This window comes from Macaca thibetana, chromosome 5 (assembly GCF_024542745.1).
Source record: "Macaca thibetana thibetana isolate TM-01 chromosome 5, ASM2454274v1, whole genome shotgun sequence".
Classification (NCBI taxonomy): domain Eukaryota; kingdom Metazoa; phylum Chordata; class Mammalia; order Primates; family Cercopithecidae; genus Macaca; species Macaca thibetana.
Window position 1 is genome coordinate 172,977,861 of NC_065582.1, and position 72,089 is coordinate 173,049,949.

General features: G+C 40.0%; 1 long non-coding RNA gene across 1 annotated transcript; it reads right to left on the minus strand.

The window, feature by feature from the left end:
- Positions 1 to 1,614: 1,614 nt before the first annotated feature.
- LOC126955283 (uncharacterized) lies at positions 1,615 to 37,680 on the minus strand. The gene is made up of 5 exons (XR_007725871.1): positions 37,488 to 37,680; positions 36,464 to 36,565; positions 32,661 to 32,828; positions 30,961 to 31,022; positions 1,615 to 1,925 (listed from the first exon to the last, which is right to left on the minus strand). It is a non-coding gene; the product is annotated as an uncharacterized LOC126955283 (long non-coding RNA).
- Between the last annotated feature and the right edge of the window lie 34,409 nt (positions 37,681 to 72,089).

Here is a 72,089-nt window from a genome sequence, read left to right on the forward strand (position 1 = left end):
GTTACCCTCTCTGGGCCTCATGTACTTTATTTGTAAAACAAAGATAGAAACTGTACCTATCTACAGACTTGGAACGAGAATCCAACAAGATACTTCATACAAATCATTTAGCACAATGTCTGAGTCTTTAAAAAGACTAAAGCAACATTCTCCCAGCAATAAACATTATCACAATTGCTATTATCATTCCTGCTATTACTGTCATAGTATTGTGTATTTCCATACCAGGATATATCCCTCCAAATTGCAGCTGTGTGTTTACTTAAATGGAGAAATCCATGAAGGCAAGGATTGGGCCTGTCCCATTCTTCACTTTATCCTCCTTCCTCTGCTGAATGCCTGGCTGATGGCAGTGCTCAATACTTGTCCTGTTAGATGAATGAAGGGTGTGAAGTAGTGGTTCTCAACCCTGGCTGCACATCAGAGTCACCTGGATATATTTTAAAATTCTGATGTCTACTCCCATCTCCAGAAATTCTGATTTAATTGATAAAGATTAGGACCCTGGCATTAATCATTTTTAAAGGGTCCCCGGGGTCTCAGTGGGCAGGAGGAGGTGAGGCTCACTTGTATAGAGTCTCAAAGATTAGTCACACCATTGATTTCCAAACTTTTCATTTTATAATAAAACCATTGTTCTCCACAACAAAGTCTCAGATCGAAATCTACTTCAAAAAAGAGAATGATGCAGCTTCCTCTGGTAGAAGTGTTGGAGGTGGGCACTGGGGCTCTCCATCCGACTGTGTGGGTCCAAGGTGGTCCACAAAGCCCACAAGCCCCTAGAGACACAACTTCCTAGGATTCAAACTGTCCTCTCCTGAGCTCTAGGCAGTATCTTCTCACTGCACTGCACTGCACTGCCAGCCTTGTTGACTCCTCATGTAACATGATGCCATCTTCACCCTGAAACTTGGTCTAAGACATACTGCAACTGTTTTTCTTTTACAGCCAAATTCAGACACTCTCAGCTCCCAGTGAAAATCATTCCCAGGCCTTGCAGATTGAGGAGAGAAAAAACCGCCTAAAATATATAAATAATTCAAGGCTGAGTTTATTCATGATGCTGTGTTTTCTCCAGGCAGCAGTTTGTATAATCTCTCTTACACTGCCAGTTGGGCAGCCTCCGTAGCATTTATTACTGCAGACAACCCGTTAGAAGCTGTTTTGATTTATACATCTACATTCTATTACAGAGGTAAGTTTAACAGCACACTGCAGTTTCTGCTGCTGACATTGTAGGAGGGGAAAGAAAAAGAAAAAAAAAAAAGACAGTGGAGAAAAGAATAGGAAATTATTTCTGCCGTTCCAGAGGAGAGCAAGGAAAATGGGCCTCATATTTTAATGACATATTTAGTTAGTTATCTGGAACACAGACACACACATACTACACTTACATACAACAACATATGTTTATTGCATCATTATGTCTTCACAAGACAGCAAATGTTTATTGAACATCTACTAAGTGCCAACTTACTCTGTTAGGTCAGAAGGATATATTGGTGGATAAAAGAGACAGTTGTTTGTCTCCTTTGTTATTACTGTTTGCTATCACCAAACAATGTCTCTCCAACAATGCTTAGCCCGGCATTGATACATGGTAGATACTTGATGCCTGTTGAGTGAATGAGTGAATTCAAAATGATAAACAAGATGAAGTTATATTGCAACTGTTCAGTTATCTGTCTTCGTGACAATGCTACATAAGATGAACCACACAAAACCTCATTCAACAATAAGCCTTTATTGTTCATGCATTTAGGACATTAGACTGGTTGACTCTGCTCATCTGTGCTCATCACCCAAATAGCTCAGAAATGGCTTGCAGTCCACTGATCAGTTCAGGCTTCTGCTGGGTCCAGTGGGATGACTCAGCTCTGCTCCATGTGTTTCTCATCCTTCAGCAAGCTACAGCCCAGCATGTCCTTATGGCCACGACAGAGAGACAGAGAGTAAGTATGATGGAAACACATGGGCCTCTTGAAGTCTAGACTTGGAACTGGGAAACCATTACTTCTGATACACTTGATGAAACAAGTCACAGAGCCAGCCCAGATTCAAGACATGGGTAAAAGAGTCCATCTTTAGCATGAAGATCTGCAAAGTCACATAGCAGAGACAAGGCTAAAGAGATTAAGAATTGAAACCACCTTTGCAATCTGTCACAGGAACCCAGCAAATTAGAGAAAAGGCAGTGATGGAAACCCATTTCTCAAATGAAATCTATTGCCTTTTCCAGTATCCAAGTGTATCCCCACCCAGCCCCTGAACAAGGCTCTTTGGTGAGTTTAGGGAGGATGCAGATATCTCTCTGGGAATAGTTCGTTGTGTCCTGAACGTCCTTCCCTCTTTGATCCTAGGTCTTCACCCAGGCCCTACGTGGGGTTGACACTGGCTGTGATCCATTGTCCTTGCTTGCCCTTGTTCTTCCTATTCCAGTTTAATCCATCACATCAGGAGACAAAATGTGTTTATAGTACAATGATGAGACAGTATTGTAGCTACCATATATTGGCAGTTTACCATGTGTCAGGGCCTGTGCTGAAGGACTTTGCTTACACTACCTCATTTAATTCTTATGATGACTCTATGAGTTAGTTATAATTATCCCTCATTTTACCACTAAAAAAGAACATTCACAATACTGAACGAGATTAAGTAACTTGTCCAAGGTTTCACAGCTAGTTATTAATCAAGCCAGGTTTCAACCCTAATTTGTCTGAATGCAAAGTCCATGTTCTTAATCACTGTGCTATGCTCTGCCTTCCTTAAACTGGGAGTTCTACTTCACTAAACCATTATGCTCACATTGGTCAAGAATTACCACTTCCTTAAAGCAAAGAGATCATGATATTCTGCCTGGCTCCCTCCTATGAGACACTGGGAAAAAAGGATTGAAGTTCCCACAACATTTCGAATTATTTTGCCCTAGAGACAAGAGGTTGAAGAGGTTCACTCAACAAGGGCAGGTCATTAAGTTTTCAGCCTCGTGTAATTTCTACCAGCTTTCACCAGAATATCCTAGGCTTGTTAGAGTTAGTACTAATGAGATCATAGATTATAGATTCCATCAGGAGGAAGAGGGATTATACAAAGACTTAGTGGTGCTTATTGGTATAACATGCACTATGTTAAATCCAACTGGCCCAAAAATAAATGCAATCTATGATCTCATTTGCATATTATCTCTCTTTGCATAATCCCAAATCAGGAAGGAGGCTGGTTCTGGACAAAAGAGAAGCATGAAAATTACATCCACGCTATTGCAAAAGCTTATTCCTACAGCAGCACCTTAATGTGGACCAATGGGAGAATGTAACCCAGTGGAATAAATGAAAGCTCATTCCAAAGCCAAGCTGTGGAAGGGCACCGAATTTCCCACAGATTGTCTGTTCAATCCCCAGTATCAACAGGGTAATGTCCAGCCTCCCTCCTCACCTCCACTTGACATTTACACCCAACGAACAATGGTCAAATGGAAATCTACTGCTTAGTTTATAGGTTTTCGGGCTTGTGACAGTTCCACTGTAGATCCCTAATCAAATCTGGATTCAAGAGCATGGCTTAGGTTTAAAGCCCTGAGAGGAGCGAGCTCAGGCATGCTGGAGAAGAAAGATATATAACCAGTCAACAGCACAACTAGGTGCACTGAGCCAGAAAACTGTACGGGTGAGAGTGACAGACCTGCTTCACCCCACTCAAGAGGGAGTTCAGTGGGCACTGACTTACACTGGGGATGGATGGAATCCTCAGTACGAAATGGAATCCTCAGTACGAAATGTTTACTAAGTCAGCAAAAAAGATGAAAGAGCACCGATTATGTTCAAGCACAAGAAAAAGTAGAGATTAGAATCCTGCCTTTAAAGTGCAGTGAAGGCTGGGCATGGTGGCTCATGCCTGTAATCCCAGGACTTTGGGGTGCCAAGGTGAGTGGATCACCTGAGGTCGGGAGTTCGAGACCAGCCTGACCAACACGGAGAAACCCTGTCTCTACTAAAATTACAAAAATTAGCCAGGCTTGGTGGCACATGCCTGTAATCCCAGCTACGCGGGAGGCTGAGGCAGGAGAATTGCTTGAACCCCAAGACGCAAGGCAAGGTTGCGGTAAGCCAAGATCATGCCATTGCACTCCATCCTGGGCAACAAGAGTGAAACACCGTCTCAAAAAAAATAATAGTAATTAAAATAAAATTAAAAAATAAAGTGCAGTGAACTCACTCACTAATAAACATGTCCCAGAAAGTGTTAAGCCTGGATCAATGAGACTGTCAATCCCTCCCTCCTTGAGACAGAGTGAGTGAGGGAGTAGGAAGAGGAACATACTCTTTGTCTTCAGCATCCCTCCCATGAAGAGGATGGGCAGAAGTCACCTAAACCTTGAAAAGATTCTATACTATGAAGAAATGGACATCAGCATGGCATCGCTCAGCAAAGCCAAGGGAAGGGTTGCTAATTCTGAAGACTACATCATTATCTTCAAAAGATACCTGTACTCCTATACTCAGTGCAGCATTATTCATAATAGTTTAGATATGGAAACTCTATGTCCACTGAGGGATGAATGGATAAAGAAATTGTGGTATATACATGCACTGGAATATTTCTCAGTCTTAATAAAGAAGGAAATCCTACCATCTGTGACAACATGTATGGAACCGTAGAAGATTATGCTAAGGGATATCAGTCAGGCACAGGAAGACAAATAATGCATGATCTCACTTAAAACATGAAATTTAAAATAGCCAAACTCGTAGAAGCAGAGAGTAGGATGATGCTGCCAGGGGTTGGTGCAGGCGCAGGCAGGAATGGAGAGATGTCGGTCAAAGGGACGAAGTTTTGTTATTTAGGATAAATAAGTTCTGGATATCTAAAGTAAAGCATAGAACCTATAGCTAAAAATACAATATTATATTTTTTTAAGAGCCGCATTGAGAGAGTGGGGCAGAGGGAGACCGTCGGTGGAGCAGCCTGTTCCTCTGCATGGCAGAGAGGCGCCCACCTTCTGGAGGTCAAGTGAACTGAAGAAGAGACTCACACAAGCATGTGGGCTGCCAGGGAGAAGGACCCAAGCAGCAGGAGGCTGACAATGAACCACAAGGAGGCATCTGAGGGAGGGTTGGGATCTGGAGTTAGATCTTCTTTCTGCAGTTGGGAGGGGGCTCAGAAAAGTGACCAAGCACTGACCATGAGGGAACCACAGAGATGGAAACCAACCAGAGAGGGCTGTAAGGACCTTCAGCGTGAGTCAGAAAAACCACTAACAGAGTGCACTGTGCCTGCCGTGGGTTAAATAAGAAATGCCTGTCCTTGGCCTCTTTCTCCTCCACTCACCCACACACCGCAGCACCTATCTCCATATGAGGGGATGAGGAGGACCATTCCCAGAGAAAGGATACAGGAGGAAGGGTAAAGAGCAGATAAGGTCACTCCCAACTACCTCCCCCAAGTCTCAAGCCCAGATAGCACTGGAGTGACAGGAAAAGATGAGACTACTCTCTTAAGCCAGAAGAAGTTGTGCAACCAAGAGGAATGGGAAATTATGAAATCTGCTACACTATGAATGAGAGATTTAATACAGCATTATTGGGAACAGGGACTAGGGAAAAAAATCCTTTTATGTTTGTAACTCAGCCCGTTTATATACTTCAATAAACCCAAAATACATACACACACACACACACACACACACACACCCCTGTGTATACATGTACAATTTTAAAAATCCAGTCAAAGTAAAATATAGCCAAAAGCTGCTTTATTTTTTGACACTCTGCCTTTCTTCCTTGATCTTGTGATCCTCCCTTAGTGAAATTAAAGAATTTAAACTTAAACTTGGTGGAACTTTATATTATTTTGAGCCTTGAGAGGAATGCGGCTATGTGGCCTGCATCATGTGTAGCATACAGCTGCAACTTCGGCTTCTCCAATCATAGATTAACTCCCTTATTTATTCTTGTACTATAGACGATAAGGAAAGACCAAAAAGTATGAGAGCTAGGACTCCCAGGAATCTATTACCCCTCCTTATGGAATGTTAAAGCAATCTACCTTGGAATGTAGGAACCTATAACCAGTGAAATCACTGTAACATATGTATTGGTCTTACAAGGAAAATATTGCAACTGTTAAATTTCTCCATCTCTGCCTATGTAAGTGAAAGCCTTAATTTCCCTACTTTGGAACACTGACCCATTCTTTTGGAATCCGTGTTTCCTCCTGGGTTGCTACCCTCAAGTTTTACACTTGAATAAAATCTACTTAATCATATTTTCTGAATCTCATTATTTAAGGTTGACGCTTCTCAGCACTTGCGTGAAATCTCATGCAATTTCCATCATTTCTCTACTCACTTTCACATGTAACAAAGTTCATACTCTCTCTCAACCAACTTAAAACGCTTCTCCACTCCACAGTGCATACGTGCCTTACGCTGGGAACCTGAGGGAGGAAGGACATCGTGGTTTCAAGGCAGGTTTCTTCACTCTCACTTGCTTCCTCAGTCCACGTTGTCCCTCACTTTCTAACTGTTGTTTAGAACTCTCTAAAGAGATTACAGGGCACGGTGGCTTTGTAACATGTCAGCTTAGCTAAGCAGGAACTCAATTCCCAGAGTTTCATCTCCATGAGGTTCCAAGTTGAAGAGGCTATAAGAAAAATGTACACGAGATAGAAAAGACCATAGTGAAGAAGCAGCCATGCTTAACATCTTCAAGTTTGGTGTAGGCCGCCAGACACTGGCAGCTCATGCATGTGGCAGCTCACTGATCTGCCAGCTTGTGTTGCTGGTATGGGACAGCACCCAGGCTTACACCTTCTACATTGTGTTGCTGTGTGGGGCAGGACCTGAGCTCACAGCTTCTAGAGTGTGTTGCTACTTTGGGGCAGCTCCTGAACTTGCAGCTCCTCTAGCACTCCCTGGATCTCTTCCTTCAGCTTATTCAAGCCCTGGGTCAGGTGCATGTGCAACTCCATGTGAAGAGTACCCGTTTCCCATTAAGTTTGGAGGTAGTGGGAGACAGATAAATGCTTCAGCTTGTTTTTGTGGAATTCAGTACCTCTCATGGGTTTCCCTTGTTCTCCTGACTCCCTGACCATCTCTCATCTCAGCTGCTGGCTTGGGTGACCTATAGTGACTTCAGGCTCAACATCAGACACAGACCACCAGTCCTGCATGACATCCCCACCAGCTCCCATAACAGTGTAAGATCTAATTCTTACTCATAGTGGTTCTTCTTCTCTGATTGGGCCCTAATTGATACTCAGTTATAAAGAACATCCAATAAAGATACTCTTTATATTTATATATACTTCTTGATAAAGAAGAACCAATTCCTGCTGCTTCAGTGCTTGCAGTAGCTGGTCATGCACAACAGTATTTCAGCCCCTGCCTTCCTTTCCACTTACATATTATCTCATTTTGTCACTTCATCTCTCCAGGTAGCATCCTCTCAGAAAACTTTTACAGTGCAGCCCATAACTAGCTCCCTTCCATAAAGTTCACTTCTGGCATACCAGGAACACATATAAATCTTAGGCCAACTAAATTCTGCAACTATCATAACTTCTCAACACAGTCCTCTATAAATATTTTCAATCTAAGATCAGGTACTGGTGCTTATGTTCCCCAAATACCAAGAGGAACATATTAAGTTCTCCAGTCAGTTTTCTTTGGCAAATTGTTGTTTAGTAAATACATCTTCTCCACATGGTACAGCTTATTTCTCCAGTCTCATTGATGTAGGGCAAGTCATCTGACTTGTTTTTGCCAATCAGTTAAGGAAAGAAGCAACATTGTGCCAATTCTGAGCCAAGATCTTAAGAGACACTACATCTTTCAGCTGATTCTTGTATTTATCCCACCATGTCTTGGCCAACAACTGGTTCCAGGAAAACAAGACACAGTGAAGAGACTGAAACCCAATCTACATCTAGGAACAAGCCTGACCAAACCACAGTCTGAACTGGAGCTGCCAAGAGGAACTCAGCTTAGATCTTCCAAACTACAGGCTGCCTGCAACTTCATGAAAATAAATGTTTATTTTAATAACAATAAGATTATGAGATTGTTTGTTACACAGCATTATTATGGCGATAGCTGACCGGTACACTTTGCTTATACTGTAGTGAGAAGGAATTATTTGCCTCCAGTAATTCTCCCCAGCTCATTTTCCCAGATATCCAGTCTCCTATCAATTCTCAGCATCCTTTGTATTGAAGTGGGTGATGAGCTGATGCTGAGAGAACCAATTCTGTGACATCTCCTTTGCAATTGCTTAATTGATGGCTTAGCACATCATTTCAGAAAACGAGAAGACTTGGGCACTTAGTGTTTAGTTTGGGCACTGGAGTCAAATCTGAGATGATAGAACAAGTTATGCTTACTATTCTCCTTCACACATACAAAATTTGGATCATACTATATATATAGATCTACGATCTGACTTCTTTCACTTAAAAATAGATTGTAACATTTTTCCATGACACTCAATTTTCTTCTACATCTTCAATTTTCTCTTTCTTTGAAAAACTATTAGAGAATAAATGAGAATATCAAGTGCAGTAAGGAGAATGGCAGAATTATGCATTTGGGCTCTTCTCACCTGTATTTGTAGGGTTTTCCCTGGCATTCTGAGTGCTTATGTAAACCGAGAGAACCTCAGTGGCTCTCGGTTTACATAAGCACTCAGAATTCCCAGGGAAATATAAGGTTGTGCCACTTGTTTCTCTTGTTTCCCCATTTGGTTAAGACTAGGTACAAACACATAGTCAATGACAATAAATTAATTAAGTTACACTGAATTAAATTGAAATAAAATATACTGAATTGAACTGAACTGTAAAGAAAACAAAAAAGAGGTGTAATATTAGTCTGCACTAACTCCAGCATGAAGAGTTTCCCGAAACAAAATGTGTCAGGTGTTTTTAAAGAAGATTTATTTTTGCTCTCAATAAATTAGGAACAGCAGTAAAGAAAAACATCCTCCAAATGTTCAGAGGTTTCTCTCTTCATCCCACACCAGGTCTTTAGATCTTTAAAGGGGAAAAAAAGTTTATGACAAATGATTTATTTTGCTAAAAGAATAAAGTTAATTTACATCTCCAAAGGGCATTATACATGAAATTGCAATATTTCCATGTTCCCAAAATTTTTACTCTTTTTTTCACTCTATCACTACTTCCAAAGAAAAAATTCTTGCCTTGAAAGTTTTTCAAAATATCTTATCTTTGTCCTTGGTCATTTCCAACCATGTAGAGCTTTTCTTATCAGGACCATCAACATGAAAATGCATGGTTATTCTCAAAAGATGTTTTTCTAAGCCTACATATTCACTGTAAAGCATCCCAGAATCCTCTAGAGTGAACGTAAATAAGCACAATAGGGTTGGAATTGATGGTCTTGAACTCTTATCTTTCTACACTGATGGTCAGGAACTATAATATGAAAAGCACAAAGCTTCCCTCAACAGCTACTATACAATCATGGTAATGTTAACAATAACAACTATCAATCAATTATACAAGCTAGACATGATTCCATCATTTAACTCTTATGACCAACCACACTCTGTGAAAGAGAATCTTAATATCCAAACCATATAGATGAAGAAAGGGAGGGTTTAACGACTTGCCTAAGAGAATGAAGACAGTAACTGATGGAGCCAACAATGATATTCTTGCTTCTGACTCCAAAATCCTCACTCTTAAGTTTTTTGCCTGAAACTCTATCTCTCTTCGAGAGGGAATAAGAATAATATCAACTATCATTTATTAAGCCTTTCTGATTAGGCCCTACCTTACTTGTTGCTTATAGATATACTCAATTTGAACTTATTCCACATTAGCATCCAAAAAATGCCACATCATTTACTAGTCGAAATGGAGTAAAGTTCATCTGTGAGCCCACAGTGGGAAGAATGGCAGGAAGACCAGTGAATGTCATTCATGAGAGGCTCCTCTTCTCTACTCTTAAACAAGCACACCATCATAGTTCCTGGCCCAGAACATTTGGGAATGGGTCCTGTAGACATCACCTTGTCTATGTTACTTCCAAACTGTACTGCCCAGGCTCCGACCTCTGTGGGTTTGCAACTGGCCACACCCTATCCAGGGTAGTACATGTCAACAGTGCCCAGGCCTCTGCCATTTTCAGAAACTCCAAACCCCTTCTATCTTCCAAGGCAGATAAATACCCAGCATCAGTGTATATCCTAGTGTTTAGAAACCAGTCTTCTGGGGTTAGTGCTGAAGAACCAACACCTTCTACCATAAAGGCCTGAAAGAGCTACTTTAGGAATTTGAACACACCAAGGGAATCTTCCATCCACCATGAAGAGAAAAAAGAAAAAATAGGTATGTGTAAAGGAACTACATTATGCCAGACACTTTGCCATGTCCTGCTCTACTTTGCTTACAAAACTGCAAGGTAGAGATTATTATAATTGGTTTTTAAGATGAGTAAACAAAATATTAGAGAAGTTTTTTTTTTAAGTCCCTAAATCATACAGCTATTTCACTCTTTGCAGACAGCCTGAGGAAAACTTGTAGCTAATCTTAATAATAATTACCATTTCTTGAGCTCTTAGTCCGCACCAAGGCAGTATACTAAGCACTTTATATCCATTAGTTTCCATAACAATTCTATAACTTACTTCATTATCTCCATCTGAGAATGAGAACCACTGGAGCTCAGAGAAGCTAAGTCCTTTGCCCAAGGCCACACATCTGGGAATGAGGGAGTCCAGATGCGAGCCTCTATGTTAGAATTCAAAGTCAGATTCTTAACCCCAGCACAGCACAGCCTCCCGTCAAGGCTTTCAAGGGGAAGTGTGGCCCGAAAAGGACTGGGACTGCAGGGGAGATAGGTGGATAGAGAAGGCAGGGAGAAAAGTGAAAAATACCAGCTAGTATTCCTGGTGCTCTCTGAGCCTTACCACTGGAGCCCAGGGTACTCATTTTACAGGAATGACTCACAGGACAAAAGAGCAGAGGCCTGGCTTACTTTGTTTTGCAAACCATACCCTGTAGAATGAGAATAATTATTAGTCATCTGCAGGCCTTGTGATGCTGGTAGCTTAGTCACTGAATAACTATTATAGATCACACATTCCTATTCCTTTGGATAGAGCCTCAAGCCACCTACACAATCCTTAAACAACTTTTCAAAGTCCCTTGAGCCGGGGGTGGCGGCAGACACACTCTTCAGAAGCTATGCATTCTTCTTACTGAGAGATGGACACCTTGTGGCCAGTAGTGTAACGAGACGTCTTTCAGCAGAATGAACAGGCATCCCTATCCTGCTTTCAATGACCCACACACTCTTCAAATTGTCCTTCCCGCAAGACAAGATACTTCAAGCAGTTTTAAGTCTTCCTTGGGGGTATAGAAGTTTCATGTAAACTAGGTTTAGTTTACATTTGTGAGAGACGTTATCGCATGTGAATGAGATAGGAAAAGAAAATACAGCAGGCATATGAGTGGGTAAAGGTACCAAATTCTAAAAAAAATGATATGAACACATATGTGCATGCCCACACACACAGACACACACACACAAACACGCCACTTAATACCTTAATGAAAAATAAGAGTCACAGCAATCTGGTGAATAACTTATTTATTTTGCTTTCCATTTTGAATTCTAAGAGTGGAGCTACCGAGATGACTAAAACAGTTGCTGTCCTCAAAGAACTCAAAGGTTAGTGAGAAGACAGAAACGACATTAATACAATAAAACCAAAGATGTTATTATGAAAGCTCAGAGGAGAAACATCCAAATCAAATGGAGCTGAAGGTTAGGCAGAGGATGAGAAATATTTCCTTGAGGTGATGAGAGCAAAGCTGAGCATTTCTTAACACACACCTGCCCAAAGTAGAAATTGTTAATGCAGTACCCTGGCAATCTAGATGAGCTGGCCCCATGATTGAGGATTTCATTCATATATATTATAGCAGTAAAGATGCTTTGAGCTTTAAATAATAGAAAGCTTAATATCAACTCATGTAAACAATGAGAAATAGTTCTGTCACGTAACAAGAAGTGCAGGGAGGCTTCAGATGTAATTTATCAACTCAAAGACATCATTTGAAACTCAGTTTTTTCCCCCATGATTCTACTACGAAATCCCCAAAAGATTTTCCTAACTATCTTCTAGATCACAAGGTTGCTGCTGCAGTTCCAGGCACCATGTACAGACACAAAAATGTTCAGCAAAAGACCCAAATGTCCATCAGTGACAGACTGGATTAAGAAAATGTGGCACATATACACCATGGAATACTATGCAGCCATCAAAAAGGATGAGTTTGTGTCCTTTGTAGGGACATGGATGCAGCTGGAAACCATCATTCTTAGCAAACTATCACAAGAACAGAACACCAAACACCACATGTTCTCACTCATAGGTGGGAACTGAACAATGAGATCACTTGGACTCGGGAAAGGGAACATCACACACCGGGGCCTATCATGGGGAGGGGGGAGGGGGGAGGGATTGCATTGGGAGTTATACCTGATGTAAATGACGGGTTGATGGGTGCTGATGAGTTGATGGGTGCAGCACAGCAACATGGCACAAGTATACATATGTAAGAAACCTGCACATTATGCACATGTACCCTAGAACTTAAAGTATAATAATAATAAAAAAAAATTTTTTAAAAAAGAAGATATCTTTTCCATGTGACAACTTTTTACAAACAAAAGTTTTCCCAAAAGCTTCCCAGCAGGTTTCCCCTCATATCTTATTGGTCATAATTGGGATACTATGATTGGATTACTAAGAACTGAATAGAGGGAGGCTGTGATCTCCTCAAGAAAGGCTTGGAAAGTATGAAGAGGGAGAAATATTTGTTGAGCAGGTAGATAAATTTTTGGGTACACTATGAGTGGGATATTTGGGAAAACAAACCTATCAAACATAGTGCAAACCAAACTCTTCCCATTGGAAATTCTGATGGAACACTGTCTCTTAATTGATTGACTTATTTGAGGGAGTATGCTATGCTTCTGTAAATGGGGCTGTATCAAATGCTAAGAATTCCAGCTTTAAGCAGATAGAGCCAGAGGGCTGGTCTTGGTACCATAGAACTTTTATGCTAGAAATGACCCAGAGGTGATGATTTTAGAGATCTGAAAACTGCTGTGCCATTTACTCAATACATGCTTTGTACTGGCCTTTGCTGCCTGCTCTAAAATACTTTGCCCACTGCAGCTTTGGGCCAAGACCGGATTCTTTTCTGAGGGTCCTTCCAGCTCTGAAAGTCATGACTCATCATGATATGTGATGCAGAAAGTCTGATTCATCATGACATGGGACACAGGTTCGTAATATTCCTCATCACCAACATTGTATGATATTTCATATTGTTTTTAGCGATCTCACTAGAATGGAGATTCTTGAGTCAGCCTAGCACATAACCAGACAAATTGTTGGTACTCTAAAACAAAAACAAAAACAAAAGACTTAAGTTGGTTTTATGACAGAAGAGCTGAAAAGTACATGTGACCTTTCATTTGGTAGCAGCACTCCCGGAAAATCATCTTATAGAAATTATTTGAATTTTTAGAAAATCTTAAAGCACATTTTCATCAAAGTGTTATTGATCAGGTGTGAAAAGCACGAAACAACTAAATATCCAACTCTAAAGTCTTGTTTATATTAAGTGTGGTATATTCAATGAGTGGATTACAATCATGAAATGTAAGTTTTAGAGACCTTATAGCATGTAAAATAAAATTATATGTTACAATAGTAAGTGAAAAGTGGTACTAAGTTTTATTTACAATATAATGATAATTATGTAAACCAAACAACCCAAGCGTTTAGAAGGGAAGAAAAAAAAGACTAAAAAGAAAGGGACCAAATGGTGCATAGTAGCTGCACTGAGAAATTTTTTTCTTTCTATTTTTTTTTTTTTGACACTCCAAAAATGTTTATAATGGATATGCACTGGTTTTATAATGGAGAAACACAATAAAAATCACTGATGGATTATTTCACAGATTATCTTTTTTAACTTAGTCTTACCTATAATTAATCTATATTACAGTTGTTGACAGGAATAAATCCAGGTGTTTAAGAATGAATTTCAACTGGCAGAGCTTGGTATTCCAAACCTTACTTCATGTTATCAAGTTTTCCTCCCAATCCAACCTTCTCTCTCATTACGGTTCAAATGACAATGCACAAAACTCTTTGCAGAACCTGATCTGGCCCTCCCATCTCCCCATCACCACCCCCTGCTTTTGTTATACCAAAAATTCTTCCCAAGGTGCCCTTTCTTCTTTATTCCACTCCTCTCTAGTGGCCAATATCAGAAAGCTCAGCTCAAACACTGAATACCTTCCTGAATGATCTTAGGCAAATTATTTCACTTCCCAGAGTTTCCACTTCTACATTTCTATAAAATGGAAATAATTTTTAAATTGCTTTTTCTCATTACTATTACACAAAAGTTACTGTACCTGGCACATAGTAGGAACACACACACACAAATAGAAAGGGCAGCTGTTTGTTTTTCCTCTGAATCCCTCTATCCCTAATAGATAGCTGTCTCAGTGCCTGGCACCATCGAAATAACTTAATTCATGTTTATTGGATTAAAAAAAAATGTCACTAGTGCTAGCTACCAGGCCCTGACAGATAAGGACCTGTGGTTGTGTGATTTTAGATGACTTATCTACATAAGAAAGCACAAAGTAAGAAAGTAGTCTAAAAGAGAGCTTCCTTCCTACATAGAGAAAGAGCTTTATTGACTTTGATCAGAAACGGGCTCTGGAAAACCGCCTGCAGGCATCTCTGTAAGTATTCACCCACAAAGCAAAGAATATCAGAAAATAAGATGGAAATTTTTCTCATCCTTTTCCTCCCCACCCCCACAAAAGGCCCCTATCTCAAAAGGAGGATTTGGTTGTGTTTTTAAATGGATTTTTGCACTTTTTCAAAAATCAGCTAGATACCAATGCATCCCCACAGCTGAATAAGCACCATTAGGATGAAAGATGTATCCTGGGGGCAGCATAAACTGTGATCCAGCTGCCCCTCCAGCTTGTGCAACTTCTCTTGTTTGATGAGAACAGGGAGGGAGTGGAGTGTCCCGTAGGCTACGTCATGCAGGGTTAGCAGCCTCAAAGTTCATTTTGAGAGAAGAGCCCCGATGCTTGGAGACATTACTGAATTTCAGCTTGTCCACTCAGAAATGCTATTGGTATAGAGTGGTGAAGTTGCTTCCGTTCTGCTCTTCTACAGAAACCAACCCTGCTCTTCTACAGAAACCAATCACAGGCAAGCAAAATAATCCTCTTTCTTCAATCTGCAAAAGTTCGAAGCAGCCCTTTAGCATAATCACTCTTAAGACAAACAAAAATAGAATACTGTACAAGCCATATCATCTTGTTGGTAGATGGTTCTAAGGGAGGAGTATTTAATGGGACAGTGAGTTTAAGAGAGAACAGTTTCTTTTGGTTCTGTGAAAAGAAGTGTGCTTGAGAAATGTTATTCCAAATCCATTAAATTATTCATTCATCCATTCATTCAACAAACACTCAAGGATGAACTACTTTTCATTTGCCTTTTTATTTATTCAATCAATAAACATTTACTGAGCACAGAATGGATATACCATGTACTTTCCTGTGTGTTATGAAGAATATAAACAGTTAATGCTTACATTGTTGAGTGATGATGCCATGCCAGGAATTGTCTAAGATCACACAGTTGGTTAGTAGTACAGCCCAGAGTGTATCCAGGAGCCTGACCCCAGACCCCATATCTTTGACCTCCTGCTATATTGCCTCTCAAAGATGCAAAACACCCAGATGTTAAGATGTAAGTCCAGGCCTCAAGGAGCTTACACTTTAGGAGGGCTGAGGCATGTAAGTGCCTTAAGAGAGGTTCAGGAAAAAGTATCAGGGACATTTGGAGAAAGAAGAAATTATTTCTTCTTTGCTGAGAAAGAGAGAAACTCCTTGGAAATGGTAGGATTTGAGATGATTCATGATAGACAGATAGAATTGAACAAACATTGTTGGGCAAGAAGGCATTCTAAGCTAAGAAAACTGTACCAGTAACCCACAAATGAAAGAAAGCAGAAGTTGTAAAAGAGAGCAACTAGTTTAGTTTGATTGGAGTATTAACGTATATAAAGAGTGATAGTGGGGAAAATGCCGGACCAGGAAGTTGAGACAAGTGTGTATGTGATGCTAATTTTTCCTGACAGGTAACATTTACTCTGCTAAAAATACATCCTCCAAGCAGGTGCTGACACTTGTTGAGGGTATTTGCTTCATCACAATGAGTGACAAAGCATTACTCTAAAAAGCCCATTTAAAATTCACCATCTTAAATATGGGCTAATAGATTCAAGCAACATGGTCTTTCTGTAGTCTACATCCTTCTATTTATCTTGAGAAACTGTTAAGATAACAACAGCTCTGTAAGTCTGGACAAGAAACTTGAGAAAGGGCTCTTCTTTCAGGTAAGATTTGCCTATAGTGTCTGACAAAGAAGCGCCCATTGGGTTCATTTCCAGAGCAGAGAAGAATAATAGTGCTGTATTCACAATGGGTGAATACAGTACACTGTATTCTTCCTTTGTGCCCATGCGACAACACTCTGAGACCTATTTGACCCTCCTGGAGCCTCTGTGTGGGGGAGGGAAGACACTGCTCAGTGGATTTGTGTTTTATGTATCACCACACATGAGAGAACTAGCCTTTGAGTTAACTCAGCATAGGTCAGTCCCCAGTAGGTGCTATGTTATTCAATCTGTGCTCCCACTTTAAGGGAGAGAAGGGACTTTCAATAAGAAGAGGGTGCACACCCAGTTATATGGTCCAATAATTGATGCTCAGGCTGTGTAAGAGAAGAGTTAGAAGTGGGAATGGAGATGGCAAAAGTTGTGTTCAGGTGTTTCAGATATGTTCATATGCAAAGAAAGACACTGTGACTCCAAAGAAAAGAATTCAAACAAATAGGTAGACTGAAATCCATATGAATTATGTACTAGGCATTGCGATAAATAATTACATTTGTGATGTTCTCTAATTCTCACGAAATCTCCACAGTATTATGTGCATTACCACTCTCATTTTTCATCTAAAAATCTCTATTATTCAGGGTTCTCAGAAAGACTGAAAACTCACTTGAGGTTTCACAGCTAACAACAAGTGATGGGTTGGGACTCAAACCCACATCAGCCTATCTTTTAGCTCCCCAGGCCACACCTTCACTATAGTATGCCTTATGCTCTTTTCTGTTATTTACCTTAGTGAACAGATAGGGAGGAACTACATGGGAATAAATATAGCTCAATATAAGTTAACTCTGTCACACTTCACTGAATGACTTTGGGCAGAAATATGTCCACTCTCAGCCCTCAAATTCCCCTCTGAAAAAATTGAGTAGTACAGATGATCCCATTATACTGCTTCTGGTATAGTTCTCCATGATCTCTAAGACTCTATTGGATAAATAGAGCCTCCTCAGCAGCTCTTTACAATCTATGAGAGTCCACTGGAATAAACAGAAACCTTTCTACAAGGCATTCATGCACCTTCATGATCCAGCTCCTGCCCATCTCTCCTCCATCATCTTCCACCCACTCAAACTCACATTCACTCTTCAGTTCCACCAAACCATCTGCTAGTCTCCAAAGGGAGGGACACACCACTAAGCCTTCATGCATCTTATTCCCTCCACTTGGCAAAAAAATAGGTGGCTGGCCTTCCTGTAAGCTGCTATTCTTAAATATATTTCAATATCTATTTGGCATCAGTGAAGAGAAAATACTTTTCTACTCACTTAAATGTTAAGTACATATATTCTTTCTTAGGTTAGTAAATAATGTACCAATTACTATGTCACTTTATTCTTTAAGCTCCTTAGAAACAAACCACTCCTATAAGTGTATCGGTGACCAAGGAGAATCTACTCAACATCACAGAGACGATGGAGGAGGGCATTTATGTCACATGGAACATCGTATGTCATAGAAAATAGCTCCATTCCACGAGTCTCTCCTTGAAGGCATCTTTTCTGAGCCACAGCAATGCTGGGCCTTTTCCCAACTCTTCCCCAGCTCCCATTCCCACTACAGCAGCCCTCTTGGATCTGTCTCTGCCTCTTCAATGCAGATTAATGAACTCTGTCTGTTCTTCTACCCCAAATGTGCTTACCTCCCACTTCTTAATACTGTTTCAAGGGTCAAAAGCCATGCAGCCTATTAAGGATGAAGACTGTGTTTTGACTAGAAAACAGAACTTCTAATTGTTTATAATATACTAAATTCAGAATAAGGGTTTTGTTATATTCATCAAATAAGAGGGAAAGCAAGGTGCATTCCTCCAAGCGCAATAGGAACCACAGGTAGAATCCTAGGCCAACCGGAACCTCATTCCAGTTTGCTGTAGGGATATTCTGTGCCCCTCGCAGTGTAGAACCTCAGTTAACTCCCAGCTGACATGTATTTTTATTCAGACCTGTACCTGGCAAACTCCTGCTCTCACTGCAAGATTTAGCAGAATGAGGCACCACCTCTCTGTGAAGGCTGTCCTGACACCATCCAGTTCCTAGCTAAGCCTCTCTTCAGTGTTCTCCAGTTTTCATGTGGACTTCAATATGTCAAAAGAAAAATGTCAGCTGAATTAAATGTAAAGGATTTTAATTGAGCAATGAACGATTCACCAATCAGGCAGACTTCCGAGCAGGAGTAGGCTCAGAGACTCCAGTGCAGCCATGTGGTGGAAGATTTATGGACAGAAAAAGGAAAGTGACTGCAGAAAATGGAAGTAAGGTACAGAAACAGCTGGATTGGTTGCAGCTCACCATTTGCCTTATTTGAACACGGTTGCAACCATTGGCTACATTTGATTGGCCAAAACTCGGTGATTGGCACAAGTGTAGGCTACCATCTGTTTACACCTCCTCTTGCTATAGTTCACCATGTTCAGAGAAAACCTTGGGCCAAAATTAAAATATGTGAGAAGGAAGCGTCAGGCTAAACTTGATTTAACAAGTACTATGATTATTTTACGGCATCTACCAATAATGAGGCATTTATCAATTTATCTGTCTCTCTCCTCCCACTAGACTGTGAGTTCCTTAGGACAAAGATTTTGTCTAATCCATCTCTGACTCTGCATAGTCCCAGATTGGAGGGGTGTGTTGTGTGTGTGTGTGTGTGTGTGTGTGTGTGTGTATCAAGAACTTGACTGTAGGCCAAGCTGACAGTAAAACTGATGCTGAAGGCAAAGCCTGCCCAGTATTCCTCACTTTTAACTCAGGAAAAGGAAGCTGGTCTTGACCCGGTCCTGAGTACAGAATTCTCTGTAGGTGGGAGAAATATGAAGGCAAGGAAACAGGAGGTGATTTGTAAGGGAAAATGAAGCACATGGCAAGTTAGATTCCCCAAGGTTCTTAAACTGGTAGTTAATTGAATCCAGTGTTCCAAGACCTTAATTTCAAACAAGGTCTTTGGGAGAAACAGTCAGTTGCTCTCCCTCAGGCAAAATGAAAGCCCTTTTGCTTAACTCAGAGATGTAACAAAGCTCCTGGCTTCTTTTTCCTTAATCCTTATGCACCCAGGCTGAGGCCTCACCCTGGGGGACTTTGGAAGGCAGTTTCTGAGCCTCATTTCTTCCCGCCTATCCCACAACCTAGATTATTTGCAAACCCCAATAGGTATTTTTAAATTCAAAGCTCTCTACATAAGAATTCCAGACTGGCCAGGAGTGAGTCCTCATCAACCTGACCCAGGCCATATGTAGCCCCCAGGGCTTGATTTGGAGCCAGGGTCCAGGATAAATCTTTCCATCTCTCATTGCAATTTGTTTTGTCCTTATTAGCATCTCTATATTCCCTTTTGCATTACAGTGACCTCATTCATTCATTCCTTCAAAAGTAAGTATTTACTGAATGTTCACTACATTTTAAATCTGAAGGAACAGAATAGTAATAGTAGCTGGCAGGTATTGAATTTTTCATGCACTGTAGCAAAAATTAGATAAAGAGAAAAATACCTGGATGATTCTCTATTTTATTTATTTGTCACAAAAATCCTATGGACTAGGTACTATAGCGTTGTTGTGTTACAGATGAGGAAATGAGGGACAGAGAGAGAATAACTTTCTGAATCAGTTAGAATTATTTTGTCTGCAAGTAACAGAAAAATCAACTCAGCATGGCTTGAACAATGAGAGAGATGCATTATCGGACACAACAGGAAGAACAGAGGGAGGCAGCTTCAGGATTTGTGAATTCAGTGACTTCACACCTGGGTTATTTTCAACCTTTCATCCTGCCAGCCCCAGAGAGTCACCATAATCTTCAAGTTTGGTCTGCAGAGCTACAATCGGGCTACGGAAGTTTCAAGAGCTTCATCCAGACATAAAAAATCCAAAGGGAGAGACCAAGGGCACATATTTTCTTTGTGCCTGTATTAGTTTCCTAGGGCTGCCATAACAAAGTACCATAAACTGGACAAACTGGATGACCCAAAACAACAAAAGTTTATTTTCTCATGGTTCTGGAAGCTGGGAGACTAAAATCAAGGTGTCAGCAGGGCCAGGCTCCCTCTGATGCCTCTAGAGAAGGAGATTCCTTGCCTCTTCTTAGCCTCTGGAGATCACTAGCAATCCTTGATGTTTCTTGCATTATAAATGCAACACTCCAATCACTTTCCAGTTGCTTTATCTCTGCGTATATGTCCTTCTGTCTCTTCTCTGATTATAAGGATACCAATCATAATGGATTTAGGCCACACCTTACTCTGGAATAACCTTACCTTAACTCAACTACATCTGTAAAGGCCCTATTTTCAAATAAGATCATATTTGCAGGTACCAGGGGTTAGAATTGAACATATTTTGGGGAAGGACAAAATTCCACCCATAGCAATGTCTTATTTTAAGAGCTAGAAACCCTTTCCTGAAAGTCCCCAAGCCAACTTCTTAGATCTGACTGGCCAGAACTGCATCACATGCCCAAACCTAAGCTAATCACTGCCCAGGAGAATGGGAACCACCAAGATCAGTTTAGACCAATTCAGACCCACCCTAGGGCCTGGAAAAAGTGTACAATGCCTCCTAAAGCAGCACATGGCGAGGAGAGAGCAGGTATCAGAACACGGTTGAGGAAGAAGGAAGTGGGGAGAACTGATGTCTCTAGGAAGGTAACCAACAGCGTCTGCTACACTTGCCCATAATTCCCTATGTGTCTGACTCCAGAGCCTAAGGTCTGTGAGCTCACAAATCCTCATTTCAGGATCCACTATGGCACCATGCCTCATATTCTACAAGACACTGTCCTGTGGGCTTTGTAGGTGCCTTCTCATTTAATCTACAGGTACATATCATTATCACCACTATCACAGAGATGGTAAAATCACAGGCATCAAGCCCAGGGTTGCACAACTCTTGGAGGTAGATGCTTGTGAAATGCAGGAGTCTACAACACCAGGCTATGAGAAATAAAGTTTACTACATGTGGAACCTAGCCCTTCCCTTCCAGAAAATTCTTTGATTTTTTTATTTTCAGGAGAACATTTGAATTCTAATTGACATAAAGCATTTGTATCTCTTATCCCACAATCGGAACTAAGAAATCCTGCTTTGTCCACCTAAGTAAAATTTTCTTCTTTTGATCAGTAGAAATTAATGTACAAGGTGAGGGCCTTTGCTCCTCGTGGCTTGCTTGAGCCTAAAAGAATGCCTCTCTCTCAAAGATGAGCAGCTGGTTGGTTTTTGTGGGGAAGGGATACTTATCATGTAAACAATTTCCCAATTTCTTACGATAAGAGCTTTGGTGGGAAAGCCATGTGTTCCATGATCAAGGATGAGACATGAAGGTATGGTAAGAGGCGCAGTCTGGAAGGCGCAGTCAGGCATTTCTTTTGTCATGTGAGCAAGGAGAAAAAGCACTGGTCTTAGAGTCAGATTGGATCTTTTCTTAGTACAGCAGTTAAATAGCCTGGCTCTTGAATTTAGGCAATTTGTTTCACTCGTCAGGGCTCAGTTTTCTCATCTATGAAACAAAGTGGTTAAATTAGGTAATGTTTAAGTTTTCTTCAGCTAAGACACTCAAAGTTGAGGAATATTGTCTTCTGGGTTCACTGTGAGCATGTCAACTCTACTTCATTTTCTGCCCTTCCCTCTCTGCCCTTCTTACTGTGTACATCTGATAATTTACGGTTCTGAGTGGTGACTGTGAAGTAGAGGAAAATGAGTTAAAATTATGCTTCCACTGGACAGTTTGGTTTAAAACTGTTTTCATGGTCACTATGTTGCTTCTTTCTTACAACAGCCCTGTGATAGTATTAATTTTCTCATTTCTAAACATCAAGAAATTGGAAAATGTTGGAGCTTGCCCAAAGTTACTCAGCTAATGACTACAAATTCAGACCTAAAGTAAGGTGTTTGGCTCGCAGTTAGTAGCCTAGCGTATGATAACTCAGCACACAGGACCCCACAGAACACCAGCCTCCCCTGCTTCACCAGTGCTAGGAAAGCCTTGACTTATCCAAAGGAGATAAAAGGATGCAGACTAAGTGGTTTACTTGGAACACATCTGTCTTTGTTGTGTTATAATGAAGCTATCTCTTATCCTCAAGAAATCAGGTATAAGAAAAAACCATCTAACAACAACGTTGTCCTAGAGACAATGCATTATCTTGAGAAAGAGTGAAGGGTTCATCATAGACAATATTTAAGCATAGGATAAATAAACTCCTGATGGGACTGAAGGAATCAGACTTTGGATAAGAATTAACCTTCAGTCTCTGGTGAGGTGTTATTTACACTAAGGCAATTTAAGCTTGTGTGGAGGGTTCTTTTTTTCTGACAGGAATAAATAAATCTGTATACCAGCAATGATCAATTGGAATTTGAAATTGTAGATGCAACAGCATTTACATTAGCACCCAAAAAACTAAAATTCTTAAGTATAAATCTAACAAAATATGCACAGGATATATATGAAGAAAACTATAAAATTCTGACAGAAGAAATCAAAGATCTAAATAACTAGAGAGATAATCCATGTTCATGGATAGGAGATGATAAGATGTCAATTATTCTCAATGATGACATGGATAAGACGTCAATTCTTCTCAACAAATTCAACACAGTCCTAATAAAAATTCTAGCAAATTATTTTGTGGATATTGAGAAAATGATTCTAAACTATATGGAAAGGCTAAACACTCAAAATAGCCTACGAAACACTGAACAAGAACAAAGTCAAGGACTGGCACTACCCAACTTTAAGACTTACTGTAAAGCTACAGCTATCAAGACATTATTGTTTTGGTAAAAGAACTGACAAACAGGTGAATGAAACAGAATATATAGCCCAGAAACAGGCACAAACAAATATAGTCAACCCATGTTTGACAAAAGAGCAAAGGCAATTCAACAAAAAAAGGTAGTCTTTCCAGCAAATGGTGCTAAAACAACTGGACATCTACATGCAAAAATAAATATATAAATCATAGATCTTACACTTTTTAAATAAATTAACTCTAAATGAAACATAGATCTAAAGAAAGTGCAAAACTAAGAAGATAACAAAGAAAAGTTTGACAAACCTGACAAAAACAAGAAATGGGGAAAGGATTCCCTATTTAATAAATGGTGCTGGGAAAATTGGCTATCCATAAGTAGAAAGTTGAAACTGGATCCTTTCCTTACTCCTTGTATGAAAATTAATTCAAGATGGATTAGAGACTTAAATATTAGACCTAAAACCATAAAAACCTTAGAAGAAAACCTAGGTAACACCATTCAGGACATAGGCATGGGCAAGGACTTCATGTCTAAAACACCAAAAGCAACGGCAACAAAAGCCAAAATTGACAAACGGGATCTAATTAAATTAAAGAGTTTCTGCACAGTGAAAGAAACTACCATCAGAGTGAACAGGCAACCTACAGAATGGGAGAAAATTTTTGCAATCTACTCATCTGACAAAGGGCTAATATCCAGAACCTATAAAGAACTCAATCAAATTTACAAGAAAAAAAACAACCCCATCAAAAAGTGGGCAAAGGATATGAACAGACACTTCTCAAAAGAAGACATTCATACAGCCAACAGACATATGAAAAAATGCTCATCATCACTCGTCATCAGAGAAATGCAAATCAAAACCACAATGAGATACCATCTCACACCAGTTAGAATGGCAATCATCAAAAAATCAGGAAAAAACAGGTGCTGGAGAGGATGTGGAGAAATGGAACACTTTTACACTGTTGGTGGGACTGTCAACTAGTTCAACCATTGTGGAAAACAGTGTGGCAATTCCTCAAGGATCTAGAACTAGAAATATCAATTCCTCAGTGATCTAGAACTAGAAATATCATTTGACCCAGCCATCCCATTACTGGGGATATACCCAAAGGATTATAAGTCATGCTGCTATAAAGACACATGCACACGTATGTTTATTGCATCACTATTCACAATGCAAAGACTTGGAATCAACCTAAATGTCCATCAGTGACAGACTGGATGAAGAAAATGTGGCACATATACACCATGGAATACTATGCAGCCATAAAAAAGGATGAGTTTGTGTCCTTTGTAGGGACATGGATACAGTTGGAAACCATCATTCTCAGCAAACTATCGCAAGAACAGAAACCCAAATACCGCATATTCTCACTCGTAGGTGGGAATTGAACAATGAGATCAATTGGACACAGGAAGGGGAACATCACACACCATGTCCTGTTGTGGGGAGGGGGGAGGGGGAAGGGATAGCTTTAGCAGATATACCTGATGTAAATGACGAGTTAATGGGTGCAGCACACCAACATGGCACATGTATACATATGTAACAAAACTGCATGTTGTGCACATGTACCCTAGAACTTAAAGTATAATAATAATAAATAAAAAAAAGAAAAGTATTGACGTGACCTTAAGTTTGGTGATGAATTTTTAGATACAACATGAGCAGCACAATCTATGAAAGAGAAAAATGAACAAACTGGACTTCATTAAAATTTAAAACTTCTGCTTTGCAAAATAAACTGTTAAGAGAATGGAAATATGAGCCACAGACTGAGAAAATGTTTACAAAACACATATCTGATAAGCGTCTTGTAGCCAAAAATATACAAAGAAATCTTAAATCTTAAGAATGAGAAGACAAACTACCCAATTAAAAAAAGGGGGGGGGATAAGAGATCTGAACAGACACCTTACAAAAGAACATGTACAAATGACAAATAAGCATAGGTTTAGTAAGCATATTAGGGAATTACAAATTAAAACACTAGGAGCAACCACGTAAGTTCCTATTATACGTTTATAAGAATAGCTAAAATGTAAAATACCAAATGCAAATAAGGTGCAATATGAACTCTCATTTATTGCTATTTATTGCTGGTGGAAATGCAAAATGATATAGCCACTTTGGAAGACAATTTGGCAGTTTCTTACAAAACAAGAGATATTCTTACCATATAATCCAGGACTCATGTTTCCTGGGTATTTACCCAAATGAGCTGAAAGCTTACATCCACACAAAAACTTGTACATGAATGTTTATAGCAGCTTTATTTATCATTACCAAAAACTAGAAGCATGCAAGTTGTCTCCAACAGGCAAATGAATAAATAAACCATGGTACATCCATAAAATGGAATATTATTCAGTGATAAAGGGAAATGAGTTATCAAGCCATGAAAAGACATGGAGGAACCTCAAAAGTATTTGTTAGATAAAAGAAGTGAGTCAGAAAAGGCTGTATGATTGCAACTCTATTACATTCTGGAAAAGACAAAACTATATAGATAGCAAATAAATAAATGGTTGCTAGGGGTTTCAGAATTTAAGAGCAAGGAAGAAGTGGAGGACAGGGGATTTTTAGGGCAATGAAATTGTTCTATATACTGTAATGGTGGATAGTTGAAAATATGTATTGGTCAAAGCCCATAGAACTGCACTACACAAAAACTGAACCTTTATGAAAACTACAGATTTCAGTTAATAATTATACCATACTGGCTCAGAAGTTTTAAGAATAATGTACCAAACTAACACAAAATGTTAATAGCTACATAAGGATGAGAGAAGGAGAAGATAGTTAATGTTCTCTGGCATTATCTAGCTGCAACTACATGTACACATGTTTTGAAATCTTGACAGTTAGAAGCGTGCCCCTGACATTTGAAAGCTGCCAACGATTCTTCTGTTTCTTCCAAGGAGGAGGCTCAGATTCCTCTATGAGGGAAGAGAGAGGCTTTGTTTAGGAAAAAAACACTTACAGGGCATTTTAATTAGACAAATGTAAAATAAGAACCCCTTTTGAAACAGAGATACCTAAACCAATAAAAATTCAGTTGTGTCTGTAAGATCTGTTAATGGGTGGCCAGACCAGGCCCGGGGTTTAGAGGGAACCTTGGTTATTCTCTCTTAAGGTCTCTAGAAAGCCAAGGGCCTGAATCTAGATTAGGAGAAACGCACGTATTTAGCCTCCTCCCTCTACGGGTGCTGTATTAGTCTATTCTCACACTGCTATGAAGAAATACCTGAGACTGGGTAATTTATAAAGGAAAGAGTTTTAATCGACTCACAGTTGCACATGGCTGGGGAGGCCTCGGGAAACTTACAATCATGGCAGAAGGCAAAGAAGAAGCAGGCACCTTCTTCACAGGACGGCAGGATGAAGTGAGTGCAAGCAGGAGAAAATGCCAGACGCTTATAAAACCATCAGATCTCACGAGACTCTCTCATAAAAACAGCATGGGAGAAACTGCTCCCATGACCCAGTTACCTCCACCTGGTCTTGCCCTTTACACGTGGGAATTATGGGGATTATAATTCAAGATGAGATTTTGGGTGGGGACACAGCCAAACCATACAGGCACTATGCTGGGCATCACAACTGGGAGACAGGCAAGAGTTGAGGATGCTAGGAGCAACTGTATCTGGTAATACTTGTCTGCATTGTCATTCCTTTCTCATTCCACAAGTCTTCAATAGTGTTTTATAAACTGCATTACAGAGAATTAAAGGACAGACCTGACTTGTGTTTAAGGGAAAGCAATAAGAAAATCACAGCTATGAGGAAAGTCAGGCTTGAGAAAGCCAGAAGCAACCTGAAAATAGACTGAGTGTTTATTATAAATTATATGTTGAAATATTTACCCTCTAGGTGATGATAGAATCCTCTCACCCTCTTTCTACTATGTGAAGACACAGAGAGAAGTGAGCCGTCTGCAACCTGGAAGAAGACCCTCACCATAACCTGACGATGCTGTCACCCTGATTTGAGACTTCCAGTCTCCAGAATTGTGAGAAACAAGTTTCTGTTGTATATAAGCCACCCAATTTACGGTACTTTGCTATAGCAACCTATGTTTGACTAAGTGACAAAGGCTGTGGGGGTTCTCAAGAGACAGAGAATGCTCTGTGAGCTGGAGGAAACAAGGCAGACCTGGCCACACACTAAGAACCTGTAGGATTCACATGCTAGTGGAAGGAAGCACTTTCCTGGCAGGAACAAGGGGTAAGCAAATGTGTCAATTTCACAAAAAGTAAGTTCCATCTTTAAAGGCTATGTGATACATTTTTATCAGTTTGGTAAAAAAGAAATTGTCTCCTTGTGCAAATTTTGGAAGCAATTTTCCAGCCAGAAGATGACCACATACTCTCTCTCTCTCTCTCTCTCTCTGTCTCTCTCATACACACACACACCACACACCACACACACACACTCACAAACTTTCACAGTTTTATGCTGTGTAGGTCCTGCTGTGTAGATGCTGAAGGAATTCCAAAATATGTCTGGCTCACTCTGAAGTTATTTTTCCTTCCCAGGCTTGAACACAAAATTGTGTTTTCATATTTCTTTCAATCCAAGTCCTGGGGATCTGCTTAATAAGATTCAGACTCATCCTTTCTGTCTCAGGAACTGAAGAAAGAGAAGTCTCGGGGGTTTGGCCCTGCTTGAATTCTCAGCAGACTTCACAATAAAAAAGTTCAAACATTATGGCCTCCAGTCATTTTCTAAAACAAACAAAACCAAAGCAAGCCTGGTAGGCTCTTTCATGACTTACATGACTAAAATCCTCTGTCTCTCATTTTTTCCCTCCCTCCTCCACATACTCTTCAAATGCATGTGAGTCATGCATATGCTTGGAACTCGATTGATGAGTCCCCGCATATCAGTGTGAAATGTCAGTAAGCAAATTAAGCAAAAGCTCTGGCTGGGGAGATAAGTCGAGGTGAAAAGCTGCAGGAGCTGCCTGCTCAGGTCTGGTTTCCTCAGAGGAGGGAGGGGTGGTAGCAGTCCAGGACCTGAGACAAGGCAGTTGTCAAGGACAAGGCTCATGGTCAAAGTCAGGACACAGTCAGAGAAGATGCAGGAAGTTGGAGCAAAGCCAAAGCCATCAACCCTCACATGAAGCGAGCGGAGACTCAGTGGAGGAGGAGAATGCATGAGACGGGGTGGGCAGCCATCCCGGAGTCTCATCTCACTAAGGTGCTCATCCATATACCTTTGCCATGTGGTTCACCAATACCATATACCCCCAACCTCCTCCTGAGTCTCCCCACCATGTCCTGGCCTTTCTGAGAACCAGCTCTTCCCTGGCAACCTGATTCCTTTGCAGTCCTGTCACGTGGAGTCAGCCTGTTCTCAATCTGTCCTTCCATGTTCTTCAGAGTTGCTCTCAGCATGCTGGCCCGCAGTGCCAGTCCCAGCTGCCTATGTCAAAGTTCCTCTCTCTCTTGAGTCTCAGGTCCTTCAACTACACTGACCTCCACCCCGTCGCTGCTTTCCCTAACCACCACCTGACTAGTACTCACTCTCGTGATAGCCTGATGATGACAGTGGCATCTGGTCCACAGTCTTCCCTTCATCCCATATCACAACCCCAGGTGACATCACGGTCATCTTTAGTGGCCAACCTACACCATTTCCAGACTTCTCAGGGGCCTAGCTCCTCATCTGCCCTCTACATGCAGCACTCACCATTCATCATTCAACAAACAGTTACCAGTACCTACTATTCACTGTGCTCTGGGCATGGTGCTGGGATACCAAGATGAACACAGTCCCTGCCCTCTAGAAGTGCATATTTTAATGGGAGAGACAGTCACATAGGAGAGGGAAACATAGGAACTCAATCTGGTGGGAAGGATGTGGCAACAGGGCCCCACTCTGCAGAAAGGTAGGATCTACAATGTTGAGATGGTAGATAATCTACCCGGGCTGTATCAGGATCCCATCAGCAGCTGGGGGTAGAACAAGAGGGGTCTAACTCAGGTAGAAGGTAGAGGGAGGCTGGCATGAACTATGCCATATCTCACAAATCCTTCTACATTAAGTTTTAAATGAGGGAAACCTGAATACCAACCAGAAATCAAGGCAGAGGCTCGATGATAAACATGGGACCTTACTCATCTTTATAGATTGGCATCTAGTGCTATGCTGGATCATGGCAGGAGCTCAGTAAATGTTTTTCCAACAGAACTCAACCATCATGAACATGATTAGCATAAGAAGGGCAGGAGGGGAAAGCTACAGAGCAATCCACAGGGCACAAAGTGGGCAGGCTGGATACCCAAGCACGACCAATTCTAGATCCTGCTTACCTTTGTGGATGGGGCTCCTAAAATACTCCATGATTGGGCTTTCAGGATCCAGGTCTGGCTTGAGTCCAAGTGGGAGGCATGAGCATGAGGAGCCAAATAGGCCTGGCACAACCAGGGCTATCATGGGATCAGCCTTGCTAAAAAGTAACATGGGGCACTAAGAGGAACCCAGAGCAGAATCAACCCTATCTTCTGCCTAGAAGGCTCTTCTACAACCTTTTCTTGTGGGACAACCACCCAGCTTCCTGGAATATGGACCATCAAACTCTAGAGCAGGGATGCCCAGCCTGGGTCCCCAGCAGAGTCCCCAGACCCACAGAACGTTTCAAAGACAACCCAGGAATCTATGGGACATTACTATTATCCTTAAAATACTGACAGACATTGAGGATACACATGTGAACCAAAGTATTCTTATTCTTTTCTGAAATTAGAACCAACTCAAGGAACTAACCCTGGACATGGAGATTGGAAACTATGATTAGAGACTATATGCGCATTTGATTAAATTTAGAGAGGGAAGTAATTCAATATTTATTGTTAAGTGTAGTTGCTTTAGACAAAAATCTTTCAAAACCTGTTTTACTTTGCAAAGAGTTAAGAAAAAAGGACTCCTTGGTATAGAAAGGTTGGAAATCATTTGACAAGAAGCAAGAGACAGCTTGTATATTTCATCAGCTCATTACACAAGGCCAGAAGCATCTCATTCCCTGCCTGAGGAGAAGCTGATAACGTAGGTTAATCCTGGGCTCTTAGGGAACCATGCAGCCTTGGACATGGGGAAGTTGGCTTACCAATCAGTCATTTATGCTGCCTTCTCTGTACAAAGCATATCTGAGGGTCATTAAAGAGTTAATCAGAGGGTTCTCTATACAGAAGTATCCAGTTGTATTCTTTGCCCACGGTTCTTTATATTATTTAGTAAAATCACAAGTTTTAGATATTAAGAAGCCTAAATTTGAAACCAACCTCTCTCACTTATTGTGAACATGACTTTGGACAAACATATCAGTGAAGACATGTGGCTGCAAGTATCAAAAATGCCAATAAATCGTGGCTCAAAAAAACTTGGGGATTTTCTTACGTAACTAGAATTTGGGTAATCTTGAGATGGAACAATTCTTGAAGGGGATCATAAAGGAACTGGGTTCCATTCAATTTCTATTCCACCATCTGAGGGAGCATCTCAGCATTCATCCCCTTTGGGGTATCATCTCTGTTACCCCTCTAGCCATTGCACTCACATGCCATGGAGGAAGAAGAAAGATAAAGGGCAGAAAGCATCAATCAACTGAATCTGTCTCTCTCTCTCTCTCTTTTTTTTTTTTTTTTTTTTTATCAGAAAAGCTTTTGCTTACTTGGAAGCCTCATTCAGAAGATTTGTTTCTGTGTATCTTCATTAGCGTATTGCAGGCACAGTCTGGATAAAAACCAATTGACAAAGAATTGACATTTAAAGAAAGTGTTACTCAAGGAGTGGTATGTAAAGATTTTCTTCAAATAGAAAAAAGTGTTCTAAAATTTAAAAGTAACAAATCCTACTGAAGCCCATCAAATACATTTAAATTATTAGTTAAGTGTAATTAAATGTAATTATTAGTTAAATGTAGTTAAATGTGTTAAGATATTTTTGTTATAAATATAGTTAATAATATGTTTGAATGAGCTAATGAGAAAGAAAGAGAGGAGAGAGGAGGTCAGAGATGGAAGGAAAGAAAGAAGAAAAAAGAAGAAAGAAAAAATAAAGGGATAAAGCAAAAAGGGTAGGGAAAAAATCTCATTGTAACTTTTAAAGGTTTAAAAATTAGTAAATAAAAGTAAAATATAAGCATTAATTCTGTTTTTTCTATATCAAATATACCTGAGGGTAGTCAATGGATTATTGAGGGGGGTTGTCTTCACAGAAGTATTCCAACGTTAAAAAAACTGGCAGGCACCATGGCTCAGACTGTAATCCCAGCACTTTGGGAGGCCAAGGTGGGCGGATCAACTGAAGTCAGGAGTTCAAGACCAGCCTGACCAACATGGAGAAACCCCATCTCTACTAAAAATACAAAATTAGCCAGGCATGATGGTGCATGCCTGTAGTTCCAGCTACTCGGAAGGCTGAGGCAGGAGAATAGCTTGAACCCAGGAGGCGGAGGTTGTGGTGAGCCAAGATCATGCCATTGCACTGCAGCCTGGGCAATAAGAGAGAAACTCCGTCTAAAAAAAAAAAAAAAAGATAAAATTAGATATTCACATTTTGTGAACCTTAGTAAAATAATGGATCAAAGAATGGCCATGAATGGCTACTATCATCACAAAAAGAGAGTCCATTATACACAATGGAAAAATAAACCACCATCTAAAGATTGAGGTATTCTTGCTATAAACTTCAGTCTGGATCTATGAAGCTTCAAGATTTAACTACCAATTTGCAGGAAACAGAGTTGCAGAGGAACATGTTAAACAATGCCACAACGATGCAATCAGCAAAATCCAGAGTATGGGAAAGATTGCAGCCCAAATGAGTAGTTTTTTTGTTTTGTTTTTTTGTTTTTTTCCCAACAAATAAGTTCTAAGGGGAAATATTTAAAAAAACAAAACAACAACAACAACAACAACAAAAACAGAGGGAAAAGGAGAAGAGACTTTAAAAGACTGGAGGCACATCCAACAATTGCAATACATAAAACTTATTTGGCTACTGATAAAAACTACTAAAAATATAAAATAATTAGGAAAATTTGAACATTGACTCAATATTTCATTATTATAAGTAATTATTTTTAATTATTTAGATATAAAAATAGTATTGTCATTGTATTTCCATAAAGAGTACTTGCCTATAAAATACATGGTGAAATTCTTATAGATTAAATGATATAATGTCTAGAAGTTGCTCCTAAATAATCCAAGGGGAAGGAGGAAGTGAATGAAGATGCAGATAACATAATACTGGCCCTGAATTGGTAATTGTTGGAATTGGATTATCGGTATAAGGGAATTTACTATATTATTATCTCTACTTGTTTATATGCTTGAAATTTTCCGTAATAATTTTTCAAACACTCACCAACCTCAGAATGAATCTCATTAGACAAAAGTACCACTGAACTTGGCTCAAAGTGAAGAAGAAACCACTCCGAGTCAATGGTTTTCTTCATGGAACTGGCTACAGCTTCTTCCCAGTGTCCTAATGAAGAGGGCTCAGAGTTGACATCAGAACTACAGGACCCTTGTGCTGAAAGTTAAAGTAAAACAAAATGTAGAATTTCCATTCCAGTCCCTGTATCATCTTCACAAAATTCTGAGTTTAAATTCATTATAAATTCCTAAACTCCTACTCAACCATAAAAATCAAAGTATGATTGCTGCAAATGATCAAAAACAGGTAAATAGCCCCTGGTTAGAGTATTTTGGTTTAGTAAAGCTTCTTTTTTTTCTGAGTATGCTCCCAGTTATACATTCACATATATTTCCAAATAATTATGAGGTTTTTTTAAAAAAAGAAAATATGATCATGGAGAAGTAAGGTTATTTGAAATTCATCCCAAATTAAATGTTTGTTCACTCCATCAACAAATATTTGAGTGTCTATACTCTGCTGGGCATTGTCTTGGGTTTACAGAGGCACTGCTGAGGATAAACAAAAGATACATCTACTGCCTGGTGGAGCTCACAGCATGGGGAGACCTAGGGAAACAGAATATATATTGTAAACACCAATGAATACCTGTAAATTACAACCTAGGTCCATAGCAGCATTATTCCCAATAGCCAAAACGCAGAAGCAACCTGAGTGTTCATCCGAGATGAAAGGATAAACACAATGTGGTATAACATACATGGAATGTGCATAACATACAATGGAATATTATTTTGCCTTAAAAGAGAAGGACACTCTGACATATGCTACAACATGGATGAACTTTGGGTACATTATGCCAAGTGAAATAAGTCAGTCACAAAAGGACAAACACTGTATGATTCTACTTATATCAAGTGTTTAGGGTAGTCAAGCTCATCAAGACAGAAAGCGGAATGGTCATGACCAGGGGCTGGAGAGGAATGAGAACATTATTTAGTAAATACAGAGTTTTGGTTTTACAAGATGTCCAGCCTTCCATAGGTATGAATGGTGGTGGTGATGGTGGCAGAATCATGTGAATTTACTTAATGTCACTGCATTGTACACTTAAAAACAGCTAAGATGGTAAATTTTAAGCTATATGTGTTTTACCATATAACATTTAATTTTACCACAATTAAAATGTTCTAAAAATCACAACTTCAGGCAACTGCCACCAAGAAGATGCAGAGAGCTATTTTAGTAGGCACTATTTCTTCCTTCTGGGCATTCATTTCCCACTCTCTCCTTCCTAATATTACCCAGATTTTATTTAGAAGTCCATTTCCTCTCCACATTATCATATGATTCAGGAGACACTAATACCTTTACACCTCTACTGGTGAATTCTGATTAGCCTAAGTCAATCACACCATGAGACTTCCCTGGCAATTTATGGGTCTGAGGATAGATTGGGTACATGAACCATGTTGGTCCAATTATACTGAAGTAATGCATTTATATTCCATGGTTGAAGGAGATGGAAACAAGGATGCATAATGGCTCCGTTGCTGCTGGCAGCCATATTGTGAGCAGGAGGATTACCTGCTTTAGGCTGAAGGTAATGTAAGGAGCAAATCATGGAAAAACCCAAAGAATTTGGTTACAGAAACAATTCAGTGACATTGTTGAGCCACTGAAACAACCAACTAGGTAGTCCTTCTACCCCTGGGCTTACTGTTATGTCAGATAGTGCATATTCTTATGTAAGCCAGTTTAAGTTAGGTTTTTGATAGTTCAGCCCACACCATCCCATGTTAAGTATTAAAGCCAAAAAAGCAATGAATAGGAGTAACTGGTCTAGTTGTAGAGCTCAAGACAAACAGCATCTAGGCTGAGGCAATAGTATATGGAAGGGCTCTGTGGCAAAATCAAATGGAGTTCTGTCTAGGAGTTCAGGAAGTGAAAGAGTTCCAGCCCGGCAGAAGCCCGGAGGGAGGGGCTGCAGAGGAACTATCATACAAGATGAGGCTGAGAGACAGAGGGGAGCCAGATCCCTCCATGTAGGTCCTCTCAAGATTTTGGTCTTAATCCTAATGAGAGCCAGAAGCCCCTGGTGTGCTTTATGATGTCGTGATTAAAGGACCAGATTTGCTTTTAAGTAGATGCTATAATGTGGAGAAGTGATGGAAGAAAGGACAAGGTGGGGGCAAAGAAACAAATATTGCAGTTCAAAGATGGCAGTGTGAGGCAGAGGGAGGTATCAGGGATGACTTCTAAGTATCTGGATATAACAGGATGAATGAGGAACCTTTTAGTACAAAAGAAAGAGTTTGAACTTCAAAGATAGAACTAATCCCAGCATTTTGGGAGGCCAAGGTGGGAGGATCACTTGAGGCCAGAAGTTCAAGACCAGCCTGGGAAACATAATGAGATCTTCATCTCTACTTTTCAATGGTATGTTTTACTTTTCTATCTTCCCACTATCTCTTGGACTCCTTTCTATCTATCTCTTGGACTCCTTTCCATATAAGTTTATCTCTTACTTTTTTATCATTATTATGAAAGTAATATATGGTCATGGTTAAAAATTAAAACTAAAGTTCTAAGGTGATTTCTCAGCTGTACTCCCCAGAAGTAATCCCTGTTAAAAGCTTGTGTGTCTTTTTATTATATATGTGTGTTTTTTTTAGTATGGATATGTACTATAGTTTATTTAGTTACTTTTCTGTTGATGTCACTAGTATCTACCTTCTAAAAACAAAATTAGCTGGGCATGGTGGTGCATGTCTGTGTTCCCAGCTACTCGGGAGGCTGTAAAGGGAGGATCATTTAGCCCAGTTTGAGACTGCAGTGAGCTAGGATCACTTCACTGCACTCTAGCATGGACCAGAGTGTGACCCCACCTCCAAAAAAAAAAAATTGAAACTGGCTGTTTTTTATTTTTCTTAAGTTTTTTTGTTTTGTTTTGTTTTTCAAAGAATATGTTAGAACTGTTGCTATTTGACTTCTGAGGTTAGGTCATAGAAAGCCATATAGCTTCTGATAAGTTTTCCTGGGACACTTATTCTGGGGAAAGCCAGACTATACAAGTGGTCCAACTAAGGCAGGAGAGTAGGGTCTGGAGGCAGGAAACCTAAGGCAGATTCATGCTGACTTCCTAGAACTAAATCAGAAGGAAAACCCCAACTTTTCATGCACAAGTAACTAAAGAACCAGAGGCTACTCCTTTTGTATCTCACCGCCACCCCACCTTTTCTGCCTGGCAGATGAAAAATTGAAAGTGCCTCTGATTGGTCCCCTCCTGCAGCCAATCAGACTGATTTCAGGCCAAGTCTTCATTTCCACAGGAGTATAACTTTGTAACTTTACTTCAGCCTCTGATTGGTCACTTTTGGTAGCCAATCAGACGTTTGCATCGGGAATAACTTTGTAACTTCACTTCAGCCTCGGATTGATCACTTGCCATAATCATTCAGACTGATGACAGTCCACTACTTCATTTACATAGGGTGTAGACCAAGTACCCAATGGGAACCTTCTAGAGGATATTTAAATACCAAAAAATGTCTGTAACCAGGGCTCTTGAGCCACTGGCTCAAGCCTGCTCCCACTCTCTGTAGTGTTCTTTCATTTCAGTAAATCTACGCTTTTTTTCATTGCTTTGTTTGTGCATTTTGTCCAATTCCTTGTTCAAAATGCCAAGAACCTGGACACCCTCCACCAGTAACAACTACTCTGAGACCACCAAGCTGGGGTGACCACATGGACTCCACTGAACTCCTTGCCAACAGTCAGCATCAACTCACCAGCTAGGAGATCGAGTCACCTTGGAAACGCGTCCTCCAGCTTCAATCTCATGACTATATCTGTTGCCATGAGAAGCAGAAACAAGCCATGTCCATTGAGCCCTGCCCAAAAGAAAATAATTGTGTACAAAATAACTGTTTGTTGTTGATCTTTTATGGCACTAAGTTTGAGGGCTGGCCAGTTACACTCCCCTGCCATTGTACTGGTAAAACAAAATAAATAGAAAAGACTGAAAGAAACTTGCTCAGGATCACAGAACCAGTAAGCACAGGAGCCAGAATTCTAGCTAAATCTGTCTGATCCAGAGTCTGTGCTATTTCTTCAGTCTCATTGCTGCCACCTTTTTGGTCACATCTCAAAATTAAATGCTATTTCTATTCAAAACATCTTCAAACCCTAATCTCATACACATGCATTTCGAAAGTAATCTATTCAGCTTAAAAACAGCAATCCACTAGTAGAAGTAAGACATGGACAATTGCAAGTGCTTAAAAAAGGGTTTTTGTGGGGGGTTTTTTCTGTCCCCTATTATTTTTTCCCAAGCAGTAAGGAATTGATAGAAAATTAAAACAGACAACTTCCATTTTCTTTCAAGGGAGATTTATGACCACTGTCTACAGAATTTCTAACCGTAAAGTGAATTGCAAAACAAAATGTTTTAAAATAATATATTTAAAGCAACACAGTGTTATGTACAATTAATGTAAGAATAATCAGAAGTGATAGTTACTGAGTAAAAGTAAACCCAGAGAAATATGAGCTATAGGGGTAATAGCATTTCATGAAACACTAATCTGTCAGTGAAGAGCATAAATCAAGGGAATAATCAGGCATATTAATGACTCCAGAGAAACTTTCTCTTACTCATCAGACATCTTCAAGTACAACTCTATCTCTTTGCCACCACCTTCTTCCAGGCCCTTAGGACTCCATCCCAATGTTCCTGCAGCCTCTCTGAGCTGGTCCTCTTACCCCCAGCCTCACCACCGCAACATTACACCAACATCCCATAGCCCATCTTACCTTCTCCCTTTTTCCAGGGCCACTCCCTCTGCCTGGAATGCCCACTGCCTGCCCCTGACCAGGATAAAGCTTGCTCATGCTAAACATTTTCATCCACATGCCAGCTCCTTGAAGCTGCCTCTCCTGGGGTGTTTTCCAACCAGAGGGTACTTCTCCTTTGAGTTCCCACAAAACAGCAAACTTAGCTCTGCACTAGCTCTTCAGTCTACCTGCCAACGCACATTTACTTAGTGACACTGTATAAGCACACTATTCCAGGCGCGGGGGAGACAAAAGAGAACAAGACAGACAATTCCTGCTTCAAGACTCACACTTAAAATCAGTGCCTCTCAACCAGTGTAATTCTTCCCCTCAGGGAACATTTGTCAAAGTCTGGAAACATATTTTATTGTTATGCCTGGGAGGAGTGCTGCTGGCATCTAGTGGGTAGAGGCCAAAGATGCTGTGAAACGTTCTACAACTCACAGGACAGCCCCAACTACAAAGAATTGTCTGGTCCAAAATATCAACAGTGCCAAGGTGGAGAAGGCCTACTGTAAATAAGGAAATAAACACATAGGATCATTTCAGGGACTGTTACAAGCCATGAAGAAAATAAATAGGAGAATGTGTTAGAACACTGGAGTGAGAGAAGCGGAAGACTCTCTGGGAGAGGCAGTGAGTAGAGATTGGAGAGGATGACACCCTCACACAACCAGTATGATTCTACTGACTGTAATAGGTCCACCACTTCACCTGTCGTTACTTACAATAATACCTTGTGATACCGAACACCCACCAAGTGCTAAGGACTGGCCCAGAGACTCATTCTATTTGCCACAGTATTTAATCTACCTCTTGCTGCAAATTTCTTGTTTCCCCAGATTGAAGTTAACTTGATAACATGAATTAGGTTTGTATTTCTTACAAAACGCCCAGAACAGCCATGCACATGAATGAATGAATGAATGAATGAGAATGACCTTTCCAGAGCATGCATGAGAGATTCAAGCGCTGAGCACGTCATCCTAAGGTGATTTCGTAGAGTATATTAGTTTCCTGGGGCTACTGTGACAAAATACACAAACTGGATGGCTTAAAACAACAGAAGTTATTCTCTCCTAGTTCTGGAGAGCAGAAGAAGTCCAAAATCAAGATGTCGGCGAGGTCATGCTCCTTTGGAAACTCTGGATAGAATTCTGCCTTGCCTCTTCCAGGTTCTGGCTGGGGCCGGCAAGCCTTGGTGCTCCCTGGCTTGCAGCTGCATCACCCCAGTCTCTGCCTCTGTTATAACACAGCATCCTCCCTGTGTGTCTCTGTCTCTTCTTTTTAAAAGGACACCAGCCATATTAGATTAGGGCCCACCCTAATGATCTTTCTTAACCCAATTATGTTTGCAAAGACCCTATTTCCAAGTAAGGTCACATTCACAGATAATAAGGGTTAGGACTTCAGTGTATCATTTTTGAGGATGCAATTCAGCCTATACAAAGTAGAAAGGTCTGGATGGACCACTTTTAAGCCTCAAGCATTTCAGCTGCAAATGAAAACCACACTAGCCAAGGCCCACCCAATAAAAGTGCCTGAAAAGCACTTAATAAAATTGGAGCCAGCTGCAGTGATGAAGCAGTGGGATGAGCTTTGAGTCCTGTGGTCCTAACACTCCAGCTGACTGGGCCAGGTAGAGGCCACAATTCCCTTGCCATTCTTCTCTCTGCTCTGGTTCCTTATTTGGAAAATCTGAAAATGGCAATAAATCCTTGCATTTTCCCAGGGCCTAGAGGCAACCAAGCAACTTTTCATGTATTATCAAAATGATCCATCCATTCACCAGTGAGGAGGCAAGACCAGGATTAACACCCCATCTCACAAAGGCTCAGCTTCCTCATCTGTCAGGTGTTCATCATAACACTCATCCTTACCTGCTAGGCTAGGATGCCATGAAGTAATATATGAAAAGTATCTGACACATAGTGGGAACTCAATACACCTTTTGTAAATAGATCAGCAAACTGCCTGGCATGAATGTAACTTAAATTTCCTCCTTGTAAACTCAGTTTCCTCTAATTTTTAGATTACTCAAGTCCCCATCCTGCATGTTTCTGCAGGGAAGAAAGGCCCCTCCTGAACATGTCTGGACTGTATTGGGTGATACGGAATTTCCCGTGTGTGTGGACTCTTGGTGGTAGCCTCTCACCTCCTATTCCAAATGCCTCCTCTCTGGTTTCTATCTGGGAATCTCATTTATGCCCCTTCTGCCTAATTCCTGCCCTGTCACTGTATGTCTTTACCCCAAGCATGGACAGAGCCCTCTCCCTTTCATTCTTCAAAGCACTCAAACACAATGCTTTTATGTGAGACAGATTTTCCTGAAAGCTTAGGAACCGGAAAAAAAAAATTACAGCATAAGATAGAAAAGAAATTCAGTCTCAGACATTGCTGCTTCTGAGGTTCATGAGTCAAGCCCTCCCAAGCCATCTCTCTCCTGGACACACACCTGCTGTTATGTTGCTCGGACCTGCATTCTGTCAACAGATCCTCTCTCACACCAGTGGCCCCCAACCCCAATAACCAGGTTCCAACCATTATCCTCACCCAGCTCACTGGCATCTACTCTCCAAGTTTCTAAGATCCCCAGGAAGAACCTAAAAAATTGTATTCTTTATTACAAAGGACAATTTTACATCCCCTAAAATTGATCAATCTCTTCATTCATTCCAAAGTAGGCCCAGAGGGCTTACTTTTTATGATCAAAGGCCCACTGAATAATAAAAAGCATGATTTCTGCCACTGCCCTCTTTGACCCTCAGGATGCAGAAATGACTGCAGCCTGATTCTACATAGGAATTCTCCCTTCACACCACAAAGGGTAGGTCCTTCATACCTATCAGTTTCTCAGTGCCATTTGGGAAGTGAAGGCTAGCAACATTAGTTGACCAGCCAAAGAGCTGTTTAAGTGAATAAACATAAAGCATCAACCTACCAAGAGCAAAGCTCAGGTCAGTACCTTGCCTGACTCGTAACTCAGGTGGGAATACCCACCACCACTCCAGCTGTGTGTATGTGGAAATGCCCAAAGGACACTTTCCTCCTCAAGTCAACTAAGTACTCTCAGCTCTTCTGTGCCAAGCACATGTCTCTTCCTGGTCTTGAGATGTCTGTTCAGAAGACAAACTCTTACCTTAGTCTCCCACCTTGAGCTTTATCCTGCTTTGGACCTTCTTTGAACAAACCTCACCACTCATCACTGCATGTTGTATTCACTAGAGTTCTCAGATGCCAGGAACCAAAACAGACAGTGACCACTTTACACAGAAAAGGAATGTATTAAAGGATATTAACAGTGAATTGAATTTTAGGGAGGGCTGGAGAGCCAGGGTTGGAGTGGCACAGCCAAGAGCTGGGCCCCCAACCAAAAAAGTAGACTCTTGAAAAAGTCTGAAGTTACTTGATCAAAAAGAATGGCGGGTGGAACCAATGGGAAAGGGAACAATACTGAAAGTCTGAGGACAGGAGTGATGGTCCAAGCAAGAGATGATGAGGGTCTGAACTAAGGCAGATGCTACTGAGGTGGAGAGACATGGGCAGACTGAAGAAACTGTGAAGGGCAGATTGGCAGTATCTGCAGACTGATAAGACGTAGATGAGAGAGCAGAGGCATTTAAGACCACTTCTAATGGCTAGTTGGGTAATGGGATGCATGATAGTGCCACTGACTCTAACAGGGAATGCAGGTGGAGAAGCAGGGATGGGAATGAATGGCAGGGGGAGAGGATGAGAGCCGCCCGGGACATGCAGAGGTGTAAATAAATAACTGTGTGTGTCCATCAGCAAACGGACCTCAGTGAAGGGGAGATGCTGGGAAGAAAACACAGGATAGGAGTCTAAGAACTTGACTGTAGAGAATAAAAATTGTTCAAGACCAAAACTGGGATGACCAACTCTTCCAAGTTTGCTTGAGATTTTCCTGGTTTTAGAACTAAAAGTCCCACGTCATAGAAAACTCAGCAGTCCGAGGCAAGTCAGAAGCCACTGTGCAGGGAGTAAGAAATAATGTGAAAGGAATATGATTTGCCCAGGGTGATTGAACTTGTTGTTTTCAAAACCATAGCTGAAATCCAGGTTTTCTACCTCCTAGGCCATTGTACTTTCTTCACACTCTGCCAGTCAAGAGCTAAATTGAATGAACTGACTAGAAAGGTAAAGTATTAGGATTCAAATCCTAGATTCCTGACCCACCAGGTATATGACCTCAAGCAAACTAGTTACTACCTCTGAGCCTTACTTTTCTTATCTAAAAACCCAGAAGTAATATAGGTATACTCCCTAATCCCAGGATGAAATGTAAGATCAAATAAAAACATAGAGGCAGTGAAAGATGGAGATTCTGCCAGCATGCTGACGAGAGGGAAAGAGCTGCAAAAAAACGAGCCTCTCCGCTGATTTTGAAATCAAATCCCAAGTGTGCTGGGTCTCCTACAGCCCAGCCCTCACACTGGTTTAAAAAGTTTAACCCTCACTAAAGTGTCCTCACAACTCCTTTGAAAAATATAGTTTCACTACTAAAACTGTCTGGAGTAAAATATATTTCCTCCAGAAAACGCTGGTGAATTTATCACAACTGGGCTGTTCATCTGCTAAAAAGCAGAATGGCATTTATTGCCAATTGCTCGCTTTATGGATGAAAAGAAACAGGGAGCCTAATAAGCTTGGTTAATTTTTTTCTTTTATGGCTCCAGCAACTGCACTAAATATTCCGTCTGCTTTTCTTATGTAGTTTGGAGACTGCTCTATGCTTCAGAACTGTTACTAGGAAGGTTCCAGCAGAATCATGTGCTACTGCTTCAGAGGAGACCCCGGTAGAGAGGGGTTCTGAGAACTGCCCCCAAGAGTCATCCCTGCTGGGGGTCTGCATAATCACTGATCAGTTCAACAAAATTGAGAAAATAACTTTTAAAAAATCAGTAGGCTGGAAAGTAGTTATTTAAATTTACATTTATTACAGTTGTATAAAATTAAAAATTCAGTTCTTCAGTCTTACCCCAGTCACACTTCAAATACTCATTAGCCACACATGGTTAATACTCATTAGCCACACATGGTTAATATCAATAGTCACACATAGCTAGTGACTACTACATTGGACAGTGCAGATCAGAATACTCGCATTGTCTCAGGAAGTTCTTTTGGACAGCATTGACCTGGAAGGTCACTTAAACGTTACAGCTGGGATTAAATGTTAGGCTTTCAATGTTCTTTGTACTTTATCATGCTCCAGAGATGCTCCATGATCGGTAGATGGGCGCATTATCTGTCATGATTTGGCTGAAATGATTTTGAATCTTCTGGGATTTCACTGTGCTTTAAACACACAGAAAGAAGCAGAGTAGCATTCTAAAGAGAAGAGCTGTGGAGTTTTACTCAGGTACCCTGACACTCATTAACCATGTGAACTTGGTTAACATTTGGGGCCATCCAGAAGGCCTATTTCAAGTGCTCACCCCCCACTATCTCACAACACTCACATATCCACCCTGATGTTCCCGCTCATTTCATTCATCAACTATTTAAGGAGTTCAAGAGCATCTGCTATAGATCACACACTTCTCTGGAGCATGATAATGTACAAAGAACATTGAAGGCCTAACATTTAATCCCAGCTCTAACATTTACGTGACCTTTATTGACCAGGTCAATGCTGTCCAAAAGAACTTCCTGAGACAATGCGAGTATTCTGATCTGCACTGTCCAATGTAGTAGTCACTAGCCATGTGTGCCTAATGAGTATTTACCATATGTGGCTAATGAGTATTTGAAGTGTGACTGGGGTAAGACTGAAGAGCTGAATTTTTAATTTTATATAATTGTAATAAATGTAAATTAGATAACTACATTCCAGCCTGGGCAACACAGCAAGACCCCATCTCTGAAAAAAAAAAAATAATAGCTGGGTGTGATGGCACACATCTGTAGTCCCAGCTACCCGGAAGGCTGAGGCAGCAGGATTGCAAGAATCCTGCTCATGGATTCATCTTCGTTTGGCCCTAGAACCAGTGCTTCAAGTTCTGATATTAACTGGGGGTGTCAGGCAGCATAAGGATTCTGATCCACACTTGTCCTGAGGCCACAGGAAAGCAATCCGTCTTTTAGAGAACTTTTTCACTGGTGGCCATGAATGTTCTGCATGAGGAAACCTATTAACCGCTTCATGTGAGAGAATATTTACAGGAAGTTAGAAAATGCTGACTTTAGCTAAGGAAAATGCCTCTCTGTGGAGTTTTATGGCCGATTAATGCCCTGGAATTTCATTGAGAGGATTTATAGATAAAGATTACTAACTAGCTACACAGTGTATTTTTAAGTATGTTCTCACAAACTGGAGGTTCTGTTTAAAGTGTGGCATGGGGTTTCTAAGGGACAAAAGAGAGCTCTTTAAATAGAATATCATAGAAAAACAAAACTATAATGCTCCAAGGTTGTCAGCCACAGGCAGTATTTCACAAAGTCTAAGACTCTTAACTTCAGAAGAACCTTAAAGGTCATCGCATCCCAGCTCCTTCTAATGCCTAAAATCTCCTGACACATTGATTTCAGCTTGAATATCTCCTGTGGGGGATCTCCCGGCATCCTGAGGCAGCTCATTCATTTCACATTGGATGTGTGATATTGTTAGAAAGAGTTTTCAATGTTGAACAAAAATCTAGGGAAAGAATATGGTATCTTAGAAGCACTTTGGGCTCTGACATTTTCAGCTCTGTGAGACATAAAATAGAGAGATAATAAAACAGTAGTGTAGGGTTGTTGGGAAGACTAAGCCAGATAGAGATGCAATGTGGTCTGTTCCATACCATTTCCTTCCACTGGCTCTCCATCTTCAGCTCTGGGAGTGAACTGATGATTCACAATGTCTCCCCATCATGGTAATAGCAATAGTTGTAGTGGTGGAAATAGTCATACAACTACTGTTAGAACATTATTTTTATTAACACTATTATTCCTAACACCTCTTCCACAGACTCATAAATATGTGAACATGGGCCGCGTTGCTCCAGGCTCAGTAACCTTAGTTCTTTTCACATCTCTCATCTGTTAGGTTTTAGGTGTCTCATGGTCTTAATGATTCAACAGGAATCTCTCAATGTGCCAGTGAGTGGCTGGTCCTATTAAGAGCAATGTTAATGACATCTAGAACTTGCCCATTATTCCAGCCTTACTTTCCCTGATGGTGATCATGATGTTGATGGTGGTGGTGGTGATACTGCAAATTAATAGCCATAATATTTATTTTTGAGGGTGACCGTGAGTCAGTCACTGTGTTAACTGCTTAGCATAGATAATTGCTTTTAATATTCTTAACAATATCGTGAGGTGCATATTGTTATTATAATCTATATTTCACAGATAAGAAAGCTGAGCCAGACACGTTAAGTAACTTACCTCAAAAACATATGGGGAACCTGAAAATAATCTGGGCAAACCCATCCCAGACTGTGCTCTTTCCCACTGCATAGTAAAGGTATTAAGAGTGCAAGCTCTGAAGCCAGCGAGGAGTGGCTCCCATCCCAAAGGTAAAGAGACAGGCAAGAGATTATCACATAGTAACAGCACCAGGGACAGCTAACGGACCTTGACCTGAACATGGAGAAAGAGAGGAGCAGATAGATAGAAATACTTTTGGAAGATAAGATTTACAAGATTTGGGGTGGGCGTGGTGGCTCACGCCTGTAATCCCAGCACTTTGGGAGGCCGAGGCAGGTGGATCAGGAGGTCAGGAGATCGAGACCATCCTGGCTAACATGGTGAAACCCTGTCTCTACTAAAAATACAAAAAATTAGCCAGGCGTGGTGGCAGGCACCTGTAGTCCCAGCCACTTGGGAGGCTGAGGCAGGGGGGCGCCTGTAGTCCTAGCTACTCGGGAGGCTGAGGCAGGAGAATGGCATGAACCCAGGAGGCGGAGCTTGCAGTGAGCCAAGATCACGCCACTGCACTCCAGATTGGGCGACAGAAGGAGACTCCGTCTCAAAAAAAAAAAAAAAAAAAAAAAAAAAAAGATTTATAAGATTTGGGGTTTGATTGGATGTGAGATGACGGAACCTTTTCCTAAGGGAGAGAATATGGGAAGGATAGCAAGGCCAGTGTCCATCAGGGATGACAATAAGGTCCCTGCAAATTTGTAAAATGCTGGGAAATCAAGCTATTGAACAAGAAAACACAAATGCTTTTAAAAATAAAAAAGTCAGCTTTAAAAAAAATAAATAAATTTGACCATTGGGATTATCAGAATGAATAGTTTATGAGAAAATTCTTTCCGGACACTTGGTTCTTGTGCTCCAACATGTTTAGCTAGTTTTCACCTGACCCTTCTCCCTCTGCCCTTTAAACAGAGGGAAATCTGCTTATTTCCCAGATAAAGCTGAAACCTCTTCTAGTGGTCCAGAGGATTCTTTTTCCAAATCTTAAGTCTGGTCCAGTTTCCCACTAAGTTCTACTTCAGGTCCTAGCATTCAATTTGGGTTTACTGAAACCGCAGGTACACATCAGTGTCTGCATTTCATATGCAAGTGTGTTTCAAATTTCTTAACCAACCAGGAACAGCAGTCATTTACTGACCAGCTGCTAGGAACCAGGCACTGCTCTAGCACCTTACATTTATTACCTAATTTACTATTTGCCTTTACTCTTTGCCTGTGAAATGAGTGCTGTGATCATTCCCATTTTACATATGGTGAAAAAAAGATCGAGGAATTTGCCAAGACACAAATAGGTAAGCCAAGATTTGAATGCTCACAACCTGATGATGCCAGAGCCTATCATTTAAAGCAATTAGTCTATTTCTAGTTCATTCAATAATTCTTTATTGAGTCCCTAGACTGTACCTTTTTACTTGTGAGGGGCTATTTCTTCTACTTTAAGATAAAGTAGCATCACAGAAAATCAAAAATTGGGTCAACTAATCAAGCTCCCAAATTATATCAAAAAATTAATGCCCAAAGAGGGGACAGTAACAAACCTAAAGTCACTCAGTCATGATAAAGCCTGAATTCAACCTTGATCTCTCATTTCACCTCTCTTTCAATAATATGATGCAGTACATGAAAAATACTTTGACAAAGATCTGCTCTACAAATTGATAATATGGTTGTTATTGTTAGTGCCAACCCTATCCCACCAGGCAACATGTTTTTCACACAGTAGGTAGCTAACAGATATGTTTAGGCTATAAAAAGTCGACCGAGGGATGTAATTTAAAACTTGAGGCCTTAGATAAGAAAGGCCTTTTTGGAAATGTATGTGAAAGGTGTTTTTTGCAGGGCCAACATTCCACTAGTACTTCAAATCATTAATTATATTTTGTGGTTAAGGTCAACCCAATACCTTTGCCCGTAAACTTACAATAGATTGAAAACAGGTGACCTGCTTTCTGGACTCTCTTTCAGTAGCGAAGCACTTGGAGAAAATTGCAGTGGATTAGCTCCTCAGGTCCAGGTTAATGAGGGCCTGTACTGCCTATGAAGCTGCACCACGGTATTGGGCAGATGTGTTATGGGAGTTCACGGCTCAGACTAAAGAAGTCAGACAAGGAAATAAAACTACCACTTTATCAAGCAGGAAACTAAGGCTCCCCAGGACTTATGAGCATAGTGACTGAACTAAGAATTGAAGGAAGTAGAAGCCAAACTCACATCTTTCAACTGCAAACTTCTAGAGTATTAATCCAATAACTTCATCCTAAAGATATCCTTTCTCCATATTCCATTATGGAGACACAATAATCAGTAGTGATTTCAAAGTTACATCTATGGAGCAACTGCCTTTTGTCCAGAATTGAACTGGATGTCTTGAGATTTCATAGGAAGTGCTTGATATGGTTTAACCTGTAAAGAATGTCTAGACCACCAATTAGCATGAGAAATGTGATGAACAAACATCCAAAGATCCTTTTAATTCTTGCATAGTTCTGATCCTAAAGTTATACAGCATAGTAGTTAAGAGCACGGACTCAGGTGCTAGAGTTTTTGGGGTTCAAGTCCTGTCTCTGACACTTACTAGCTTGATAGTGGCAAGTTACTTACTCTCTCTGAGCCTCAGTTCCCTCCATCCCTGAAAAAATGGCATAATATCAGTACTTCTCTCCAAGGGGTGCTGCAAAGATTAAATCAGCATATGTAAAGTTCAATTCCAACTCAGGATCAGGCATGTAGTAATAATTATTTGAGTGAGTGCTCATCATGTCTCCAGAGATTGGAAAACTAAAGCTGACAAAGTGTCAGTGAGCCTAGAGGCAGTGCAGACAGTTATGATCGTGTGAGTCAGAAACTGAAGATCTGCTGCTGTAGTGATACACCAGATGTGATACTCTTTTCCTTGACTCTTTCAGGATTGCAAAAACAATCCTCAAGCTATCCTTCCAGTACTCGAAAAGGGCAATTCTACTTAAGCTGCCTGCTGTAGGTAGTTGTTTGGATGTAATAATCTGTTTTTAATCTTGTGTGTAAACGAATACCGAGGTTAGTCAGTGGGTGCATATTAATCCAAAATAGATGAATACATTTGAATTAATCAGATCTTGAGTCTATGTAAATTGATGATTTATAATGATATTAGCACAAATTGCAACGATAAATCTTTTTAAAATTACATCCAATGCTGCTTAAGGCTATAAGGATTCTGGAGATTTGAATATACTTTGAGACAACTTTAAAATGTAGATTGGTCTGACTGTAGCTTGGGAGCAAAAGCAGGGGACAGGGATACAAGAGGGCAATGTTGAACCACATTCTATGAAAGGGTGATGGCAACAGGGCCTGCAAAGTCATAAAAACAAGAAAGAGCAAGAGAAAATCAAAGAAACAGGTGCATTCCACAATTCACAGTTCATTTTCTGGCTTGAGACAGAGGACCATGGGACTTCAATTCAATGGAATGCAACAAGCAAGAATTAAATTAAGGCAGCATGATGAAGAGGAGGGATTTCGGCTGGTTCTTCTACTTACTTATTGTTGATCTTGGACAAAATAATTTTGCTGAAGCTATTGATTTCATCTGAAAAACAGGCTTTATCATCCCAACCTGGAAATAGTGTTATGAGAACCCAATAACATTCATTGTAAAGTGAACGTCTCGGTTCATAAAGATCAGGGTAGTAATTAAAAGAATAGAGTCAGACTGCCTGGATTCAAATCCTAGCATTGCCATCTGCTAGCTATGAGACTTTGGGCAAATTTCTTAGCCTCTCTGAGCCTTAGTTTTCTCACTTATAAAAAGGGGAGATAAACTGAGGATTGGTGTGAGAATTAATTGCAAACATACAGTTCCAGTAATAGGCAAATACTTAACAAATGTTAGCTATTAGTCTAAATGATTGTTATTGATATTATCTTGTTTCATGGGTGGTGATTCTTGCTTAAGAAGAAAGACAGGAAAGATGGAGGAACTATGGAGAATATACCAATGCAGAAGAGAATATGTGACCAGAGTATCGAGAAGAGGAGGAAGAGAATAACTCTGCGGGGAGGCAAATATACAACACCCAGAGCCCCAACCTCTCCTTCCCCCATGCAAGGAAGACACTGCTAACTACACAAGGCTCTCCCTTACCAACCCAAGACTTAACCTTGATTATTTTTTTCTTACGTGGAAGGTTAGAAAACTGTACTGAGGATTACTTGAAGGCAAGAAACTGAGCATTACTTGTCAAAGAAAAGAATAAAGGGCCAGGGAACTCTAAGCTCCCTCTCCTGAGAATGGGTCCTGTGTAAAAAAAAGAAAAAATTATGTTCTGTGATAAGCCTAAAGATGAAGAAAACTTGCCCTGATGTCCAAAACTGTGATTCCTACCTGTAATTGTTTACAAATTAAAGTATCTATGCCCTGAGATCCAATCAGAATATTTGAACCATCCGGCAGATGACATAGTTTTGGAGCCTGAAGAAGAAAATCCTAAGATGGTTGTAGAACACTGTTTTATAACTATAATGGATGGAAAAGGAGACTGGATAAAAATATGAACTCTATCAGTAAATCATTAACTACAAGTTTGCGACCCAGAAGTAAATATATGGGTAGATGTTATAGAAGGAGTTGCTGAGGCCATTCTCTTAAGGATTTGGGATGAATATGGGGTAACCCCACTTTGTGATGGACTTAATGTCTGTGTCCCATCCCCACACCAAATTGATATGTTGAAGTCCTAACCCCCAATATGATGGTATTTGGAGATGGGGCCTTTCGCAGTTAATCAGGTTTAGATGAGGTCATGAGGGTGGGACCCTCATGATGGGGTTAATACCCTTAAAAGAAGAAAGAGTTGTAAGTGTCCCTAAAAGAAGTGTCTGCCAGAGTTCTCTCTCTACCATGTGAGGACAAAGTAAGAAGGAATTCTTCTGTAGAAAGAGGGCCCTCACCAGGAATCAAATCACATACCTTGATCTTGGACTTCCCAGCCTCCATACTGCAAGAAATAAATGTCTGTCATTTAAGCCACCCAGTCTACATTATCTTGTTATAGCAGCCTCAGCTGACCAATACACACTTATTCTATGAGTAGCACTTGCCAGGATAGGGGAAAAAATTCAGGAACATGGAACTTCATCTTTAAGTTAAAATCATTTTCTTACATATGCAAGTGCACCTGTAGGTAAACACACACACACATACACATATCCCACCCACACACTCATAGACAAAACATGCAAATGAGACTGTCACTTACAAAATTACCAATATTAACCAAATGTTTATTCATTCTTCCTAAAGGAATTATACTTTCTGAATGCTTACAACTTATGATAAGCAAAAATAGAATGTTTTCCTTTAGCCAGAATAAAATCTCTGTGTCCTTGGTGGTCAATTGACAGACAATCCACCAACCACCAAATAGTTCCTCATCATCACCTAATGCACAAATGCAAGAACTTTTAGGCATTGATTCTAAATCACCAAAGTGTCACCAGATTTTCAATAGGGTCAAAAATAATTGAATGAACACTAAAATTTTCAAAGGCATGTGGCAGGTATTTTCAAGGATACTCTCACTAGAGAAGTACTCCCACATGGGTCTGAAAAACCATCTTCAAGGACATTTATTGCATTCTTATTTGAAAAGATAGCTAATTAGAAAGCAACCTACATGGGTTACCTCATAAGGGAAATGGATAAACAGGAGTATTTTGCTTGATTTTGTTTTTAATGAGGTATCTCTATAAGTATTAGATCTACAAAAAAGCATTGACTGAAGAAAAAATACGTTTCAGATAAATACACAAATACAATGTTTTTTATGTCAAATAAAACTCAAACACAAAATAACACTTTATATTGTCTCTGGAGATGTATACGCATGTAAATGCATTTACTACAGACTGGGAAAATCACATAACAAAGAAGCACAGTGGTTTATTCTGAGAGGAAGAGAAGATAAATTAGATTGGGGAGGAGATGGACAAAGAAGACCTTAACATCTATAAAATTTCACTTTTAATAAGAATATACAAACATTATTATCATGTAATGAAATATATATATATATATATTTTTTTTGCTTTACTTTAAATTTACAGGAAATGCTACAGCAACATGTAAGGTCATCTAGTCAATTGCAATACTGCAATGCAATTTCAGTGCTAAATACCTGAAGGTAGTGTCACACTTCACAAGTTAAAGGTACAGTCCCCAACACGACTACCCTCACATCAGACAGCAGCCACAAATTCAGAGGTCTCAGATTACCTGCCCTTCTGATCAACTGGCTACAAATCTGGGGTCCTCTCAAAACACCCCTTAGATAGTTTATTAGAACAACTCACAGAACTCAGAAAATGCTGTCTTTATAATTACAGTTTTATTGTAACAGACACAAATCAGTACCTGTCAAATGAAGACACACAGGACTGTCTGGGAAAGTCCTGAAGGCAAAGCTTCTTGCCTTCTCCCTGTGGAATCAGGACATGTTTTTCTTCTGGTACATCAATGTGTTCAACAACCAGGAGGCTCCACAAAGCTTCAACATCTAGGGCTCTCATTGGGAATTTATTATACAATCATGATTGATTAAATAACTGGCTACATAATTAAACTCAATCTTAGGAAATTCCAAAGATTTAGAGTCCCCTTCCCTGAAACTAGAGACAAAGGCCAAATTCTTTTTTATGGAATATCAATTTTCTAGAGGCCAGCAGAACTCCACCTAGCTCATTTCAGCCTAGGGATCTCTAAGGCGTCAGTCATAGCAAGAAGTCACACCCTACAAAATTTGGGCTTGTGTGTGACAAAGGAAGTTATACATTAGACACCACTATGGAGGTGCTGTCCTGTATTACTTGCGTACATTTTGGAAAACCTATTTTGTTTTATAATGAAAATTTTTTCCACTCTCTCTCACTGTTACTATTCTTTGCTGTAATTACATCTTGGTTAAATAGCAGCTGATTCTGCAATCTTTCTAGGTAACCCAATCTAATGCCAAAGAAGAGTGCTATCTTATATCTACCTCCAGCTTACCTACAATAATAATAATACTGTGAGGACTAGCAGAGGTGAACAAGACCTCTGGTTTTCAAGTCAGATAGAAATGGGCTCAAACCCCAGATCTGCATCAGACTGTATGACTCGACTCAGTTCCACACATCTCCCCAGCAGGAGAGGACGTGCATGTTTCTCAAAGAGATGACCAAGATGAAAGAGACCTGAAACTGGCACACTGCTATGTCCAATTCATAGTATTGACCAAAGCAACTCATGTGGCTGAGTCTAAAGGTAGAGCAAAAGGCACTTCAAAGTTACATGGTAAACAGTGTCAATATAGAGCCTGGTGAGGTGGCTCACACCTGTAATCCCATCATTTTGGGAGGCCAAGGTGGGAGGATGGTTTTAGCCCAGGATTGCTAGACCAGCCTGGATAACACAGCAAGACCCTGCCTCTACAAAAACACTTTTAAAAACATAGTCAGGCATGGTGGTGCACACCTGTGGTCCCAGCTACTCAGGAGGCTCAGGTAAGAGGATTGGTTGAGCCCAGGAGTTCAAGGCTGCAGTGAGCCGTGATCACACCATTGCATTCCAGGCTGAGCAAGAGAGAGAGAACTTGTCTCAAACAAACAAAGAAACAACAACAAAAAGTCTCAATACACAGAGAGAGAAGAACTAAGGCCATTTTGGAATCCACCACAATAGCCAACACTTTTTGAGGAACTTATGATGTACTGGGATATTTGCTAAGTAGTTTATATTTATTAATATACAACAGCATTATTACAATTCTGCAGATCAAGAGACTTGGGCTTAGACAGCTTAAGTAACTGACTGAAAGTGACACAACTAGTAAGAGGGAGAATTTGAGTTTGAACCAAAAATTGTCTGACCCCAGACCTTGAACCCTTAACTCAAAGTTACGTAGCCTTTATCAATCCCACATACTTCTATAAAGCTAAAAACTTAGGCAGAAACCACAATCATGTGGCATGAGTCATCATAATCTAGCTCTCAATTACTATGTAATATAACTCTCCTTGAGGCAGTATAACATTTCTCTCATTATTTGATCGTATTTATCCAAACTGCCTGGTTTTGAATTCCAATTCAACCACTTACTAAATATGGTTAGCTTGGGTGAGTCATTTGACCATTGTCTTAGTATTCTCATCTGTAAAAGGGAAATAAATGAATATCTACCTTACATAAACAAATAAATAATAAATAAAACATCTACCTTGGAGAGGTATTGTATAAATTAAATGAAGGAAAACTTAATAATGATTTATAGCTATCTAATATTTATAGGACTTACTATGTCCCAGGCACTATTCAGACTACTTTTCATAAATCATCTCACTTAATCCTAACAAGGACCTGTAGGCATAGTACTATTATTCTTTACATACAAGGAGACTGAGACATTAATAGTTTAGGTAACTTTCCTCAGCTCATAGAGCTAATAAATCTCAAAGATAAGATTCTAACTGGGCAATTTGCTTCTTGGTATGTACTTTCAAACCAAGGATAGCCAGATTACCAACAGCAATGACTTTTATTCTGGTTGATGTTGTGTTATTTCAGAGAAGGTACTCAGGGGGTTATGCCCACAAGAGGGTTCTACCCCTGAGCTCATTAACACCCTGTTTGTGAGCAGACAACCGAGTGACTCAAACAAAACCAGATTATGGACCTTGAGGACTCTCATTTCGTAAGGAGGAGAGCTCAAATGCCAGGGAGGCACGGCTCCTCTGAGCCGTTCCTCTCACTGCAGATTAAAAACAAATGACTCTCAAGAGACCCACTTCTAGCAGGAAGCAGAGGAGGCACTTAACACCTAAAGTTGTGTCCCTGAAGTGTTTGCTGCCTCTACAGAGATTGATCTGAACGGTTCCAAATAAATAAAAATTAGCTGGAGATGAATGTATGCTCTGCTTCCTAGCCTGAGATACTGAGTGTGGATTACACAGACCCACAAACCTAGGGCTGCCTTATGGCTCAGACCCCTGTCTTGTCCCAAAATCAAACCCTATGTTTTCTGGTGATTTTTTAAAATGGAGACTGATGAGGCACAATAGGAAGGATTCCGTTTTATCCAATCATCAAAGTTGTAATATCACTGAAACCACAGGGGTACAGAAAGGTTCCAGAGTTGGCCCAAAGTCCTATTACTAAGATGTAGTAGAACCAATGTCCATCCCTATTTTTGTCTCTCTCTTGCTGCTACTATTTGAGCTGCAATAGTGTTTAGAGAGAGCTTGCCTCAGTAAATATGACCATCTCTACCCAATGGGGAACTAGAGCCCTGCTGAACCCCTTCTATCATCTCCTTCAATCAAAAGGAATAAGTAACTATCAGGATAAGAAAATAAGAAAACTAGATTCAGAAATGCAAAACAGAACTGTCTTCCTTTGAGGTTCTATCACTTAACACATTTTTAAGAAGTCAAAAATTCATTCAAAGGGAAACTCCTAAAAGATTTTCATGTATTAGTGACTAGCACTGTTTTTGGATAAGTGATAAAGCAATATAGATAAACTAGTTAGAAAGTAGTTAGTAGCAAAGACAATGCTGCATTTATATCATTTCCTCATTCTATACATAGAAAAGTTCTACATTTCCAAGTCTATCCTGAGATGAGGTGAGTTCTGGTTAATAGACAATGGGCAAAAGTGATGCAGGCCATCTCCAGAAATTCCAGTATCAGCAATTGATTCTAAAAAAATAATTGTACAGTTGTAAAAAACTGTATTACAAGAATGTTCATGTAACATTGTTCATAATAGAGAAAAGACCAGAAGTAAAAAAGGGGACTAAACAATTAATTGATATTACATATACATGTACATATATATACAAGTAGATTTGGAGTTATATGTACTCTTCAAAATGAGTAAATCAGTCACAGTTGCTGAATAGCTTGTGCCATACTAAACCTCCTGTTGAGAACAACTTAAAAGTTGGATAATGTATTTATTTGAAAGACATTTATTTCTGATCCTTACTATTTACTTGAAGAAACTGAAAACTTAACTCCACACAAAAGCCTGTACATGGGTGTTTACAGCAGCTTTATTCATAGTTGCCAAAACTTGGAAGAAACCAGGATATCTTTCAGTATGTAAATGAATCTATAAACTATTCCATAAAATAGAATATTATTCAGTGCTAAAAAGAAATGAGCTCTCAAGCTATGAAAAGACGTGGAAGAAACTTAAATGCTTGCTTAATAATGTGAAAGAAGACAATTTTAAAAGGCTATATACTATAGAATTCCAACTATATGACATTCTGAAAAAGGTAAAGCTATGGAGATAATAAAAAGACCAATGGTTTCCAGAGATTAGTGGAGAGGGAGGGATGAGTAGGCAGAGCACAGAGAAATTTTAGGGCAGTGAAGCTACTCTGTATGACATTATAATGCTGGATACACATCATTATATATGTATGTCAAAACTGACAAGATGTACAATATCAAGAGTAAACCTTGATGTAAACTATGGACTCTGGGTGATAATGTGTCAATGTAGACTCATCAATTGTAATAAATGTACCATTCTGGTGTGGGATATTGATAATGAGGGAGGCTGTGCATGTGTGGGGGAGGGGATACATGGAAAATCTCTACTTCTTACTCAGTTTTGCTGTGAACCTTAAACTGTGCTCAATTTTGCTGCTCTGCACCTCCTGTTCAATTTTGCTGTGAACCTAAAAGTGCTCTTAAAAACCTAAAGTCTATTTTAAGCAAAGGAAGAGAAAAAAGCAACACTTTCTGGAGGTATCAGAGAACAACTGAGGCATATAAAAATTGAGGGGTAATACTCCCCCAAAAAAGGAAAAGTACTAAAATAAGCCCTCCTTCCAAAGCTGCTTTTTCCTTAGGGTTTGGCTAATCTGCAGCAAGGAGCACAGAGAGCAAACAGAAAGCAATGGCATAGAGTCTGCAGCAGTCTCACTGAAATAGGAAGGTAACAATTGGAAGTAAGGGTAACTAAAGCAGCCAGGGGTAGAGGAGCTCAAATCACAGAGAATAGAGCTCTGCAGAAAAGTGAGCCCAAAAGAACACATGTTATTTGTCATTAAATTACTTCCTGATTCCTAAACTGTATAGTCATAGAGCTACTTAATGAAAAATAAGGAGAGATCAGCTGCTAAGAGGCTAAAAAGCTATGGAGAGATTTAGGCAGTCTCATGGTGATAGGGAGAGGAAAACTGGAGTCCAGAGTCCATCATGGAAGAAAGGTTCTGACAGAAAACCTAGATCTTCCATTGAGAATACTTCAGGGGTGTTCAAGTTTTGGCTTCCCTGGGCCACACTGGAAGAAGAATAAGAATCTCATAAGGTTTTGAGAAAGTTTATGAATTTGTTCTGGGCCACATTCAAAGCTGTCCTGGGCCTCATGCAGCCCGCAGGCCACAGATTAGACAAGCTTACTTAAAGGCTATTGCCAAAAGGAAGGGAACTCATAAAAAGAAAAGTCCTAATAAAACCAGAAACTCAGGTTTAATTGGATCAAGGAGTTCTCATATTTTATGTAACTGCCAGAAGAAAAGTAAATGCTCCTTCAGGAAAGTAATGACATCCAGAGCTTCTAATGCCAAATAATGTAAGGCATTTAATTAAAAAATGCATGTCATACCAACAGAAGAGGACAAATAACCAAAAAATCAATGAATAAATAAACAATAGAAACTCACCCAAAGATGTTCACACAATTGAGTTTTCACATAGGGACTTTAAAGAAACCAGGATTAATGAATTCAATAAAACGTGACAGGATGAAAAGCGTTACCATCTAAACATAATATTGATTAAAAAAAATTCTGAAATTGAAAAATATAATTACTAAATTAAAAGTCAAAGGCAGATTAAAGAAAGCAAAAAAAGAGAATTAGTGAACTGGAACACAGATCAGTTTAAAACAAAGTTTATATTTCTTGTTTTTGTTAAAATATTTGAGTTCTTTGTGGATGCTAGATATTAGTTATTTGTCAGATGCATAGTTAGAAAATATTTTCTCCCTTTCTACAGGTTGTCTTTTCACTCTGTCGATTATTTCTTTTGCTGTGCAGAAGCTTTCTTTACCAGTATGCAATATATCCATGTAACAAAATTTCACTTATACTCCCTAAATCTATAATTTTTAAAAAAGAAAAAGAGTTTATATTGATGCATCAAGTAGAGAAATGAATATAGAGAGGAAAAGTAAAAGATATTTGGAACATAAATGGAAATGTCTAACATATGTCTCATTAGAGTCTCAGAAAAGAAGAGAGAGAGAATTGATCAGATGAGTGTTTAAAGACAGACTGGCTCAGAATTTTCCTAAACTGGTGAAAAGACACAGATTCAAGAGTATCTCAGAACCTGAGTAACATGAAAAAAGAAAGAAACATGAAAGAAAGAAAAAAAACACAAAAGAAACATTATAGATACACTGTTAAAAAAAAAACAGAGTGAAACTCTTAAAAGCAGAGAGAAAAAGTATATCTTCTGATTTTTAGCAGAAATTATGGAAGCCAAAGACAATATAATAAATGTTTAAATACTGAACAAAATAACTTACCAGTCTAAAATGCTTTTGCTAGTACCAAAAAAAAAAAAAAAAAAAAAAAAAAAAAAACCTTTCAAAATGAAGATCAAAACCAAAAATCACCTTGATATGGTTTGGTTGTGTCCCCACCCAAATCTCATCTTGACTTGTAGCTCCTATAATTCCCATATGTCATGGGAGAAACCCAGCGTAAGGTGATTGAATTATGGGGGTGAGGATTTTCCACACTGTTCTCATGATAGTGAAAGACTCTCTAGAAATTTGATGGTTCTATGAGGGAGAGTTTCCCTGCACAAGCTCTCTCTTTTTGCTTCCTGTCATCCATGTAAGATGTGACTTGCTCCTCCTTACCTTCTGCCATGATTGTGAGGCCTCCAAAGCCATGTAAAACAGTCAATCCATTAAACCGTTTTTCCTGTATAAACTACCCAGTCTCAGGCATGTCTTCATCAGCAGCATGAAAATAAATTAATACATACTTGTTCCTCGAAAACTGTTGCAATAAATAAATAAATAATAAAAATAAAACATATTATACCAAGTATTGGCAAAGATATAGAGCAACTGGAATCTTCACACATAGCCTGTGAACACCCAAATTATTCACAGTTGCTTTGGCAAAGCTCTTGGCAGTGGCAGCTAATGCTGAATATGCACATTATTTACATCACAGCAACTCCAGTCCTAGGTATGTATCCAAGAAAAGTGTGTGTGTGTGTGTGTATTCATCAAAAGAAATGTAAGTAAACAGTCATTATTCAGAGCAACCCAAACTACAATCTAAAAGTCAACCAAAGGAAAACAAATTGTGGTACATTCATACAATGGAATACTATATGGCAATTAAAATGAACCACTATTCCATGCAACAATGTGGAAGAATTTCATAGCTATAACAAGCAAAGGAATCCAGACACAAAAGAATTGATATTGAATGATTTCACTTATATTAATCTCAAGAAACGGCGGAACTACTCTATGGTGAGAGAATTTAGAATAGTGGTTACATTCAGGAAAGATGGGTTATGACTGGGAGGGATGTGAGGGAGAATTCAAGGACAGTGGTAAGTAGAGGTTACATGGGTATATTCACTTGTGATTAAAAATAGAAATCTACACAAAAATTCTATATGCTTTGCAGTATGCTTATAATTTTAAAAATATTTTAAAGTTTAGATCTAAACTTGTAGACATAAAAAGATGTCCAAGCTATAATATTGAATAAAAAGAGCAAGTTGCAGAACAGTCCACATAGTATGAGTGCAGTTGGAAAACTAAGCTTTTAAAGTGCTATGTGTGTGGATCTGGAGGAATATATTGTCTCTAGTAAAGGCTGTGTGTGACAATAAGAGACTTTCCCTGCTGTAACTCTGTATTTTTTATTATTTTAGTTTTTCATAACAAGCATTAACTGCTTCACTGTTGGGGATTTTTTAAGAATAAAGTTTCTGAAAAGCTTTTGGGAAAGTGAGGACTTGAAGTGAATCGTAACTGAAATAAAGACATGGCATGGAGAAATCGTTGCTATAGAAAAATAATTTGAGTTTGATCCTTTTGCTCTGATGGCACAGGAAGTAAGAGAGGAGTTGAAGTGTCTGCAATGTGTCAAGCAGGGGCCATAACCACTCAAGCAGTCAGTGAAACTCCCGTATCCAAAATATATATTTTAACTCAAAGCCAAAAAGTAAATGAGATGTCCAGGACTTCTGTTACCGTTCCTCTCCACCCAGCTTCCAACTCTTTCCTATTTGCTATATTTTAACCAATTTTATTTCCCTCCAAAATCTTCCGTATTTTCCCCCTCAGGAGTAAAATGTATTCTGCCATATTACTTTCAATTACCACTTAATAATTTATGAAATTACTCAGCATCATACCTGCAGTATTTCAGTCAGGCCCCATTACATTGTAATGAGGTTTGATTTAACATGGTCATTATAAATGCTGCTAAAGGTTAATAGGGAAAAAAGTTTCATTCCAATGCATTTGATTTCAATCACTTAGAAATAAAATAAGCATCTGTCACTAAGCATAGGACTTCCTTTTCCTGTAAGCAGCAGGTTGTGATTACTTCCCTCACAAAAGTTTAGCAGAATATAAAGGACTACGATCTGGCAGAAAGCCCATCTGTGGGAAGGATGGCGTAGAGCAGAATTTTCCAAGGACTGCACCGTAGACTTTTTCGTCAGGGCAATTCTTTGTTGTGCAGGACTGTCTTTCATGTGGAAGAATACCCAACATTCCTGACCTTTGCCCACTAAATGTCTGTAGTATCCCAGTTACTGCTATAACCCCCCACAGCCCTGAGAATTTTCAAATCCCCTCATGGGGGCAGCACTCCTCCCACTTTATTACCATTGGTTTACAAGTTTAGAAAGTCTAGTTTATGCTGAATAGCTTTTTTTTTTTTTTTTTTAAATGTAACAACAGAAAAAAGAGTAGATGTTTGTGATCTCAACCATTGTCTGAGGACAGATCCTTTGTTTTTTGAGCCTTTCAGTGGAGGACTAGAACCAGCTCATCACAGCTCTCAAGAGCTCATTGCACAAATCTCTTCCTGGCTGAATACTCATTGACTTTGCAATAGTAGTTTGAAATCGTCCCTGGTGATAATTTTTGGAAAGCAAGTTGTTAGGCGTTCATCAGTACACCATTGTTAATAGATATATAGTTACAACCATAGGAGCTAGGGAGACCTGAATTATTACCCATTATGGAGAAAAAAGAAATTGCAGCTTTCAGGGAACAATGGAGAAAGAATTTGAGAACAGGGATAGAGAAAAGGAACAAAATAGAAAATTGCAGCCTTACTCTGTTGAGACCATCAGTCTTCAATAAATTCCTCTTAAATTAAAAAACGCTTTAAGCTAGAAAGAAGCCAATGAAAATGCTGAATTATGCCTGAATCTATTCATTTCAGTGAAAAATCCGAGTCTACTTATTCATTCAAAAATATTTATTGGGTACCTACCATGTCCTGTTCTATGCACTAAGTTGACATAACCATTAAAAGACAAGACAAATAATTGCAGAAATATGAGACAGAGGAGCTTCATAAGAGGTAAACTCCAGATAATATATACAAACTTTATGGAGGATTTTGAACATTTCCTTGGAATCAGTGAAGCCTTAAGAAAATCATACCTGGATACGAAAGGAACAAAAAACTGAATTTCAAATGGAAAATGGGAATTTCCATGGAGACGGGTGAAACATCGAATTTCCTGGCATCTGACACTGAATTGCTTCCCCTCACTCAAACCTAAAAACAGTATCTCTCTGCCAATCCCTTAACCCTGGCCCTTGGGCGGTGCTCATATCAAAGGAAGAGCAGGAAGATAAGACGTCTGGAGGCCATATAACCATGAAGATACTACCCTTGGAAAAGCTCAGGGGAACATAGGCTCTATCTTCAAATATCTGAGGACTGTCAGGAGAAATCAGATGTCTCCTCACTAGTTTTAAAACCAGGGCTAAAAACAACAGACAGAAATAATAACAGGGTTGTGGATTTCATCTTAATAAGAGGAAAAGAAAAACACATTTCCAACTGTCACAGCTGTCATTTGAACCACTATATTGCATTCCTACTTCACCATGTCAACAAGTGAAAAATCCAAGCTCTTTTATGGCTCCTACAGTTTTCTGATGACCTATCTGGTTCCTGCCTGCTGCAACAGCTCCAATACCTTCCACTTCTGCATGGCATTTAATGTTCAGCAAAGATCAAACTTCTTGTACTTTAGTACATACCAAGCTGTTTGTTCTCTCAGTGCTTTGCTTCTGTGTGAAATGTCCTGTCCCTTCTTGATTTGTCCATATTCCTCTTATGCCTTAAGATTCTGCCGATGTAACTGATAGAACTTGCCCCTCCTATCTGCTCCCATAACAAGCTATATAGATCTCCATCATTCGTCTTCTGTATGCATATAACTAAAATAAATTTCTGAGAGTGTACCTATTACTGTGTGGTTGAAAAGAGTTAAATAGATTTTCATCTAAGTTGCTTCTTTATGGAATAGTCTATATTCAAAAACAGACTTCTGCAAACATAACATTTACTTAGGTGTGCATGTTGACACTTACAAACGAACAGTCATCATCCAGAGCATCTGAAGCTCAGATGCAAGGAAAAGTACATAAAACTGTAAATTGTGACAGGTCTGCCATATAGATTTAAATAATGTGACTAGAGGAAAACAATGACAGCTTCAAATATGAATCCCAAATCAAAACTCACAAGGATAGACACTCCAAATCAAAATTGTTGGTTTAAAATTGAGTTGTTTTTCACAAGTGTAACTTTTTACCATAGATGAGAAGTGTTCTTGATCAGTACTTAGTAGACTAGCTGGTTCTATTAAACCAATCTTATTGCTTCTTCTCTCCCAAGTCAGTGAACTAGTCAAAGGCAGAGAGACCTTGTATGTTGTGTTGACCATTGTATTTCCCCTACTTAGCTGAGGAGGAAGAAATTCAAGTAACTGGCCTGTAATCCATTTCTCTCCCAGTTATCAGGAGAATAGTCTAGGGAAAGAAAAAAGGAAGCTAACTCAATCTAACCTCCTGTAAACACGCTGATAACTGGAACTCCTGGCAAATGAAATCATGATGTTTCCTAGAAGTGGGTAATTATTTATGCAATCTTTTTAGCAGGATATTCCTGGTTTAGAATCACTTGTGGTAGATAGACCTAGAATCTAAAGATTTATGGGGTATACTTTCCCAGAGCATGTCACGTTGATTATACAACTCTCTAGGGTATAAAATGGAGATGTTTCTTAATCTAGACAATCCACTATGGGCAGGAACTCACAGACCTCACTTAGAGACCTTCTCCATTATGTTGGGCAGGAGATTCTATACCTGATGCTGGAAGAAAAGACCTGTGGAGTCACATCAAATGCTCTGGACTGCTGTCAGCTTTACTTGTGCCACTTGGTGGGATTTGTCCATGAAACTATTAGTAAACATTGACACTGGGTAAGATCTCTGAGTTGTGTAAGTCTGATTTGACAATCTAGTCTTCTGTGTTAGCTGACTAGCATCATGCCTGCCTCAGTAAATACAGTTAAAACAAGTATTGAGATCAAATGTGCCTTTTTGTAAGTTAGTTCTCGTTGCTGCAATTATTACAATTAAAGCTAGAAGACAATCCTTCAAAGATACCATCTAGTGGAGTTCGAGGTTTGAAGGCAGCTTGTACTAGTTTAAACATTAAAAGCCTCCAACATTAATAGTCCGTAGCAGAATACTATGCAGCCAGAAAAAGAAATGTGATTACATCCTTTGCAGGGACACAGATGAAGCTGGAAGCCATCACCCTCAGCAAACTAACACAGGAAGAGAAAACCAAACACCACATGTTGTCACGCATAAGTGGGAGTTGAACAATGATCGCACATGGACACAGGAAGGGGAACATCACACACCAGAGCCTGTTGGGGGTTGGGGCATGAGAAGAGGGAACTTAAAGGATGGGTAAATAGGTGCAGGACATGGCACATGTATACCTATGTAACAAACCTGAACACTCTGCATGTGTATCCCAGAACTTAAAGTAAAATTTTAAAAAGAAGAGAGAAAAAATAATAATCCATTTTTAGCATAGCATAATAATCCATTTTTAAAAGCTTGAATCTTAGGCACCGCAGCCTCACCTGAGACCTCAGTTAAATGTTAAGCAAACTGCAACATAAAGCTCCATTGGCATGACTCTTGCAGCTTTAAAGGGACAGAACCAAGAATGATTGACTCACCGAACCCATAAAAAAAAAAACTCTGGGATATTTTTGATATATTGATGTTATCATCCTATAATAACCCTGTGAGATTATAAGGAAGAGAAGCTATTATTCTATCTCCTAGGAAATAGAGGGTAAAAGTAATTTTTCCAATCTCAAATAGTTAATATCTATCCAAAGTAGGCCTCAAATCCAAGTATTTGGTCTCCTGAGTCAATGTTCTTTCCTCAGTATTCTGTGTGTTGTCTGTGTTGCACTAGAGCCTGCCAAAGGGCGGCAGGGGTGGCCCTGCCTGGGGTGGCAAAGAAGCATAGCACCAGAAGAAGCAGAGGTCCTTCTTTCAAAAGCATCCTGCTCCTGGGGTTCTTCCGCTCTGTGGCTGCAATGGGAGCGGCAGCATTGATTTTTTTATTTTTTTAATTTTTTTAATTTTTTATTTTTTGAGATGGAATCTTGCTCTGTCACCTAGGCTGGAGTACAGTGGCATGATCTCGGCTCACTGCAAGCTTTGGCTCACTGCAAGCTCCACCTCCCGGGTTCACGCCATTCTGCTGCCTCAGGCTCCCAAGTAGCTGGGACTACAGGTGCCTGCCACCATGCCCAGCTAATTTTTTTGTATTTTTAGTAGAGACTGGGTTTCACCATGTTAGCCAGGATGGTCTCGATCTCCTGACCTCGTGATCCACCCTCCTCAGCCTCCCAAAGTGCTGGGATTACAGGTGTGAGCTGCCTCGCCCGGCCAGCCCTGATGATATCTAAATTGCCTTCAGGGTCATTCTCCCATTGTCTTGGAGAATAGCCCTGAGTTTCTGTTCAGATGGCAGATCTAAACTAATTTCCTTATCAAGTTGATTGGGCACACCCTTTATGTTCTTTGCCTGAACAGGTTTTATCATTCTTTTCAATATGAATAAGCTGAGAATGTTCCAAATCTTTACATTCTGCTTTCCTTTTGATTAGCAATTTCATCTTTAAATTACTTCCACTTCTCACATTTTACTATGAGCAGTCAAGAGGAGTCAGGTCGCTCCTCCCAAATTTTGCTTAGATTCTTCCTGGGCTAAATATCCCATTTCACAAGTTCTAACTTCTACAAAACACCAGGCATAAACTCAATTCAACCAAGTTTTTTTGCCCCTTTATAGCAAGAATGGTCTTTCCTTCACTCTTCAATAGCATATTCCTCATTTCCATCTGAGATCTCATCAGAATGACCTTTACAGTCCATATTCCCACCAACATTCTGTTCATGACCACTTACTCTACATTCAAGAATATTGAGGCTTTCTCTACAGCTCTCCTCCTCTCCTTCTTAACCCTTCCCAGAATTACCCCTAACACTCTGTTCACAGCAATGTAGGCTTTATTTCACATGCACTTCAAAACTCCAACATGGCTTCCACATTTCTAGGTCCTTGTTATAGCAACACCCTACCCCCCATACCAATTTCTGTGTGAGTTAGTTTGACCTGCTCTAACAAACAAATATAGACCGGGCAGCTTATAAAAACAGAAATTCAGCTGGGTGTGGTGGCTCACGCCTGTAATCTCAGCACTTTGGGAGACCCAGGCGGGCAGATCACAAGGTCAGGAGATCGAGACCATCCTGGCTAACACAGTGAAACCCTGTCTCTACTAAAAATACAAAACATTAGCCAGGCATGGTGGCGGGTGCCTGTAGTCCCAGCTACTCGGGAGGCTGAGGCAGGAGAAAGGCGTGAATCCGGGAGGCGGAGCTTGCAGTGAGCCGAGATGCGCCACTGCACTCCAGCCTAGGCGACAGAGCGAGACTCTGTCTCAAAATAAAATAAAATTAAAAAAAAAACAAAAACCAGAAATTCATTTCTCCCCACTTTGGAAGCTGGAACAGCCAAGATTAAGGCACTGGCAGATTTGGTGTCGGGTGAGGGCTCACTTCCTGATTTGTAGATGGTCATCTTCTTGCTGTATCCTCATGTGGCTGAGGGTATGGGGGAGCTCTCTTTATATAAACACTAATTCCATTCAGGAGGGCTCTGATGTCTTTATCACCTAATCACCTCTAAATGCCACCATTTAGGGATTAGGATTTCAAAGGGACACATTCAGTCTACAGCACCTACCTCACATACAACATTGTAAATGTTCCATGACAGCAAATGTGTATTCAGTAGTCTGGTAAAATTCAGAGTACTGATGGATTATCATAGTAATGATTCTACGTCTCTGCATCAAATTTTGTAATTTCTTACCCATTTTACATTTATTATGTCATATTACTTATCCCAAATGTCTTCTAAGACAGACAGAATTGAGCGATACATAGATAAATGATAGATAGATAGATAGATAGATAGATAGATAGATAGATAGATAGATGGATGGATAGATAGATGATAGATACATAGATAGATGATAGGAGATACAACATATAGAATTTTTTTAAAAAGAAGCAAACAATATGATTTCTTATAACATGGTTAAATGAACTGGCGAAAGATGAGTAACTGAGAATAAAACTCCTCATGGTCTGATTTTAAAACTCCATGCTAGAGGTTACATAAATTTTACAAAACAGCAAGAAATTTCACTCCATCCCTTCTTGAGAAATTTTTAGCCTTATGAACATGTAGGGCTTTTTAATACATGACGAGTGGTATCTAAAAAATTTAATCCATCCTGGAAATAGGGTATATGATTAAGGGTTTCAAAGACTGCTTAAAGATCAAAGGTAAAATAATCCTTCAACATATGCAGAAATTACTCTTTGATCATAAAGCCAGTAGAACTATGACCACCACTGAATTCCAAACATGTAACACAGATACAGATAGACCTAGGCATGTTGTAGATATTCTCTAAATCCTTGCTTTTATACGTAATTTCATTTTGGCTGAAACATAGGGAGGTAATGAAATGACCTTGACTTTTTCCCGGGTCCATGCATTGGTAGCCGGGAAATGTTTTCATAAAGAACTCACCAAACCAAGAGTTTCATTATCTTCATCAGTAAAATGGAGGCTTTATGGAAATAATTTCAATTGTCCACTGAAATCTATTCTTCCTTTCTTCCTGGGTACAGAGATAATCTGAATGTTTCAGCTTCCTCTACAATTTGGTGTGGCCAAATTTTGGTGGGTTTGAGCTGATGGATCGTGAGTGGAAGTGTGTGTCCCATGGAGACCTGACCTAAGAAATGCCCAAACTCTTGTGTAGTCTTCTCCTTTCCATGACTGGAGGCCAATAATAATAAATGAGTGAGCTTTGGAAGCCATACACTAATGATAACAGAGCCACTGTCAACCTCAGTCCCTGAAAGACAGTGTGGAACAGAAATTTGCTCCTCACTGCCAACCTCCAACCCTTTGCTGACCTGCAACATCCCTGCTAGATTCTTAGGTGAGAAGGAAACAAGCCTCCATTGTTTTTGAACTACCACATTTTTAGCTTCTTTCTTGTAGGAGTTTCGCCCACATAAACTAATACAAATGATAAGGTACTCCATAACAGTAAAGAATTGTTTTTCTTAAGCACCTTTCGGCAGTTTAATTTTTAAGACATATGTCAACTTTAACATCAACCTGTTTATTTTAAAAATATGTTGTTCACAGTAATGAAAATATCTCTCTGCCACCACTCTACAATTTCTCTTAAACTATCGCTTTCATCACATCAATTCTAAATCAAGAAAATTCAGTGATTCCAAACACCAACTCTACACCAAGTTTGGCATGGTCTGATCCAAAAAAAAAAAAAAAAAAAAACTAGTCACACCCTGTAAAAAGAGGCAATTTATGGAATAAGCTAATTCCCATTTAGAGCCAAGTAAACTGACATCCACAGAGGTAAGTAATCTGGTGTGATTTAGGAGCACAAGGAAGGCCCATCTCTGTTAGCCTGTCTGCATTTACAGATCATTGCTGGAGTAAAATGCACTACTGAAATTTTAAAAGCATGGTAATTTGGACTGCCAGCAGGTATAACAGGGCTTCTAGCTTCTCCTACTCTAATCTGTCCCAAATATCACTTTCAAATTATTTTCTGTAAAGCACCACTTTGTTCTGCTGTTTGCAAACTCAAGAACTTATCATGGTTCTCTATTGTTTTTTACTCTGTCAAGAATCCCATCCATGATCTGACCCTACTTCGCCCTCAACCTTATTTTTCACCACTCCTTATCAATCTCCTACTGAGCAAGTCATGTAACCACTATGATTTTTACCTTCTCATTTGTAAAATGGGCATAACCCCAACCAGCTTTGCCTTCTCCTGCCAGTTTTCCAAAATTATGGTGAGAATTCAGTGAGATGCTACATATGATAGAATTATGAAAAAACAAAACATCCAAACCAAAATATAGTGCCTTAGGCCAGTGGTCCCCCACATAATGAGCATCAGAATAACCCAGAGGGCCTGTGAAAACCCAGATTACTGGAGCCCACCCTCAGATTCTCTGATTGTCTGGTTTGGGACCTGAGAATTTAGTTTCTAACAAGTTCTCAGGTGATGCCAATGCTGCTAGTTCCAAGGACCACATTCTAAGAACTACCACCTTATCCTAACCGTGCCATGAACACCATGCCCCAGGCATCTTTCAAAGTCACCTCCCTTCATGTCAGGGAGGGTGCCACTACAGACTGCGTCTCAATCCTCATTAGTCCTCCCAGGAACATCACAGAAAATGGAAGGGAAGAGTCAAGAAACTGTCTTTTCTTCTCAGTGAAGTTATTTATAACGAGCCAGCCTCTTGACAAGGTCCTGTAAGGGTGGAGGTCCAGAGCTGAAGCACCCGGGGAGGGCTGAACACAAAGGTGGGTGAGAGGAACAGGTGATATTAAGGCAGCCACCAAACAGAGAGGCAGCGTGAGTCACAGCAGCAATATCCGGGAAACAATATTACGATGGGACAGATCACAAGGCCATGGAGAGCTAGCTCCCTGACAGATCCTTTTTTATCCGCAGGAACAAAAGCACATGGTGTGCTCAGAGGAAACCTCCAGGGAAGGCTTCAGCCCAGATGTCCTGACAGGCTCATAGGAATATTTCCTTTTCTTGACACGGAAGCCATTCTCCCCCAGTGCCTTTCTGAGTGTGGCTGTGGCTGATAACAACATAATTTCCCTTGAAACATGTCTTTTCCTTCTCTCCCTCTCATACACCATCGTATGCCCCCGGAAGGAGAGAAAGACACCGAAAGAATGAATAACAATCTTCTACAATATTCCTTTAGCCATCTCATCATGCTGATGCACCCACAATATTAAGCCAAGGCCAAGGCACACTCTCCCACCTGCCCCAGTTACCTGTCCACAGGTGGGATGCTGTGGCCCCTGGTGATGAGGGCACCTAGGGCAGCTTTGCACACCCCGCCATGGGCACCAAGCTGCCATCATCCCCTGGGTTAAGCCCTCTCTCCTCTCAGTCTTGGGGAGCTGATGGAGCTGCTGCTGGATGCCCCTGGGCCACCTGATGGCAGTGGAATCTCCATGGGAAAGGGGAACAGGTGGAGCCGCCCACCGGTGTGGCTTCTCCTTGATATTCTTCCATCAAAGTTCTCCTGGGTATTCCACCACCGCCTTGCCTGGTCACAGAACAGCCTGGGCTTCTCAGATATGCAAGTGACTCATTTTCTATCCATCAGAGATGAGACTTAAATAAATAAAAAGGTACTTCGTAGGGCGGCTGGGCCTAATGATAAGCAATTATAGGAAGCCAAATGAAGGCAGTGCTTTGTGCGGGGCCTGTGAAATTGGTTAAGCAAAAAGAATAATGGTCCGTTTCAGTGATTCATCCCTTTGCTCATTTCAGAGGGAGCATTATCTCAGTTAAGTGATGCAATTAATATGAAAATGAGAGAATCATTGTTTAAGGAGATGAGGGGAAAGTGGGGAGGGGGCCGGATGCCACAGTGGGGAAAAATAAGGGCCACTGAGATGGAAATTTGCATAGGTCGGTAGCAATGTGACGCCTTTAGCACGTACTCAAAGCTTAGCTAGCATTGTAATACGTCGCCATTAAATTCTCATTACAGTGACCTGTGTCCAACACAATTCAATTTTTCAGAATCTTAATGATAAAAAGTTAATTATGCTAAGGTGAAAACCTTTTGTACTGGGCCCTAAATAAAACAGAAAGGGCACTGTGACTACCTCAGGATACTGCAGGTAGAGCCAGGGAGGCTTAATTTACTGCTTTATTAACCATAACATGATTTGCAGGTTGATTTTTTTGTGTGAGCTTTGCAGATCTTTTGTAATGAAGTCAAGAGGGATAAACAGGGTATTTGTCTCTCCTCTTCACTTTTTTTTCCCTTCCTAAGTTCTCGTGGTATTATTCCACTCAGTAGCTTCCAGACCATATTTCAAGGACTGGTTGATATCCTTGGACATCAAATAGGAAGAGAACGGGGCATGAGGGTTGAACAGGTGGCAAAAGACAGCAGAGGATCCAGAGCCATCAGGCTGGGTTTGGTGGCAGGGATGTCACCGACTCACTCTATGTCTTGAGTGCAGATTTCATACCCAGAGGACTCCCAAGCAGAGCAGGAGAAAGGATAACAGTCTGATTGTTGCAGCAGAAGATTGCATCTAGTTTCTGCCACTTCTCTGCTCTGTGTCCTTGAACTAGTTACCTAACCTCTCAGAGCTTCAGCATTCCCGTGGGCAAGAAAGTAATAATGTTACCTCCCAAGCAAGAATTGTACTGAGGATTTGGCATGCAGTAAATATAGTGTTTTATATTCACTCCATGCCAATATAGTGGGGGAAGAGGAGGCATTGTCATCATCGTCATCATTATGGTGCTTAAACCTCCTCCTCTGCAATAAGAGGTCTGCAATAAGCATCAGTTCCCCTCCCATGTGGTCTTCATTTATAAAACCATGGGGGGAACCCTGATATTTAGATCCTGACAAGATAGAAAAATAGCAAAGATTGCTGGCTCCCTTCACAAACCTAGCCCTGAAAATCCCCAAAATAAGGAAAGGAAAGTTGAAGTATCTCTCAAACTAGCATAAGAACTATGAGAATCCAAGGAGCAGGACAAGGTTGTAACCAAACCGAACTGGGTTCTGCTCACCCAGCACGGTGAGGACAAACATCTGCACCAAGGGTTGCAGCAGGAAAAAGGGCTCCAAGCAAGAAGAATCAGGTAGCTCCTGCTTAAGAACAAAACTCCCACATGGCTAACAGGCAAGAGTTTGTAAAGGCAGAGAGGCAGAGGTTACAGGCAAAGTCATAAATCAATATATGGAGGAAATACATTGGTTTGATGTAAAAAGATGAAACATCTTGAGAGGGGAAGTAGGGGGTCCATAGGTCATAGGTGGGTTTGAAGGTTTTCTAATTTGCAATTGGTTCAGGAGGCAAACCTTTGTCTAAAAATTTGGGATAGGCAGAAAAGAATGTTAGCTCTGGCCTAGGGACTTCCTCCAGGCCCCTTAAGAAGAAATTTAAAACAAAGAACTGTGATCAGAGTTCAGTCTTCATTTCCTTCTGATCTGAGATCTACGTGCAGCAGACCCGGTTGGTAGCCGCTCAGGTTTTTAAATAACAACTCAGGGACATATGTTAAGATGTGATCTTTAATTTCTATAGGGAACCATACATCCCATGACTCCAACTTCCTTGGCTATTGTTTTAAGCTAATATTACCTTCTTGCTTATCGAGTTGCATTTACTTCTCAGAGGTAATTAGGTACCTGAAATTTCCTTTAAAAAACTCAGATTTTTCTTCATTTCCATGCTTGGTGGGAGGTGGGTGCCTGCCAGGTCCCCAAGAGGGGTTCCTGCTCCATCTCTGGGTGATTGAATCCTCTGGAGATAAAGTGGAGGGGTAGGAGATGCAGCAACCCAGAGGAGAAGATGTCCAAGGCAAACCACTGCAAGGCAACAGGCAGTGGGGTAACATCAGAATGGTACAACGGCCAGCTGAAGCAGAAACATTTATAGTAGTAGATTATAAATAATGTATGGTAATAGTAGTACCTGTAATAACACTGATAGAAATGCTAATAATAAAAGGAGTTGCAGTTCTTGATGTTATTTTTGTACTTTTTATATTGCTGATGATCCTTCATGGTCAATCATATTAAGTATATAAAAGCAAGTGTATTAGTTCATTCTTGCATTGCTATAAAGAATTACCTGAGACTGGGTAATTTATGAAGAGAACAGGTTTAATTGACTCATGGTTCTGCAGGCTGTACAGGAAGCATGGTTGGGGAGGCCTCAAGAAACTTACAGTCACGGCAGGAGGCGAAGGGGAAGCAGACACATCCTACACGGCTAGAGCAGGAGAAAGAGAGGCAGGGAGGGTCCAACACACTTTTAAACAAGCAGATCCTGGGAGAACTCTCTCACTGGATAGCACTCGAGAGATGAAGCTAAACCATTAGAAACTTCCCCCATGAAGCAATCATCTCCCACCAGGTGTCTCCTCCAATATTGAGGATTACAATTTGGCATGCTGTTTGGTCAGGGACACAAATCCAAATCACATCAGCAAGGGATACATATTTTTTAATAGCAGGAAAACACAATTTATAACACTAGTATCTTGAGTAGGCAAAACACCCATAGATATCTACCCTGACAGATTGCTCTATCTACCTCTGAGGTAAAGTATTTAATATTAGGAAGCAATGATCTCAGCAGAACTTACTCTGAATATATTCAGATGAGGGTTCATATAGTTGGCTATACGATGTTTGGATGCCAAGAAAAATATCAAGACCTGGATAGCAATGGATCAAACAGAAAAGGCAAGAATATGAAACCAGACTGAAAAAATATTCTTTATACAGCAAGAAGATGTGTTCATCAAATAAGAAGTTTAGGGGTATTTTGAGGATTACAAAATGAATGTTCAAACATG